This window comes from Idiotropiscis lumnitzeri, chromosome 1 (genome assembly GCF_059441095.1).
Source record: "Idiotropiscis lumnitzeri isolate Australia: NSW breed Sydney's pygmy pipehorse chromosome 1, RoL_Ilum_1.0, whole genome shotgun sequence".
Taxonomy (NCBI): domain Eukaryota; kingdom Metazoa; phylum Chordata; class Actinopteri; order Syngnathiformes; family Syngnathidae; genus Idiotropiscis; species Idiotropiscis lumnitzeri.
In genome coordinates this window covers 17,948,792-18,010,175 of record NC_142391.1, presented here as the reverse complement: position 1 = coordinate 18,010,175, position 61,384 = coordinate 17,948,792, and the positions used below count along the sequence as shown (strand labels likewise).

At 40.8% G+C, this 61,384-nt stretch overlaps 4 protein-coding genes across 7 annotated transcripts in view; 1 reads left to right on the top strand and 3 right to left on the bottom strand.

The window, feature by feature from the left end:
- Positions 1-708: 708 nt before the first annotated feature.
- On the bottom strand, positions 709-8,219 carry fam177a1a (family with sequence similarity 177 member A1a). 3 transcript variants are annotated; one of them, XM_088297566.1, is made up of 5 exons: positions 8,057-8,219; positions 3,691-3,870; positions 3,469-3,535; positions 1,420-1,517; positions 709-1,338 (listed from the first exon to the last, which is right to left on the bottom strand). In XM_088297566.1, exons 1-5 carry the CDS (start codon positions 8,057-8,059, stop codon positions 1,123-1,125), a joined length of 564 nt encoding a protein of 187 aa, XP_088153692.1. In that variant the 5' UTR covers positions 8,060-8,219; the 3' UTR covers positions 709-1,122. The 3 variants fall into 3 exon arrangements, with proteins under 3 accessions (XP_088153692.1, XP_088153603.1, XP_088153534.1); XM_088297477.1 differs by lacking the exon at positions 8,057-8,219 and adding an exon at positions 4,220-4,393 and having other exon boundaries at positions 709-1,335; XM_088297408.1 differs by lacking the exon at positions 8,057-8,219 and adding an exon at positions 4,220-4,389.
- ttc7b (tetratricopeptide repeat domain 7B) lies at positions 7,918-36,579 on the top strand. Of its 2 annotated transcripts, XM_088297385.1 has the most exons (22): positions 7,918-8,181; positions 9,966-10,120; positions 10,286-10,361; positions 10,473-10,565; positions 12,019-12,182; positions 13,238-13,359; positions 15,074-15,152; positions 15,351-15,526; positions 15,718-15,781; positions 15,887-16,024; positions 17,815-18,003; positions 18,108-18,225; positions 18,657-18,714; positions 19,903-19,975; positions 20,134-20,294; positions 20,388-20,504; positions 20,600-20,697; positions 25,541-25,591; positions 27,897-28,037; positions 31,994-32,196; positions 33,522-33,595; positions 34,002-36,579. In XM_088297385.1, exons 1-22 carry the CDS (start codon positions 8,061-8,063, stop codon positions 34,147-34,149), a joined length of 2,619 nt encoding a protein of 872 aa, XP_088153511.1. In that variant the 5' UTR covers positions 7,918-8,060; the 3' UTR covers positions 34,150-36,579. The 2 variants fall into 2 exon arrangements, with proteins under 2 accessions (XP_088153511.1, XP_088153521.1); XM_088297395.1 differs by lacking the exon at positions 25,541-25,591 and having other exon boundaries at positions 7,920-8,181.
- A 1,863-nt stretch (positions 36,580-38,442) lies between these two features.
- LOC148343477 (calmodulin-alpha) lies at positions 38,443-47,941 on the bottom strand. Its single transcript, XM_088297373.1, has 6 exons — positions 47,829-47,941; positions 41,000-41,030; positions 39,755-39,898; positions 39,567-39,673; positions 39,367-39,502; positions 38,443-39,270 (listed from the first exon to the last, which is right to left on the bottom strand). Exons 1-6 carry the CDS (start codon positions 47,829-47,831, stop codon positions 39,242-39,244), a joined length of 450 nt encoding a protein of 149 aa, XP_088153499.1. The 5' UTR covers positions 47,832-47,941; the 3' UTR covers positions 38,443-39,241.
- A 2,133-nt stretch (positions 47,942-50,074) lies between these two features.
- Positions 50,075-61,384, bottom strand: part of nrde2 (NRDE-2, necessary for RNA interference, domain containing) — a 20,456-nt gene continuing 9,146 nt past the window's right edge. Inside the window, exons 2-19 of the mRNA XM_088297361.1 lie at positions 61,071-61,173; positions 60,593-60,769; positions 60,311-60,451; positions 59,000-59,259; positions 58,002-58,228; positions 57,531-57,755; positions 57,239-57,428; positions 56,288-56,421; positions 55,565-55,685; positions 55,280-55,455; positions 55,005-55,176; positions 53,619-53,839; positions 53,049-53,544; positions 51,621-51,991; positions 51,379-51,518; positions 51,112-51,253; positions 50,542-50,613; positions 50,075-50,450 (exon numbers count right to left, since the gene is read on the bottom strand). Coding sequence (XP_088153487.1) covers positions 50,325-50,450; positions 50,542-50,613; positions 51,112-51,253; positions 51,379-51,518; positions 51,621-51,991; positions 53,049-53,544; positions 53,619-53,839; positions 55,005-55,176; positions 55,280-55,455; positions 55,565-55,685; positions 56,288-56,421; positions 57,239-57,428; positions 57,531-57,755; positions 58,002-58,228; positions 59,000-59,259; positions 60,311-60,451; positions 60,593-60,769; positions 61,071-61,173 — 3,494 coding nt within the window. The 3' untranslated portion in view covers positions 50,075-50,324. The remainder of the gene's footprint in view (positions 50,451-50,541; positions 50,614-51,111; positions 51,254-51,378; positions 51,519-51,620; positions 51,992-53,048; positions 53,545-53,618; positions 53,840-55,004; positions 55,177-55,279; positions 55,456-55,564; positions 55,686-56,287; positions 56,422-57,238; positions 57,429-57,530; positions 57,756-58,001; positions 58,229-58,999; positions 59,260-60,310; positions 60,452-60,592; positions 60,770-61,070; positions 61,174-61,384) is intronic.

The following is a 61,384-nucleotide window of genomic DNA, read 5'->3' as shown; positions in this document are numbered from 1 at the left end:
CTAAAGTGAAGCCCTTTCTTTCTCAGCAGCACTTAGAAACTTTAATCCATGCCTTTGTTACATCTCCGCTAGATATATTGTACTGCACTTTATTTTGGAGTCAACCAGTCCTCCCTCAAGCATCTCCAATTGGTGAAAAATGCTGCTGCTCGCCTTCTAACCAGATCTTGGAAGAGGGAGCACCTAACCCCAATTCTGGTCTCTGTCCACTGGCTTTCAGTGCATTTTAGAGTTCATTTTAAAAGGACAGTTGCCTGATCTGAACATTGGCACTTATGTAATAGGTCTGCATGAAATATTACATCAGTACTAAAATTCACCCCCCTTTGAAGAGTCTAGTAATTTAAGAGATTTTTTTGTGATGAGATTTATGAGAAATTGGCACGCACCCTTTTGGACCTTGCCTTATTTTTTCTGGTGAATAGTGGGATGGTTGCCACAGATACTAAATAAAGTGTCATGCTGAAGGGGCATCTGTCAGGGATTGATGGGCATAGAGCTGGGAAAAGTTCCATCCACAACCATCCATACCACTGACAAGTTTTTTTGAGGGCATCCACGATGCTTTGCATGCTACTCTGAGGATGGCAGCAGAAAAACTGAGAATGGTTTCATCTCTACTAGTTTACTACTGTACTGCATATCTTCATAATAGTCATAATGTGATTGTTTTTTCAGCCACCTTCGTGAAAACAACTGACAACAGAATAATGACAGAAGTAGCTTTATTATTTTGAAATGCAATTTTGATGGAAAAACTGAAATCCTGTGGATGGATGGATGACATCATATAGTCAAGATGCATAGACATCATATAGGCACTGAGATATCTGAAACGGAGGACAATTCTGCATTTACCTTACTGCTTTATATAGTGTTAAATCCACATGTTGCTGCTATCCTTGACAAAAAATGGTCCATTGGTAAATGTATTCTTAAAAATCATGCTCTAGACAAATCACTGATGCCAATGCAGTAACATCCACGTGCCTTTTTTCCTGCAGTGTTTTTACAGAGTCCTGTTTTAACAAAATGCGATCATAAAAAAATAACATTATTATTAATTGTTACAAGTAAGTAGAATAGCATTCATCCTAGTTGCAAGTACGAGGTTTTGCGTTGTCAGGAGGGGAGAGGACAAGGCACACTGTCGTTGTCCAGAGTGTTGAGAGCTCCTTCAGGCTCGTGGGCAAAGGAAACATTCACAAAGGAAGTGCCTAATGCTTCGGGCTGCTCAATGGTTGCCAGAACAGGATCCTTCCTCTCGCTCTTTTGCTGCTCTGCAAATTGATGCTCGGCCTCATCAGCCAGACGGTTCTCCTCCTCTTCTTCCTCCTGCTGCAGGACCACATCATTGTGTATATAATATCAATGTGAAGCTATTCACACAACAATAAGTCTGACGTAGATTTCACCTACCTCTTTCTGAATGCGGTAATACTCGTCAATGGCGTACTGATATTTAGGAGCGGTGATGCCAAAAAGAGAGGCAAGCTTCTCCCCCATGTAGTCACACACTGAAGGACACACACAAACACTGCATTTGACAAAATTGTCTCATTTTTCATCTGTGTTTTGCCCATTCTTATATATGTATATGATGTAACAATTCACTCAAGTCCTGATTCAATTTTCAGTTCCCGATTTCGATTTGATATTTTATCAATTTTTTTTATTGCCGCCACGCTTGTCTCTGTGCGCTCGTGTGATGCTACAGCATCTAAATATTTCACGCATTTTGAATGGAACCAAAAACTATACACTATGCCGAGTTGCATTATTATTATGAAACTACCTATAAATACTAAAAGAAATAATTGTAATCATATTCCATGTTTCTTTAGCACCAATCCATTTTTTAATATGGAAGGGACTGAAAAGAATAAAATTGAGGAAAGGCACCGTGCTGAAGAAAACTAAAATCATCACTTGAATTGATTTTTTTTATTTTGTTTTCATTTAACCTGAATACAAAACATTTTGTTTTGCTTATCTAGTATGCATAATATATCATCTGCATGTTCAAAATGTGGTATGTGCCTAAAATATAAGAGAGCGAGAGAGAAATCTCATGCGTGATGCACATCATAAAACTCGGAAATAACATTGCTCAGCAGAACATAATTGTTAACCCATTTTTTACCACTCTAAATTTGTATATTCTAACGACATAGGTATGTTATGTTTTATTGTTGGGTGCTGCCATGAATGGCTTGTGGCAAATGCGTCATGTTGTACTTTGAGTGGGTAAATTTTCGACTCCAGCAACGTAACACGCGGTGCGTGTTCGCAACTTAGCACTTGTGCTCTTGCAGTTTCGATGTCAATCACATGTAAATAAAAACTATGTTTCGTTTTTTAACACACGTGAGTTTGATGACTAACGCCGCCACAAACCACAGACGCTACATTATGTTAGCGTACCACAAGAGGACATTGCGTGTGACGTTCCATCGGACCAGTGCTTCTCAATTATTTTCTGTCACGGCCCCCCTACCAAGAGGAAAACAATTTGCGCCCCCCGCCACCAATTGTTTTACATTTCGTACTAATGTACATTTTATTTGTATATTGATGTTAGATGATGTCAATAAAATGTCCCTTAGCAAAGCTAAATTGGTAAGAAATATAATTTCGAGAACTATTATTGTGAGGATCTCGAAACTCAGTACTCTTGACTAACTTACTAACTAACTACAGCTCGCTATGTCAGACATTATGTTATTGTGAATTAAATCGGGCGTCAGCCACAACGTTTTTCCTTTATAAATGCTCGTTTATCACTGCTTTGTTGCTATCAATGGGAAGCTTACATCGTATTAAGTAGCGTAGGTGTGCAGTTTGTTTACAGCACAGACATGAGACAACGGCGTTGCGAATCGATTATTTTATTTTTTTATATCGATGCATATTATGAGCAGATTATATTGATATTAAATCGATTTACCATGAATCCTTACATCCCTAATTAGAACATTATGTAATTATAGTAATTACAATTAATTAGCTAAGAATACATTGAGCTTGCTTATTTTGCCACATGAAAAAAAATCTCCCGTTATAGAATAAAAATGTCATTCCTTTAGTTATATGTTAAATATCACAATAATACAGATATTGCCATATTCAACAACCATATTGCATACCGCATGACTGTCCAATATTGTGCAGCCCTACAAACCTGCCGAGTTCGCTCATCCCTCAGGCCAGAACTGTTGTTCTCAAACATTAATGTCATTCAAATTTATATTCCTACAAATTAGGCATTGTAGGACCTGACTGAATGAACACTTTGAAATTGGGACAATTGGGAAAATTATGTTTCAACATCCAGAGAGGGTCTCTCTTAATACCACAAAAACCTGGTAAACAGGGGTCTGTAGACTTTTTATATCCACTGTACACCAATTCCTGGTATGATAATCAAATGTTAAGGTCCATGTAGGCAATATTTTAGTGGTGTGTTACCTGAGATAGTTGAGGTGGCCATTCTCCACATGTGGAACCAGAAGTATGGTCCCCACGTCAATTTCGACTAGAACACAAATGTGCAAGACAATTTTAGGACAAAGTGGCATAAGTCTTGCCTTGTTTTCCTACCTTCACAAGCTCACTACTAGAGACAAACATAAACGTATACATACATGCATGAAACTGGTTGAAACATGTAACTTTTTGGTCTCTACATACCGCATCCACAGTAACCACCGTTTTCTCCACAGGCTCCTCTTCCTCTTCGTCAGTACTGAACTCCTCCATTGTCTCGCCACTTGCAAAGTAGATGGTTCTTCGGGGAAGCTTAACTCTCCCCTGCCTATCGCCCGAGTTGCCCATCTCCACTCTCTCAAAGTCTTCCACCTCTCCTGGACCCTTAACAAGCACGTCCACAAGCACTATTAATGTACTGTTTATCTTATATTGTCGTAGCTTTTCATGCTAATTTTAATATAAAATTAAATTATATCTTACGTTTCAAAAATATAATACTAGACTAAAAGCACACGTAGACTTGACCGAAAATAAAGCAGAATCAAAAACACAAAAAGTTGAGGGGGGAAAAAACGGAACTGAAAGTTTGAACTGACCGTACTTACAACGAATCGTCCCAAACTGGCAATAAAACGAACAATAAACATTACACACGGTCAACACAAGCTAAGGAAGAGAATCACAACATGACAGTAACCACAACATAACATGAAGGCTTGCGTCGACTCACCTTATTACCTTCCATAGTTCGTCCCAACGAAACGTTAATATTTGTTAAATACAATGACAAGTCTGCCATATCACCAAGCACGCTCAGCTTCTTAGAGCAACCTCGATGTTGTTACTGTTTATTGGAAGCACAGACATTAGATCTACGTAGATCCAAGTTGGATGAAAGCGCGTCCGCCATATTTGTTGTGGCAGAACTGTCCGCTAAAGTGCACTAGCACAAGTGCAGTGGTCCCTAGCCTTTTTTCCCCGCAACGGACTGATTCATGAGAATGGGGATCGTGAGAAGCCTTGTACATTTTGGTCACATATGCACTGAAAGAAAAATATAAATAAAAAAAAATAAAATTATATATATATATATATATATATATATATACATATATATATATACATATATATGTATATATATATATATATATATATGTATATATATATATATATTAGTGATGTCAATTTTCTAACTAATTAATCACAAAAAAAATCCATGATTAATTGTGATTAATCACATTTTTCAACTCCTATTTTTTACCAAGTTTCTGACAGATATTTACTTGAATAATATCTTGGAATTGATGCAAAATCACCAAGTATATTGTATGAAGTGTATTTAATTCAAAGAATGTTCTTATAGCTTTCTTGGATTCTTGAATACGATCTAAATGGAGACATCTTTGCAGACATTTATTTTTGAAACATTTCTCAAAACTGCTCACAACCGCCACATTCCAGCAGTGTTGGTTTGCAAGGCCCAGTGGTAACTTAAACACAGTGTTTTGTTCTGAGACGTGCACAATATTTGAAAAGTATGCAAATTATTTTTTAAGCAAATCAAACTGAGTTAACTGAGTTAAAATATTTGACTGAGTTAACTTTTTGGGGATTAATCACCTGAGTTAATGCTTTAATTTTGACAGCCCTCCATCCATTGTCCGAACCAATTAATCTTCACAAGAGTTGCGGGCGTGCTGCCTATCCCAGCAGTAGGCATGGTACGCCCTTAACTGGCTGCAAGCCAATCGCAGCTTCACATAGACAAACAACTTTTCACACCTAGGGACAATTTGCAGAGTTGGGGACTTTACCCTATTTTGTCTGTCTGTCATACATCCTCATCCTTATTAATTCTGTCCTTGCTAGGGACAGACCGTTGCGTCACTGGGAAGGAATTCCCATCTCTGAACAATTGTATTTGCAAAGTAATGTTGGAATGACCGAATACAATACAAATACAAAATTAAGTCTTCAACTCATAATATTTGACCTTGAGTGTAAAACGAGTGGTCATCCCTTCACAATAAATAAAAGGCATGAGTCATTTTCAACAATCGTTCTACTTTGCCACATTCAAAATGGCGGCGCCATTAACTTACGATTCAGCCACAAATCACCATTTACTGAAATCAATTGTCTATGGGTACGCTAACGCCTTCTTCTTCGTTTTCATTCGACTGTTTTAAAAAAAAATCAGGTTTTCAATGCCGCCACCTGTGGAACATGAATAATGCGGAAATGCTTGTCCTCCGAGCTCACCCAACTCAGTTCACTGACTACAGTTGCATTTCATTGTAAATATTGCTCTCCTGTACTGTACTAAATTGTGACCATCAGCAGCACTAATATAGAAGCTCGAGAGCTCTGTGGTATGGGGTTTCATTTGTGCCAAAATTGTGTTGTTGCGCCGCGTGTCTCTGTATATGTCGTCATGTCTCATTTGACAACGCATTGTGAAGACGTGTTGTTTGCCAGTGTCATGTTTGTAATGGAGTGTCGTCTGGATATGTAGTTTGGCAATGTAACTAGAATGTGTCATTTCACAGCATCGTGTCGTATTGTATGAGCGCACAATCCGACTCTCTGGTTCGGCAGGTCGCGGCGCGGAGAGCCGACTCCACTCCTCCGTCCTCAGTTGTCAGCGGGCTGTCGGTAGTGGGCGGGGTACAAAGAACACTAAAAAATGAGGAGTGATATTTACTTGATAAAAATCTAGTTAAGTATTTTTTTTACTCAGACATTCTAATTAAATTGTACAAGAAGAGTTTCTGAGTAAATTTCACTAGTTTATTAAAATAATTTAAAAAAAAAACAGTCGACGGAAGTTAGCTTTTACTTCTTCACATAACTAATTTTAGACACAAGGTTGCTCAATGTGATCAAGGATTGAACCAACAACATTGAGATTTGGAGACGACTGTGTTACACCTGAGGTATGCCTCTGCAACTGGTTTGATTAGTATATTGCTGGTATCTACAAAAGGAAGCCAAAAACTGGTTTGGTGGTAGGATTCCGATGTTTGCACCTGACACCTATAATATACCAATGGACTGTAGCAGTGGCCTGGCTCAGAGTGGCCGTCTCTCAACCTTGAGATTGTAAATTCGACCCTCGGCCCCATTGAGCTCATAAATGTGTGAAACGTGTCTATAAAAACATTAAGCCAGTTCAACCTTGTAATAACTTTTAAAATGTAATGAACATGTAAAATGTACTTCAAACATTTCTAGTAAAATTTAATTAGAATTTCTGAGTGAAAAAAACATTACTAGGATTTTTTTGAGTAAATATCACCCCCCCTTTTTTTTTTTTTTTTTTTTTAACAGTGAAGCACATCATCTCTGCAGCCAAAGGTCAAAGCCATCCAAGGACGTTCCTGCCCCAACAAATGTCACAGAGCTCAAATTGTTCTTGGGATTGTTCAATTACTACAACAAGTAATTTCCCAATCCAATCCTTCCCAACCTGGCCACCTGGTTGGCACCATTATGAACTGTTGAGACATGATGTTTGGTTGAAATGGAATAAGGAACAAGAAGAGACATTCCAAATTGCCAAGGACTTGCTAAACACTTCTAATGTTCTTGTGCACTACTCAGTGGACCGACAGTTAATTTTGATATGTGATGCTTTACCTTAAGAAGTTTTATCACACATCATGGAAGATGGAATTGAGAGACGGATTGGATTTGTGTCACATACTTTACAAGCTGCTGAGACAAAGTGTACTCACAGTTGCACAACGAGGGACTTTGAGTCAGTTTTGTTTTTGGCAGGCATTTTAGATTTAGTCTGAGTCCTAGTCATTTGGACGAAATGCTTTTTAGTTTTCGTCACGTTTAGTCATTCCCATTCGTGATAGTTTTAGTCTAGTTAGAGTCGACGAAAACTCAAAAAGGTTTTATAGTGTAAGTTGTTTTATGCACACCCTGTTTCATTTTGAAAGGGTTATCAGGGAGTGCCTGTACGCGTTATTGGTATGTTATGAGATTGGTAAAAGCAAATTCGTTCGAGTTGCTCCATTCGTGTCGCGTGATTCCCTACGCCCCATATCAAGACCACGCCAAACTTCCATTTCAGTTAATTCTTTAATTTTGTTGCCATCTAACAACGCTACTTACTTCCGCGCTTACATTGACATCTAACATTGACGCATACATTGATCTAACTTCCACACAACACTTTCTCAAATGACACATCGACATATTTTTTGGGGCACAAATGGAACTCCATACAAATTTAGGACATGTGCCGGGAGAAAGAGTAAAATGCCCAAATTACGGGAAATGCATATCTCTAATTTCACAATATAATAATTGTTTCCAGGCTTAAGGACTCTGCTGTGATGATAGTATCCGCTCCACACTACAAGTTTAATAAGCCGCTAAACGGAATTAGTTCCATGAATTTACGAGTGGGTTGGTTTGCGGTTGTGGAAAAACGTTGCGCCTATATGTTTCATTTGAAGTACACACCCGGAAGCGCTATTACATGCACGCTAACTTGACAGCTACATGTCAAAAGCGATTCGTTGGTGTTTTGTTGCAACCCGAAGCCGCTCACCATAATGACTGCCAAGAAGTCTGGTTCACGACTGGAGACCGAGATAGAGCGATGCCGTTCAGAGGGTCAATGGGATAAGATACCAGAGTTAGTTCGACAACTCTCAGCTAAATTGATCTCAAACGGTAAGACGTACAGTTATTCAGTCAAACGTACACGCGGCCTTCCTCTCTATAGAAATCCTCTGGACTTCCTGACATATGCAAACACCTACATGGGGTACTTCTACATCACGACAATATGCCTGACACTAAAATTATAACCAAAAATTATGTGCTCGTCCTATCGATATAGCGCATAGGTAATCTAAATGATGGCAAACTGGTAGACATTGGTTGAACCGCCCCCCCCCTACGTGTCCAAGTAGACTCCCACCACTTCAATTTTGTTTTGAGTGCAGGATTCTACAAAAGCCAGTTTACCATAAATGTTGATTGTTTTTGTCTGTTGTATTTTATTTTCACTAATATAGGCCACTATCTACTTCGGAAGTAGAAACTATCAAAACTTGTTTGGCACTCATGCTAGCCGTCATATTGGCGTTCATCGCAATCTCTTGTACACGAGCGAGTGACAATGGCAAAACGTCTTAATAGGTTATGCTGAAATAATATTCATTCATTAATTCAACGACTGAACTACATTGGGGCTAGAGGGTGCTAGCCCTTTAAGGTAGCGGCTTTAGCATTTTAGTTTAAATTTTAAAATGTGTTCATGAATTATATTCTCTGCGCATCCTACGCAAGGGTGAAGCTCCGTTTTCGCACCAGGAGAAAGCATCCCGCAACTGTCTTGACCTCACAATGTCTGTCTTAAAAAATGCTGCCTTTGTGAAATGCAATTAACGACGAGCTCTGTACCGATTGCGACCAGAAGTAGGATTACTTGTCGTAATTCTGGTTGGAATGTGTATAGGAACAGTATGGCGCTGTCATGCATATCTCGGTTAATCGTAGTCCACAGCGATTTCACGATTCAAATCGTTTTTTGTTATACCGTTACGTTTTACCTTTTCATTCAAGCTGACAAAATGGTCAAGAGAAATGCTGCCATGAATTAATCACACTTGAGGTGGAACAATTATTCACAAAAAATTTCTAAATTCTGGCAATGTTCAGACTGATTCTTTGTGTAGCATCAAAATTTTAAAAAATTCTGACGTTACCGACCAAATTATGAACTAAATCATGCTTAATTTGTGCAATTTCTACAGTGTCAATTCGAAATAATGTCCTGTTTTTTTAAATTAGGAGATAAACATAACTTTCTTTATCCGATTAATTTTTTAATCAAATAATCGACAGAGGGCGGCACGGTGGCCCAACGAGTTAGCACGATGGCCTCACATTACGGAGGTTGTGAGTTCGATTCCGGCTCCGGCCTTCCTGTGCGGAGTTTGCATGTTCTCCCCGTGCCTGCGTGGGTTTCCTCCGGGTACTCAAGTTTCCTCCCACATTCCAAATACATGCATGGCAGTTTGATTGGACACTGTAAATTGCCCCTAGGTATGAGTGTGAGCGCGGATGGTTGTTCGTCTTTGTGTGCCCTGCAATTGTCTGACAACCAATTCAGGGTGTCCCCCGCCTACTGCCCGAAGATAGCTGGCTGGGATAGGCTCCTGCACCCCCGCGACCGTGTGAGGAGGAGAAGCGGTACCGATAATGGATGGATGGATGGATGGATGGATAATTGACAGATTAATCAATTCAGAAAATAATGGTTTGTTGCCAGCCTGAATCATGTTTCTCTAATCATTGATTCATTTTAAATAGATTGAATGTTTGTCAGATTAATTAACCTTTCTTGACTTTTGCTATATTACAACCCTTTCAATTGGGGGGGGGGTCTCATGCCAGTGATGGCAATGATCTTGTCATTTTTTTCTAAACAAATATTTTCATGTGTACAGATGACCTCGGAGAGCTGTTGTTGGGGGAATGCAAGCTTCTGACATACCTGAAGGAGAATCCAATCAAACAGGGTGCCAGTCCAAGATGCCCACGACCAAAATTGGTGGAGGTTAGGAAGCACCTCACTGCTGCTCTGGACAGAGGAAATCTCAAGGTGACCATCCGTGGCCAGATGGCACAAAAATGGGCACACTAGAGACCTATATACAATGTACATCTTTGTTGCTGTTTCTTTTTGTTAATGTGTGTGTTAAGATATTAGAAGCATCTAGTTTAATGTTTTTTTTCACCTTTTTAATGGTTTTGGTCTGCTTTCCAGGCTGATTACCTCCAGGAAGCAAGTCTGCTCATGGCCAAACTTAGTTATGTTGAGGCAGAATACAGAGATGCTTTAGGTAACACACTGCTGTCTTTCGGATTAATGGATCACATCTGACTTCATTTTTTGTCGTATTAAAATGCCCGGCCTGAATTATATTTGTAAAATAATAGATGGTTCGTTGCAGGTCACTATAACAGGGTGAATCTGGATGACATGCAGTTGGTGGGAGCTCCCGTGTATCGGCTGTCTATGATAGCGGAAGCCTATGCCACAAAAGGTATGCGCACATATACAACACACGCACATTGTTTGACTTGCTGTGGCCTAAAATGCCTGTTGAAAGCAAGAGAATTTGTACCGACCTCAGAAGAAGAATCAGAATATTTTTTTTAGTGTTCAAATATGTAAAATGCACACTTTGTTCCCAGTAGTTGGTGTCACACACAAAAAGATACTATAACAAAATATACAGTACCTTTAGGACATGTAAACAAATTCTAAGAGAGTTATTGAGGAACTAATAACTTGTACTGTGAATCTTATTAAATTGTGCAGGTTGTCACATTTTTGTGGCTGGTCGGTGTATGCTAAACTTCAATGAACAGCAACTTTGAATCACATGAATGTAGTAAAATGACACCTCTGCTTAAATAACCAAAATTGCAAATATCTCCTGTCTGAGATGGACAAATAAATACAAATTCTAAAAAAAGACAGTTATATTTGGGATGTTTATAAGCTTCTTTGCGCATTGCTGCTACAGTGGGATAGAAGATAAAGAAGTTGTGTTCTGACTTCAAGGCAAGGCAATCTCGTGGGAAACAAATAATGGTCCTGTTTTAAATAAACACATAATAGAAGATCAGGTAATGTTTTTTTGTTTTTCAATTTCCAATTTTTAAACGCGAAACGGAAGATGGCTTGCTCACGTTCAACGACGACCAGAACGCTGACGCATCCCGAACGGAGGAGGGATGGCCTTTCCACACATGAATATCTGAGACCTGTGTATCTCAAAATGGTGTTTGTCTCAAACATAAATGCGGGTGCCCTCTGTTCCAGAAATTCACATTCAACAATTCACAACCAAAATTTAACATTTACCAAGGATAAGTCATGATAAAAACTCACACAACACTAACAAACACACATGAAAATCCCAAATATCCATCCATGATCTGTACCGCTTCTCCTCACTAGGGTCGCGAGGGGGTGCTGAAGCCTGTCCCAGCTATCTTCGGGCAGTAGGTGGGGGACACCCTGAACTGGTTGCCAGCCAATCGCAGGGCACACGGAGACGAACAACCATCCGCGCTCACACTCACACCTAGGGGCAATTTAGAGTGTTCAATCGGCCTGCCATGCATGTTTTTGGAATGTGGGAGGAAACCGGAGTACCCGGAGGAAACCCACGCAGGCATGGGGAGAACATGCAAACTCCACACAGGATGGCCGGTGCCGGGATCGAACCCACGACCTCAGCTCTGTGAGGCCATCATGCTAACCAGTCGGCCCGCCATGCCAATCCCAAATATATTTGTATGAATGAGCTTCAGACAAATCTCTGCTCCTCGGGACCATGTGAAACTTGGTGGGTTTTATTAGCTGATTTTGAGATCAGACATGGAGGGAGTAGGAATTCTGTTGGGTTCGTGTTGCTCAATGGGGAAGTTTTGAAGAAACTCGTCTTTTGTATGTTATCCTGTGACACTGTCGTCTCTCTCCCCCAGGCTTGTGTCTAGAGAAAGTGCCAGCTGCCTCTCCACTGGTGTCCAATATGAATGCCGGTTCTCCCTCCTCCAATCGGAACAGAACTGAGCGAGAGCAAGAAATCATTACCTGCTATGAAAAATCTGGAGACATTGCTCTGCTCTACTTGCAGGAGGCTGAGAAGGTGTGTGTTTTGTGTACTGAGTTGACTTGTGGGGCTGAAATATTTATGGTTTTAACCGAGGAGGCGAACGAGGAGTCGCTAAGCATGCTAATTGCAAAAGTGAAATACAAAGACCCAAAATATGTGCTTAGGTGTACAGTCAACTTTTAACAGAAGAACCGCGTTAGAGCGGAGAGCCAGCAGCTATGAACAGAAATGTTGTATTTCAATTCATACGTAGCTCGACATAAAATGAGACGACGGCTACAAAAGTAATTCTGCAGATACTCTCAGACCGGAACAAGTAAATGGCTGAGGTCATCATGACGAAGAGATTCAATGCCAAATATTTATTAAATATTTATAATCTCATCAATAATATTTGCACTATTTTGCACCAGAAAGCACTGAGTTTTGAGATTTACACAATAAAAGGTCTCAAAATTATATTTTTAATAACGGATAATGATTTTGACATTTAATCAGATATTTATGTACAAAGAACATATACATCAGTATGAAATGTAAAACATTTTGGGGTTTAAAAAATGCATTTTCATATGCACAATGACTCATATATACAAAGTTATACTTGACGCAAGTAGTTTTTAAAAACTTGAGAAAAAAAAGTGAACTGCCCCTCAAACAAAACCTCTTTAGTGTCCGGGCATTATTACAGTAATAGCTTTAATTGTTTTTAATGGTTTAATGGCATTTTCTGTCTTGTTTGTAAATGTCACTGTACATTGTGAAGAATATCACAAATCAAATCAAAATTGCGATATCTGTCAGAAAATTCACAATCCATTTTTTTTTTCCCTTAAATCGTTCAGCCCTAGTGTTCAGTCTATCAACGTTTTATTAACCTAATTAGGCTAGCAATTTTGCTGATGTGTTCATATGTTTTAATGGCAATTTTACAATAACATTTCTATTGGAAAACAATACGATGGGATTCAAAATCATAGCTCTGGAAGGTAGAGAGACCTGCATAATGATGTAGAATTACATAATTGCAACTTGCCTTCGTGGTTCTCCTGGAGTGGTGATTGCACACAATTCTTTTTTTTTCTCAGGCATTGTCAGCTGGAATTCAGAATCGCAGCCCAAAGCCTGGTCCAACTTCCCAGGACCAGGAACTGGGTTACTTCCTTGAAACTGGACTACAGAGAGCCCATGTCATCCACTTTAAGAACGGGTTAGACAACACTTACTGTTCGATTACCATATTTTACTCACAAGTAACGGCAGATAGTGATGAGCAACGAGGAGATTTTTAAGATGAAGCAATGCGTTGGTGTGCGTGTACACAATTTTGATTTTGCAAGAAAGGAGATCTCTTGACAATACCGTTGACGAGCATCAACTTTGAAAATGCTGAGCAAAATATAACGACAACACGACTATTTGTTGATGTCATAGCATCGCAAACAGCAACAAAACTTTCATGAATCAACCCTGGTGGTAATGGGACAGACCGAAAAGGTGCTGCTGCCTTATTTATTTAAAATGTGATCGTTAATCTCCTCATGCTCAAAATATTACTTATTATTGCGGAACACCCAGAGAAGTGCCACTTTAGGGCACACATAGACGAACAACCATCCGCGTTCACACTCATACCTAGGGGCAATTTAGAGTGTTCAATAAACCTGCCATGCATGTTTTTGGAATGTGGGAGGAAACCGGAGTACCCCCGGAGGAAACCCACGCAGGCACGGGGAGAACATGAAAACTCCACACAGGAAGGTCGGAGCCGGGATCGAACCAACGACCGCGGCTGTCTCTCACTGTGAGGCCATTGTGCTAACCAGTCGGGCCACCGTGCCGCCCATTGTTTTAATAATAAATAAAAAAAATATATATATATATATTTATTATTATTAATTAGGGCTGTCAAAATTAAAGCATTAACTCAGGTGATTAATAATAAAAAAAAATAACTCAGTTAAATATTTGAACTCAATAAACTCATTTTGATTTACTTAAATAATTTGCAACCTTTGCAAATATTGCGCCATCTTAGCTGTACATCGTTAGCAAGTCTCAGAACAAAACACCGTGTTCAAGTTACCACTGGGCTTTGCAAACCAACATTGCCGGATTGTGGTGCTTGTGGGCGGTTTTGAGAAATGTCTCGAAGAAAAATGCCTGTAAAGATGTCTCCATTTAGATCGTATACAAGAATCAAAGAAAGCTATTAGAACAGTCTCTAAATCAAATATACTTAATATTAAGTGATTTTGCATCAATTCCAAGATATTATTCAAGTAAATATCTGTTACAAGCTTCGCAAAAAATTGGAGTTGAAAAAGGTGATTAATCGCGATTAATCATGGAAATTTTTGTGATTAATTAGTTAAAAAAAGTGTATCACTTGACAGCACTAATAGTATATATCGTATTATATTATTATTATTATTATAATATTGTTTTTATTTGATCTATGTCTGTCGCAATCTGTTCAATTGTGCATGGTGAATGTGTCTTAAGTCTGGTACTTGGCACTTAGATCCCACTAGATGACGCCAAAGGATGGCTTTAAGCTACGGTCTTGTCCTGAGCACAATAACCATGACTCTTTGAATGTAGCAAATTATAACATAGGGTAGGTTGCCCCCCCCCCCCAAAAAAAATAAATAAATCACAGAATAGCCAACTTTGTTGATGTGTAACTGCTATTGTTCTTGTATGCAGTTTTTAACAATTAGTTCAATTCATCAGAAAATGAATGATGACTGAAGGTGTGATCAAGAAAACCAGTGCTAGAAAAGATTATACATGTGGTCGATTAATTCACCTGTTTGCTCACGCACAAACAAACAAATATATTAGTTTTTATTATTATTTTTTTTTTTTAATGGCTTTTTTTCTGAGATTTTCCCAGACGCATGTTTCTCTTCAATGTATAGAAACCTGACGCAAGGTGTTGGGCGATTTCGAGAAATTCTTCGAGCTGTTGAGACGAGGACGACACAGAACCTGCGCATGGTATGGAACAGGCTGGAAACTTGCCTTTGGTCAACTTGGGTGCCAGAATTTGTACAGGTTTCCTGTTGAACTCGACATTGTTGTGTTACAGCTGCAATTGTTCAGTTGAGAAGTTCATTAGAAAAAGTGAGTGAGACTTAAACAGGCTGCTCTTTGGTACCATAATATGAGTGTATTTGTGTGTGTCTGTGTGTTTAGACCATTGCAAGACAGCTTGCCGAGATCCTGCTCCGAGGAATGTGTGAGCAGAGTTACTGGTCTCCTGTGGAAGACCCACCCTCTGTGTCACCACTGGATGATCCCACGCGACAAGGACACATCCAAAGCAAGAAGTACAACTTAAGCCGACGCCCACGGGTGTACTCAGGAGAGACGTAAGCAATTATGTTATTATTGTGAATGATGGGAAGAAGTAGGAACCGTATACAAAAAAAAAATAGCAGCGGCTGTTCAAAGGGATCTGTTCCCAATGTTCAATGTTCTCTGGATGCTTATCTTCTTTCTGTCCTCCATTTCCTCTCATCCTTTTTAATTCCACGTTTTGGAATGCCTTTTTCTCCCTCAGTCTTTTCTGCCCTCAAGAGAACACAGAAGAGGCATTATTGCTGCTTCTCATCAGTGAATCCATGGTAAGACATGCACCAACGACATAGCGCGCTTCAAAGTAATACATTCTCACCATAACTCTGAAATAGTTTCTACATTCAATACTTTCTTCTATGTGTGTATTCTAGGCTAACCGTGATGCTGTCCTAAGCAGGATTCCGGAACACAATAATGATCGAATCATAAGTCTTCAGTCTGCCTCTGTGGTGTATGACCTGCTCACTATTGCTTTGGGCAGACGAGGGCAGTATGAGATGCTATCAGAGGCAAGAAATATGGCAGTGCTCAGTCTAATGTGATTACCGGTAGTCCTGGTTGCTAAATGACAAAGCCACAATCACAGACTGTCCATCCACTATATGTCCCTAAGACACAACTGTGAATGTTAATGATATCATGTACAAAACTGAACTCAAGACTTACCACCACAATCAATGCAATAACATCATTTTTATTACTGTCGTTTGCCATGATGTCAAAATGCTTCTCATCACTATGATTTATTTATTTATTTATTTTTAAATAATGTGATGCGTCCATTCATCAATTTTCTACCGCTTACCCAGGGTCGGGTCATGAGGTCAGCCGCTTTAGTGGATCAGCCCAGACTTCCCTCTTCCCTGCCACTTTTTCCAACTTTCCCGGGTTATTCCCCAGGCGTTCCCAGGCCAGCCGGTGGGACATAACCGGAACACCACACCAGCGAGGCGTCCAGGAGGCATCCAAATCCGATGCCTCAGGAACCTCATCTGGATCCTCTTACTAACATCCATAGACATGGATGAGCAGCGGCTGGATTCCGAGTCCTTCAACGGGTGACAGATCTTCTCTCCCTATCTATAAGAGAGAGATCGGGAAAAACTCTTCACAACCACGCAACATCCAGAGCATTTCAGAATTCTGGGTGGAGCATTTTAACCAGCTAGTTGATTTTAACCGCAGAGGAGAACCCACCTCCCCAGACTCTGCTTCCTCGAAGGAAGGCATGTTAGTGGAATTGAGTCTTGTAATTATTTCTCTCCACCAATTAACAACGTCCCGAGTCAAGGTCAGCAGCGCCCCATCTCCACTATTCGCAGTGTTAATGGTGCACTGCTTTCCATTCCCTAGGCTGCAGATGGTGGACCAGGATTTCCTCAAAGCCATCCAGAAGTCATTTCCCATGGCAATGAACTTGTCTCATGCATGAGTATTTGCTTCGGTGACCACTGTAGCTGCATTCCACTTGGCCCGCCCGTACCCACCAGCTGCTGCAAGCCTTCTTCAGCTTGACGGCATCCCTTACTGTTTGTGTCCTCCAGTTGCTTGGGGATTGCCACCACAATAGGCACCGACCACTCTGGTTGAGAAAAATATATTTTTTTTACCCCAAGGGGTTGGCGACAATTGTACGCCATCAACGCAGAGATTTGGAGGCCACATAAGTCCAGTGTACATCTAAACCTCTCATGGCCTTTTGCAGTTTATTCGCAGCTTTTTTTTTTGGGTGTAAGGTAGACACTGCAGTCAGTGAAATTTTCCATGTTAGTGGCTTGTCATGTTGGGTGTCAGCACAGTGATTTTATGTTTGCATAGTTTCGACACCCGATGCCCTTCCTGATACATCCTACTGGGTGTCAGATTATTTGATGGAAAACAATAATCGATTCGAAAATGATTGGATATTGACAGCCCTACCGTCCTCCCACTTTCCCCGGAACGTGGCTGAAGTTCTGCCGGAGGTTGGTTTTGAAACTCTTACTGGCGCATTCTCAGCAGACCCCAAAATGCGTTTGTGTCTGCCAGGTCGGACTGACATCTTCCGCCCCCACTGGAGACAGCACACCATCTGATGGAGAGGCAGCAAGACACTAAATACCTGCTAACAATAATAACTATTTGCCATGGCATTTCTGGCAGTCTGGCATTTTATCATATTTTATTGATAAACCGATTTCCTTTAATTCGCAATGTGACTGTATTCGAGCGTGTGCCAGTTGCATGAAACTTAGATGCACTATGTGAACCACCCCGTGGCCAATTGCTCCATTTGAATCTGTCCTTGTATTTTTTCTAGTGTTTGGAGCGTGCCATGAAGTTTGCCTTTGAGGAGTTCCACTTATGGTACCAGCTTGCACTGTCTTTAATGGCTGCAGGGAAATCTGCTCGGGCAGTTAAAGTTCTGAAGGAGTGTATCCGACTAAAGCCAGATGACCCCACCATCCCGCTGCTGGCGGTCAAACTGTGCATCGGAGCCCTGCACTGGGTAACAGCTGTATTCAAGTTACAAATTCTGAAGAATCGTTCATGTAGTTATTTCTAAATCACAGATGTTGTTTTTCTGATTAAATTCATGTCTTCTGCTCCTAGTTGGATGAGGGTGAGTGCTTTGCTAAAATGGTGATCGACATGGGGGAGAAAGCAGCTGAGTTTAGAGCAAAGGGCTACTTGGCTGTTGGACTGGTTTTCAGCCTCAAAGCCACGGATGGTAAGTCTCTAATTGAACTGTGGATTTAATGAGCAACTCGGCATCATTATTAATGTGTTGTCACCTTCTGTGTTTAGCAAATTTTCCGATGATACAAAAGTAGGATAAATGATTAAGAAAGTTAGGAATATCTTGTGTCTTTGGCTATGAACCTTTGACATTGGCTGAAATGCATTAACTGAATTCCTTTTTATGGGGAAATAGCAGCGCGGTTTATGAAAATTGTATTTAAAGTGATCACATAGAATTAATTCGGATTCAAGAAAATTGGCTAGTGTGCCCGTGTCTGATGGTAATTTTACATACCACGTACTCCTCTCAGCGTGCGCACAAATAACTTTTCTACGCATTTATTAGTGAATAATGCCTGTTGTTTTATTGTGTAGTACAACTGACTGCTTTTTTTCCCTCCGCTTTCCATTTCTTTATAGCGTCATTGCGAAGCACACAAGAAGAGTATCAGAGAAAAGCTTTGGGAGCCTTCCAGAGGTTTGGTTTCTTTAGTTTTTTGTTTTTGCTTCCTCTTTCCCACCCACGAATACTTCAGTTTTCAGTTGGGCTGTGCCCATCAGGGTTTCATGTTGCCGATACCAATATCCACGAGTTTGATTGGCCAATCCAGATTGCATGGACTTGGTGTAAAATTTTAAATAAAAGAATAATAATAAGAAAAAAAGAAGAATACTAGTCAGCACTCAAAGTAAAATGAGCTCTTACAATGGCAACGCCTAACAATAAACGACATAATCCACTTACGTCGTGAGAATATACAAATTTTCAGTGCTAAAAAATTATGCTCCTCTGAATCTTTAAAGGCTTTTTTTTTTTTTCATTTCACGTCCATACCACATTTTGAAGGTTTAGATCAAATCGTGCATGCTAGAGGAGCAAAAATGAAATGTTTGGGATATAGGTTGAATAAATACCAAATGAAAAATCAATATATAAGTGCTTATTTTAATCACAGTGAAATTCCCTAATTTTACTCTTATGATTTCACTCCCTTTTGGTGCTGGTCTGAATACTGCAGGTCTGCATTCCTTTGGGCTTCGGCGTGATGGGTGGAGACACTCGGCTTGGGGGCTTATTTATATTAATAAAAAAAAATTCTAATGCATAGTTTCCATTATAATTTTGGGATGAAGAGATCTAAAAACATTTACTTGGTCATGAAATTTTACACTTGATGTGTGAGGACTGGCACCCATCAAGTACTATTTGTATCTATAGTCAATTTTCTATAATACAGTATGTCCCCTCAAGGATTCATACTGAAAAGGGTAACAAGCGCCAAAGATTCAAATTAGAACAAGAAACACCCCGTTCGGTAATTGACTATTAAAAATGATGATTGAGTAAATTGATTCTCAAATAAATTCATGAGCGAAAAAAAAAGTGCCGCATTTCTTGATGTTCTTGTTTTCTTACTTTTCTGACTGATGCATCCACTACCTTAGGCAACAAAACAAATTGAATGAGACCACGGTGGACACCTGCTTTTTTTCTTGTAAGAACTTAACACTGCAGTTTAAAGAGTGACCATGAAATGGCAAGAACTAACCTTTTCCCACCACAACTCTAGAGTTTTAACAACAGTATTGGATTCTCTGCAATTCACTATCATATAAAAATCATTTGAATGTCATTTTTCAACACAAACTTCTTGTCTGTTGGCAGAGCTCAGAGTTTGTCTCCAACAGACCATCTTGCAGCTTTCTATCTTGCACTGCAGCTTGCTGTGTCCAGACAGGTAACCGTGCCTATTAAAAGTCACAACATACCGTTGACCTGTGTCATAAAGTCAGGCATGAACAAGAAAAGCAATTATGCGACATAGTTTTCTTCCCCAAATGTAGAGAAAAAATGTAGTCTGATTATATGTGCATGTTTGTCTGCGTGTGTCTGTAGATTCCTGAGGCGCTAGGCTATGTTCGGCAGGCCTTGCAGCTTCAAGGGGATGATGTTCACTCCCTTCACCTGCTGGCCCTGCTTCTCTCAGCCCAGAAACACTACCAGGATGGTCTCAATATTATAGAAATGGCCCTATCTGAGTATCCAGAGAACTTCAAGTGAGAGACACACACACACAAACAAAAACATGGTGCAACTCATTTCAACCACAATCTGGCCTTGTGTTAATGCTTGCACTGCTTGCCCTGTAGTTTGCTCTATACCAAGGTGAAGTTGGAGAGTATGTGCAGAGGATCAGAGGAAGCTTTGCTCACGTGCAAACACATGCTGCAGATCTGGAAGAGTTTTTACAACCTGACAAATCCCAGGTATGCACGCAGAATCTGACTTGTTTAATGTTGTGGTCATATGGGGATTCTCAGTGTGTATTGTGTGGTCTATAAACGCATGTTTGTTATGGCAGTGATTCGGGGCGTGGTAGCAGTTTGTTGGATAGAGCTGTAGCGGACCGACGACAGCTAAACGCAATGACTCTGCCAGACTTCAGTGACCCGGATACAGGTAGGCACACGCACGAACGATGATCACACATAATGAATCTAGTCGTACCAGCTGGGATGGATTTGACAGACGGCGTATTCACACCCGCACTTTTTGGTCCACTCTGAATGGACCAGAGTTTCAATACACCTCGAGATTCTGAATACTCGGTCAGATGCTGTCATCCACATTACAACAGCAAAAAAATCTTTTGATATTTATTAATCATTGCTTTATGCTGTTGCATAAACCTTCTTTCGGTCAACGGGGCTATTTATTAAGCGTTGTACATGTTCAGTGATCTTGATTTTTGTTGTTGTTTTTCATTTCTGTATCTGCTCATTAATACTAAACTGAAGTGTTCACTTGTAGGCTAAATTTTTGGTACGAATTTAAAAGATGCCTTCTCGAGAATGTGTGTTTTAAATCCTTCCACAGATGTTCATTAGGCTTTAGATCAGGTTTTTCCCCTCAAAATTTTACAGAGAACACCACATCATATTGCTTAAAAAAATTGTTAATTTAGACAATTTGTAACTTTAATTTATAATAAAAAGATGACTACAATTAAGAAACCACATGTACATAAATATTCACAGGCTTTGCTACAGAGCTTAAAGCTTTGGCAGAGCCTCTACAAGTACTATCTGTAAAAATGGTTTTGTGTTTTGGAATGGACTTTAATGCAAAATAAAATGTTATCTGTGGAATCATCGATAGAAAAATAGAGTCTAAAAATTTTCAGTAGGGACAGCCCTACTTTCAAGGTCTTTTGGACACGAATCCGATTCCCAGTATCAGCAGGCTTTGTCTCTGCCGCAGTCAATTTATCCTTCAATAAAACAGTGATTCAAAACACGGAGCAAACCCGCCCAAAACAAAAAACAAACAAACAAAAAAATGTTATTGTTCCTAAGTGGTTTTCTTTGAGCCCTGATCTAAACCCAATAAACTTCTGTAGAAGGAGCTAAAACTTGCAGTCTGGAAAGGGCATCCTTCAAACCTGAGACAGCTGGAGCAGTTCGGTCCAGAAGAATGAGACGGGATACTTGTCGACAGGTGCAGAATTCTAATTGAGAGTTGCGGCAATAATTACGGTGAAAAAAATTCTAATGTTTATCCAGGCAAGTTTCAGTAGATATTTCAAAAAATATCTCTTAGACTACAAAAACACGATGCCTGGATTGAATTAATTTTCACAAAATATCAAGTACAAACTCAATTCCAATGAATTTGGGAAAAAATATAATTCGCAAAAACTTCAACTTCAATTCAGTACACTTAGAAGACTGTCATATTTAATATTCAAACTGATGAACGTTATAGTGTTTTTTGCAAATATTATCTTATTTTGAATTTCATGTCTACACCACTTTCCCCAAAAAATCCGGTATGAAGCAAAAAAAAGAAATAAAATTGAGGAATACTCACAGAAAAACCCCACCGGTTTGCAACCTTTCACAGGTTAATTGGAAACAGTTGAGTGTCATGATTGGGTGTTGTTCGCAAACAGGGATAAGATAAGATAAGATGTCCTTTATTAGTCCCACAATGGGGAAATTTGAGGTGTTACAGCAGCAAAGATATAGATCACACAGAGTCGGCGGCGTAATGTAGCCGTTAATGTATAACATTAGCAGGGCCAGGTTCATCACTTTGTGAGCAACCGTGTGAGCAGACAGTTGAACACATTCAGAGCAGTGTTTCCCATTGTGCTATTGCAACAGATTTAGTGGTTTCATTATCTACAGTCCATAATATCACAGAATTCTGAAAATCATGAGAAATAGAAATGTCTGCGTCAAAGCAGCAAGGCCGAAAACCAAAATTGATGCCCCTGATTTTGAATTTCCTCATGCGGCATCATTTTGTAATTGATAGTGCCACATATGCACAGGAACATTCCAGACAACATTTTTTAATTCACACTCTTTGACAAATGTAAGTAAAAACTCGACCATGCAAAGCGAATGCAAAATCTCAACAGCACCCAGAAAGGAGGTTGAAAGTAGAGCTGCTTGATTATGAAAAAAATATCAATCACGATTATTTTAGAATTAAGTGAAGTCACGATTATTCAGATTATCATTTATTTTTTGTTAAAAAACAAAAAAATATATACAAATGGAAACAGACTAACACAATAATAATTGGGGGATAAAATGTGTAAATGTATAAATTCGAGTATGGTTTCCTTGTATAAAGAAACCGTGCCTTGGGGTTTTCTTGCTATTGCCATGCCTGTTGCAATATTCAAATAAACAATTTTAATAGAACGCTCAAATTTTGAACTCAAGTATACACGCTAGATTTAGACACTGTAAAATGAGTACTATTTTATTTTGTCATCTGTGCAAAGTTCAAAAGTTGACATCTGTGATGCTATGAGAATGTTTGTGCGCCCATGTCATGGGTCGCTTGAACATCTTTGACAGTACAAGGAATGCTGAAGGGGACATAATTAGTGTCCTTACTTCCCAAATGTGTATTGGGTGTTGTCGAAAGGGAATGTGATGCAACACATTGGTAATGACTTTTTAGCAGTGTGTTGCAGGCATCCAATTCAAAATGATTGCATATTTGGGGAAAAGAAAGTTTCTGTTTGAACATTAAATATCTTGTCTTTGTCGTGTATTCAAGTTGATTAAAATTGAAAATGATTTTTGCAAATCATTGCATTGTTTTTATTTCCATTTCCCACCTCATCCCGATGTCAATGGAAAAAAAAGTTTTTAATGGAGGGCTAGCAACAATTAAGCATGTCTAATTTTTTTTCTGTTTTCAATTTCATTCTTTTGATTGACAATCATTTTTGTGTTCCTTTCTTTTAGGTATTGCTTCCATTGGTTTATTTGTTTTACTGTTTCTGTTTTAGCCTCAGGTTCTTCTTCGTCTCACACTGGTTCGGAACCAGTATCCCCCACTTCCCCCTCCGCCATATCCACGGTGTCCTCCCCCTCTTCTCCAGTGTTCATCCTTCAGCCTCCCCCTCCACCCAAAAAAATCTTGCCTCTTGCCTCGTCCTCCCCTGATGACCACCCAAAAGCCAGGCCTCACTCCTTTTGCCACCACGTCACGCTTCGTCAGCTTTCCTCCAGCTGTAACGTGCCACTCGCTCGCTTCACTCTGCTCGGAGCATGCTGTTGACTTTGGTGGCCCCAAAAGAGCACATTACATTTCAGCGTTTTGTCGATCATCTTTTACTGTTAACCGTCTCTGGTGCTCTATGCAGTTTTGTTCAAATAAAAATATCAAAATTTAGGAGGTCACCCGCAATTGGAAACAACAGGATTGCAAAATGAACGCACCCATAGCTGCGCAACAAGATAAATTATTAGAACAAGGAAAGATGTAGGGAGGAGGTACCTTCAATTCCCTGTCGCATATATGTTGTGTTTCATCGCTCAGTTTACTTAAATAGTAGCCTTCACTCTTATGGAAGGACAGAAAATTTTGGGAGGGGGCGTTGGATTAGGGACCCTGTGCCCTGAATTGCCAGCTATGTTATCTACATGCCGAAATAACTTTCCACCTCAAATAGTTGCCTCTCAGCGGCTGTATTTACCTTCACCATGACAGGTACGACTTGGTGGTAGACGTTGTTGAAACAACACAGCAGTCATGGCATCAGTAAAGCTGCTATTAAGTATGAAATTGACAGAAAGAACAGTAGGCTGACTCATTTCACTCGCCGTACTCATCCGTGGATGCAAGCTGCTCTGCCTCCTCCTTAAGCCTCAAACACGCAATGAGCGACTCGTCGACATCGCGCTGTAAATGGCATTGTGGAGTAGTAAAGTCGTTAAGTTGAGTTGTCCGTACAACCTTGAAAGTATGCCGGCGATCATTCCAGTGCAAAAGCTGCTTAACATTCCAACACTGATTCAAAAAGAATTAGGTATTCGAAAATACAAAGACAGCTAAAAACAACAGAAGGTGACTCTGTGGGGAGGGAAGAAAGCAAGTTAGCAGGTGGACAGAAAGAGATAAATGTAGAAATACATTTCTCCCCATTAATTGACACTTTGCTCCTCAAAGGAACCTTATACTCTGCAGCTAATACAGTAAATAAATAAAAATGTCTAAATTACTGCGGATAAAAAAGAACCAAAACAAAAACATATGGTATCATGATAGCTTACATACCTCAACCACAGCCATGTGACCGTTCCCAATTATGAGAATTATTCTTTAGTCGTCTCCAGGTGGTAAAAAGTGCCATTGCAAGGACTGCCACTCGGAACTAATCAGGTAGTATGTTGTGTTGAATTGACACTTGCCCCGTTAGCACAACATCATGAGCCGACCTGGCGCACCGCATTCGACCGTTTGCCATACGTCCTTTAGCTTTTATTTAAGTGTCCGTTATAAACGCTGTGAAAACCTAGCGTGCTCCAATGAGGGATGTTGACTGACTGATTGCTTATTTCAACCTCATAAGCATGCTCAGCGTGTTTAAAACCACTAACTTTTATCACATAATGCCACTCGTTCGTAGTCTTGTGCTGTTCATACGCTGATGAGTCTTGGAGGTGAAGGTCTGCTTTGGCAGGTCCCGAGCATTTCTCTTTAATTTTCTGATCATGTCCGTGTTAGTCATTCTTTTTCTTTCTTTCTTTCTTTTTTTAATGTATTTATTTATTAAAAGTAGCTGTATTACATGAACATTAGGCTCAAAGTACAAGGCCCCGGTAAAGAATTAACACTTTAATGCACTTTTAGATTTTCTTTTGTTTCACAATGATTTGTCTGTGCTTGACCTTGTTTCTCTCTTTTAATCATTAACAACCACATTTCTGTTTTATTTCCCCCATCCCTTGTTTTTTTTTGTTTTTTGTTTTTTTGTCCCTCCCCCCCCCCCAAGGCGGCCCTCAGGACGCTAACATGCTTGGTTTTTCTTCCATGTTTTCTGTTTGTAAGTAGCCAAGTAACCTCCATCTTACCTTAAGTTTTCCATTTCTTGCTTTCTTCCCATCCTTTGTTGTAGAAGCCTAGTTTTTTTTCCTGATGAGATTGTAATTCATGTCCACATGGTGACTTTATTAGGTACACTTTGTAAATGTGAGGTTGTCAGCAGCATTATTTCCATGAGATAATTACCCGGAGATGTTCATCCTTGTCGAGGAGTTCATATAAACAACAACCAAATTCTGAGCCAGGCATACAAATCTTGACATGAAAATTGAGTAACACTTGAGTTTTTCTCCAACAGTAGTGTCCACTCCTTAAAGGATCTACTACATCATAAGTAACATTTTATTAGTTCTTAAAGATTATTTTCTTCAAACTTCTACCTTTTCTGCCTAGTTTCCTGGCCACTCCTCTTTGGTATTAGTACCGTGTTTTCCGGAATATAAGCAGCTACTTTTTTCTGTGGATTTTTCTTTCACCAGGAGGGGCGCTCTATATAGTTCAGAAAATACACTCAATAAATCTAGATTTTTTTTCTTTTCTCTTGGGTCTGTTCTGTTTTAATGAGCAATGTTGTTGTCGTGTTAAAAGGGACAGTTTTGTTTATGTACCTTTATGTGCATTCACAGTACAAAATCGTTCTGCACATGCAGTAAACAACACATGTTTTTTTTCAACATAGAAAACTGTGGCTTATAGCCTGGTGCGGCTTGTATCTGTTTTTTTTTTTTTTGTTTTTTCTCAAAAAGAGTTTCTACGGTTTATATAGAGGTGCACCTCATAGTCCGGAAAATACGGTAAATTGCCGTTAATTGTGGCCAAAGACACTTTAATCCCATTTCTTTACCTTCTTTTTGTTATCTTGAGTCATGACATTGGCTGGTTACACTTTTGATGCAGTGAGCAGTTAAACGTGTGTACCAAATAAAGTGGCTGTTGTGTACTCATCATCAGCTCTTATTTGCTATCAGCTGGTTGCTGCACAACTCGATGCATTGTGAAGATTGAGTTAGTTGCATTTGTTTTAAAGGAATACAATGACATTTAAAAAAACATAAAAAACAGCTCTGTCTAATTACCAAATTACTGATAATTTTAAGATATCATTACATAAAACAAAGTGTAGAATATGATGTTTTTCTTTTAACGCCTGTTTGGCACTTTACATTGAGTTTGATGTTAAAAGTGATTTTGTTGGATAGATTAAGATTCCATTGGAGGATCTGTTTCAAAAAGGCATCGCTCCCTATTCATTATACTAGTTGACCCCCCCCTTCCCCCCACATAAAAGACATGCTTTTAATTGATTAGCGATTAGATCTTGATTTTCAACAATCCAGCGTGAAACATTGGTAGAAGTAATAAATTTGAGGAAAAACAATCAACTCCCCCAGAACAAAAAAACAAAACAAAAAAAACTTAGGTGACATCCAACTAGTATATTTAAGTTGTTTTTCAGTTGATTTATGAGCTTTTGAGTGAAGTAAAAACTTTTCTCTGCAAAAACAATCCAACATGAAACCAAAACTAACAACTTTCCTGAGTCATTGTATTCCTTTAATTAATTTAGCAGCTTGTGCATGTGTTGTTGTGTCAGCTGCAAACAGTAGTTAAGCACACTAAATTCATATCAAGCTAACGCGAATGGGAACAGAACAGGAAGTTGCCACTGACCAACATCAAAACCAACACTTGCACTAAATGCTTAGCCGACACTCGTGATCAGTCATTCTTGTTTGTGGCCACGGGCCACCACCCTCGACTGGGATGATTCAAGAATTTGTTAAAGCTGGACAAAAGCCTTTTCTGCTAGGAGTGTGATTCTGTTTGATTCGCCTTCTCATAATATTGTTGTCCTGACAAGATGAAGTTTATTTGTGTGTTAAACTGAATACAGGCTACTTTGTGTGCCTGAAAGAACCTCACCTGCTGTAAAAAAAAAAAAGAGCACTTGCTTCACCTAATAATCGGTGTACGGTGTGATTTCTGTATATGCATGTTGGTGCACGAATTACTTCACTTGAACCTGGTTAATCCAGGCTCTGAACACTGAGGTGTGTTGCAGTGCGTGGAATGGTGTGTACTGATTAAAATCTTGAGTTCACAAATAGGGAAACTGTGTGCCATGGTGAGCTTATTGAAACCAAAAATTCAGTTTCCCCCTCAAATGTTTTTTGGAATGAAAACATTAGCAGTACACTTTGGTTGGTGTTTTGAGTACACCGTGGCACATAGCAACTTCACCTGATTCTGCATACTTTTAAGAAAAAAATGTCTCGTGCTAATTGTATGTACTCATCTCCTTGCAGGTTCTGTGCATGCTACATCAATCGCAGCGAGTCGTGTGGAGCAGGCGTTGTCTGAGGTGGCCTCTTCCCTGCAGAGTAGCGCCCCTAAGCATGGACCCCTGCACCCCTGGTTGACGCTGGCTCAGATCTGGCTGCATGCAGGTACTTGCATCTACCTTTTTGTTACATCATGGCACCGTGGACGCCCACATTTTTCATAGAAAACGCTTACTGGATTTAAAAAGTACATCCATTATATTATTTATTTCTCTTCAATGCATTTATGATGGCCGTTTTTTTGACACAGATTTTCACTACAATTAATAAAGAGTTGTTCATGATGGATTTCCAGGGACTGTGCTGGGTCCTGAAACCTCTTAGCCAATAGTGCAAAACGGAAACAGAAACAGAAATCTCCTAGACACACTTGAGTGTAGTTAGTCATGACATCACGTTTATGTTTTGCCACTGTTGTGTAGCGTTTTAGCCCCGCCCCCGCCCAAAACAATCCGGATTGATGGGAGGGTGAAAAAGAGTTTTGCGATGAATCTCAGCAATTGACGAAACTAAATCGTTAGCCAGGCTTTCACGTTTTTCACCTGGTCTAAAATAATGTGTTCAGAAGATTTATTGGCGTATGCTTTTTCTTCAACACCTTTAAATGTAATCATTCCAACATTTTTACTTTCTTGAATTCAAGCACAGCGTGAATGTTTCAACTATTCCTAATGCTGCCGTCCCTTGCAATCATAAATGGAGGAGCCCATCCGTCCATGATCTGTTCCGCTTCTCCTCTCAAGGGCCGCGGGGGTGCTGCAGCCTATCCCGGCTGTCTTTGTGCAGTAGGCGGGGTGCACTCTGAACTGGTTGCCAGCCAATTGCATTAAATAAAGGAGGATTTTAGCAATAAAACCTCTGCTTAATTTTTATGAAAACTCCCGCCCACTATGGTACTGTATTTTGAGGTTTGTCCGCACAATCACTTCCTTTGTTAATTGAGTTCTATGTACTTTTTTTAATTTATGATACTATTACTACAGATATACTTTGTGATAGTACAATGTATCTTGTATTTTATTATTAGTTTCTCAGACCAACATGGTAACTTTTGCTTCTCTAGTATGCGTAATTTGAGCTACGCATTCCAAATGTGGTATGCACCTGGAATGAAAAAAAAACCTTTAAATATTAGGAGGAGCATATTTTCTTAGCACTGTAACTTGGTGTATTCTAACAACCTAGTTTGGTTTTGTCTTTTATTGTTAGATGTCGCCATTAATGACCTGGGACAAATCACTCATGTGTGTTCCTTTGAGTGCATGAGATGTCCGAGTTCATAAACGCAACAACACGCTGTGCGTGGTCGCGAGTGACCAAGAGGTATAACATGTGCTCTTACTGTTCCATGTCAACCGCATGCATTTTGGTTGAGATGAGGCATTTTCGAGAGAGCGCCCAATAATTTGATACATGAAGAAATGGCGCAGAGACTATTAAAATTAATTGTCGAGCATTTTGATCACTATTAGTCAACGAATCTTTTCAGCCCTATCAAACAATAAGGTTTCACAAAATAAACATCATATTGCATTTTTAATCAATAATTCGACACTCTCAGAAAGATCTTTAACAATATGTTTATCATTGTGGCAGTGGTGTAGAACTAAACCGCATCATACTGATAAACCATAAACTGGTCTGGCAAAATAAGAGAATTGCTTTGAGGGGAACTTCAGGTGTTACAGCAGCATGCAGGAGATTGTTTTAAAAGTAGAAATAACAATTAACAAATCAAATAAAAAGATATATGTATTAAAGGGTCTTTATCATGCAATGTTAGGCAGTACCCAGTGTAAATGAGTACACCCCAACAAGTTTGTAACATTTAAGTCAAGTCCATTTTATTTGTATAAATACCCACATTTCATTTACTTTCAGAATCAAAATGACAAAATACTTCCACAAATGTGGCCCATTGATTGCAACATGAGATTGCTTCATTTGTACACACAAAAAACTTGTTGATGTTCTTGTTCAACAACTTGTTCATTCCACGCCTAGCAGACACGTTGCTGTCCATGAAAGTCATGGAGGTCATACAAAATACGATATACATATAGTCATTTTTGTCTTGGGATGTGTCCATTTTCTTGCATTAGTTAATTTGATTAGACTGAAGATTGTGTCATCGATACATTCTCTTATCAACATTACTTTATGTTGAGTTAAACACATGCTACACAAAAACATTTTGTCAACATTTTGGACATTTTTTAGTTTGAGATATTGGATACAATCTTTACATTTTTCAAGGGGTGTACTCATATGCTTAGCACTCTATATATGCCCCTTTCATGATGTCGTCCTAATGCCGGCTCCTGCCCGCACCAAACACTAAACACAAAATAGTATTCAAGATGGAAGAACATGTTGTTTGTGCCTTACGTTCTCGATTCACACTCGAGTGGCAATCATTATCCAGCAATGATGTACTATTATCCATGCACATGGTAATTTGTTGAACAGGTGACTTGACCTTTTTTGGACAACAATGTACGTCTGACACTTCATGCTTGACAACGAAGCCAGCGTTGGTTTATTAATGCTAAATCATTTACCCAATTGTTTGATTAAATTACAGTTCTGGCCTCTCCAATAAGTTGGATTGTGAGAATTGCTCCAGTTTTAAGCGTTAATCTCCCTGCCAATCAATCCACTTTTGTGCTGACCAAGGTTCACCAGGCAGTCCTCTGACAAATGACCATCACAGATAAACAGTTGCTGAACAGTCAGGAAGCTGCTCATAGCGCCTCTTTTGCTTGTCAGGCGTTCGCTGGATGCTTGAGAAAGTGGTCATGTGTTTAGTCTGCAGAGGCGGAATGGGGATGGATCCTCAATCTTGTACAGAAATGATTGAGGACCCAATCATTTTCTTGAAATGGGCGGAGCTGGTGGTGAACGGTGGTAAACACTACATTGGGGTGTTTTTGGTGGGCGGCTGTCAAAATGAAAGCGTTAACTCGGGATTCGTTTAAAAAAATCAAAAAAAATCACGTGAATAAATGTTTAGTTGACTCAGTTTTATTTTGCTAAAAATAATTTGCATATCTTGCAAAGCCAAATCCAAACACTGTACCATATTAGCCATCCATCTCTGCACATCATCTCAGAACAAAACCCCCTGCTTAAGTTACCACCGGGCCTTGCAAACCAACACAGCTGGAGTGTGACGCTTACAACTAGATGTACTGCATATGTTTTGAAAAAAATCCTGTAAAGTTAACTCACTCTATTTAGATCGCAGTCAAGAATAAAAAGGCTATTAGAACTCTTTGATTTAAAATACACTTCATATTTGGTGAGTTTACATTAATTACAAGATATTATTCAAGTAAAAAGCTTCACAAAAAATAGTAGTAGAAAAATGTGATTAATCGCAAATAATTACGGAATTCTTTGCAATTCATTAGTTAAAAAAAAATCATATATATATATATATATATATACATACATACATACATATTAATTAGTGGCTGTCAAGTGATTAATTTTTTTAAACTCACAAAAAATGCCATGATTAATCACATTTTTCAACTACTATTTCGTGCGCCGCTTATAACAGATATTTACTTAAATAATATCTTGGAATTGATGCAAAATCACCAAGTATGAAGTATATTTAATTCAAAGACTGTTCTAATAGCTTTCTTTGATTCTTGTATACGATCTAAATGGAGACATCTTTACAGGCATTTTTCTTCGAGACATTTCTCAAAACCGCCCACAAGTGCCACACTCCAGCAGTGTTGGTTTCCAAGGCCCAGTGGTAACTTGAACACGGTGTTTTGTTCTGAGACTTGCTAATGATGTACAGCTAATATGGAGCAAAGTATGCAAAGTATTTTTAAGGTAAATCAAACTGAGTTAATTGAGTTAAAATAGTTAACTGAGTTAAAAGAAAATTGATTAATCACCTGAGTTAATGCTTTAATTTTGTCAGCCCTAAAGTATATATTAATATTACTGTTCTGGAATGAACAACCGGTAAATCAACTGCATTTTGAACGTTTGTCTTACTACTTTGTTTATCCATCTAATCTTTATCCTGTCTCCAACAGCTGAGGTTTACATTGGCATGTCGAAGCCTGCTGAGGCATCAGCCTGCACTCAAGAAGCCGCCAATCTCTTTCCCACTTCCCATAATGTCCTGTTCATGAGGGGGCAGATTGCCGAGCTCAGGGGCAACATAGATGAGGCGAAGCGCTGGTATGAAGAAGCCCTGTCTATCAACCCCACGCACGTCAAAACCATGCAGAGACTGGTAATGCATGTTTATACACACTAGATTGTGCTGTTATCTTTAATTTGTGTTCAAATGTGTCTCTCTTTGTGCCAGATGTGTCTGCAGGCCCTAATATAATTAGCTTGTGTCCTGTGGGACCATCAGATTAGATCTGTAACATAATTGGACTTCTACATTTTAAGATAATCAAAGTGTCTTTAAACGGATGTCTCGTTCACAGAGTGATGAAACATGTATGTATTCCTAGAAGTCCCCATGAGCAGTGAGAGCAACTGAGGTTTCTGTTGCTCAGAGATACTTTGAGAGTGCTGAACCACCAAACTACAAATGCTGCCGTAGTAGTAGTAGGCCAATTCCCTGAAGACATAGCAGAAGAAGGAATCATCTAAGAAACACTGCAATTATGCACACAGTTAGTGGTTAAAACCTCCCCTTTCTTAGCTTGGATTATCTTGGAAAGGACAAGAAACTGCAAAGTCCCCAGGAAGTCAGCCAAGCAGTTTGTAAACCTGTTCGACTGGTCTCCGGGGCGTAGACAGTAGTTTTTCAGTGGAGTTGCCGGGGTGACACACCACCTCAGTTCAAGGTGGCCGTGCGTGCATCCGTCGTTCTTTAGAACTCCGTCCATCGTCAGTGTTTCATGAAATGAAATGCCCACACATTATGAACAATGGTCATCATGCACTAATCTAATTAAAAAGCAACATTTTGCTCCTCTCAGTTGACAACATAATGCCATTTTCTTAAGGTTCACACATCATAGAAATTAAGATTTTCCCTCTTGGTATTGAGGTGGCAGTGGCTAGTGACAAGGGATGCATGGTCTGGGTCACAATTTAGCTCCGCCCCCTCCTGTTTTCTTAAAAACTAAGTAAATGAGTCATTTATTCATTTTTGTCAGCTTTTCCTGTTCAATCGCATGGGGTAAAATATATCTTAGTTTGACAAAATCAGGAGCATGTGGATAGCTCATTTGGCTCAGCGTCAAGTTGTAATCTCGACTCGGATATTTCTTTCATTTTGCGCGTCCTTTCCCATGCTTGCGTGGGTTCTTTCTCTATTTATGCCTGCTCATTTCAGGTCGGGCCATTTAATAGCTCGAATTACTTTTTTTTTTTTTTAATTCCACCCTGGGTTACACTTGGGTCAATGTTGGTTGGTTACACACGGATTCTCCAACATGCTGATGAATATAAAAAGTTTGGAGGTTCAAATAAAAGCCTGTAAAGTTTATTAAGTAAACATGTTCAGGAACTATTGGAAGAAGTATGGTACTTAACATGTATGTATATTGGAGATGTAGCAAACCAAGTTAATGTACAAATGTTTTCTGCTCTCCTCAGGGTCTTATTCTCCATCAGCTTCAACGCTACAGTCTGTCGGAAAAAGTTCTGAGGGATGCAGTACAGGTTAACAGGTGGGTGATTGCGGGTTGGTGTCCAGTCAAGCACTGCTCATCCGCCAAGATGATGGACAAAACCATTGCCAACAAAATAAGACAGAACAAAAAGGTTCTGCTAGGAGTGGTCAAGTCTGGTCCTCTGGGGCCCCGATCCAGCCTGTTTTGCATGTTTGCCTCCTCCAACTCACCTGATTCAAGTGATCAAGATTATCAAGCTTCTGCAAAGCTTGCCAATGACTTTAGACTTTGCTCAAATTGCGCAAAGATACCACGGGATAGCACGAAAGGATTTACGTCTGAATGAATACTCGACCTTCATTTCAATTTGGTTCCAAATTCATCCATTCATTAGTTTCAAATACTACTGTACATCCGGGATGTCGTCTTATCCAAGTCTTGATGTTTCTCCTTTTGTGCTCAGTACGGCTCATGACGTGTGGAACGGCCTTGGCGAGGTTTTGCAAGCTCAAGGGAACGCCGCCGCCGCCACGGAGTGTTTCCTCACCGCTTTGGAGCTGGAGGCCAGCAGCCCCATCCTCCCCTTCACCATCATTCCGAGAGCACTTTGAGACACACACAGTAGCGTACAGGAGCTCTCAAATGGACCTGCGAAAAACACGCCGAATGCGCGGCATGCCTGCATCACACTCACATTGTAGTCAAATGACCAGGTCTCCCTTCCCATCATGCCTTGTGGTAACCCCTTCCACCACCTCTGTCGTGTGTGTTTGTGGTCTGCTTCCTACATGAAGAAAAAGAGTTGAAATAGTGTTTACGTGATTCACATGCACTTGAGGTAGTTGAAGCGGTGACAGCAAATACATTTGCACGCAAGTGTGTGCGTCTTGTTGACACTGGTTTGTAAGCCAAGCGATTTGATTGATCCGACTACCCACGCGCACATGCTGCCGACCACCGTGAGCCTGCTTGAATGCCAAAATGCAGATCTGCATTCACACGTTTTGGAATGTCGTTCCAATGCAAGTGCAGTGGCGCCTCCACGCACGAGTCTGACCTGAATTAGCAGTATTTCAAGAAATGCACCATTGCTTCAGCCAATTTTTTTTTTTTTTGGGGTATTTGAGCTGTCTTGTGCTCTGGGCAAAATTGGTGGCAAATTTTACAACAAGCAGCATTTTGGTCGAGAGGTTAAGCGGTTTAGAAAATGAATGTATGACTAATTCTAACCCCCCCAAAAAAGAAAAAGGTCAAGTTGTTTATTGGCAATCCTATTTGTAATTTTCTGTAAAACTAAATCTAAAACAAATAATTTCACATTATATACATGAGCAAACCGCATAGCTTTGCCTCACAAAAGTCCGCTAGTAAGCTAAACGCAATGCAAAGCACTGTAGATGGGTGAATTTAGCAAGCATCGATGTCACATTAGTTGTAACCCTTCAAGCATAACACAATTATAGCGCGAATATAATACTCGTAGGTGTCTATTGTTTACCATCTGTGGAAAAACAACTACTAATTTTGTTATTCGTGCTGCAGTTGAGGAAGGTGGGACGTCTGATTTATCCCACATGGATTGTCCCAGTTCTGACTTCAACACATTCCAGGCGAATGTAAACAAAATGGTCGATGGCTGATTCAGATCAATTGTTTTCGTCGCACCATATTTTGACTTCCTTGGCATTTCTTTTCATTTCAGTGGGGAAAGATGATTAGCGATACTAGTCATTTGAGTTACAAGCGTAGTCGCACGACAAATTAAAAATTCAAGACCATCACTGTAGATTGAATTTTCAAAGTGGAACCGCATTTCCATTTCCCACATGTTTGAAAATGTTACTTCGATGTTGTTATGCTCATTCCCGTTGCCATTCATCTTATTGTACACCGATAAAGTAGTTGCACCAGTTTGACAAGATTGAAATGAGATTATGTTGAAACACTACCTGAAGCTTTAGCCCGTGGAAACTATTTTACCCTGCTAAGATACAGGCTCCAGTTTCATATAACTGCTTGGACACACAAGGAGCATTTATGTTCTTGTGTCACAAAGTGGTGCAAATAAACAAGAGTGCGCAGGTGCACCCCAAATTTGATTGTGTTACTGTTTATTTGCGTACCAAGCATATAGCAGCAACATTCACCAAAAAAAAAGAAGTCTACTGTGTTTATATTGTTAGGGTGTGCTGCCATTATGAGCACAAACCACAATTAGATGTTTTTAGGATCCCAAATCATTACCAGGACAAATTCCTCTCTTCCTTCTACCATGCAGGAAATTACGGTTTTATTAACACGAGGACCGCAGTGGCTGCCATTCTTTTTCTTTGGTTTTCCTTCTTTTGTTAAATAGTTGCTAGAATGGTCAGAAAAGTCACTAAATACAGTGACAACTAGCAACACTGAAGACAAGTCGCTGCTCTTGTCCACTCGCTCTGCCAATGTCACGCTAGCGCATCACAATGAAAGAGGGGCATACTTGACATTTTATTTGGAGTTAACTGCTGCGATGGAGGGCCGCTCAGAATGTGGATGGGCCGCATGTGGCCCGCAGGCCCTACTTTGCCCAGTCATGCGCTAAGTCTTTAAACTTACCCATGAGGTGAATTGGATCAGGGCCAAAAAAAATGGAGCACCAAATAACTTCTCACGCTCATTTAAGAACCACACCAAAATTGTTATGTGCCCCCTGTTAATAATTTGCCAAAATAGTTAAGCTGGCAAAAAAAACTAAAACTTTTTGGGAGGAAAATGTTGTCGAAGTCATAATGCCACCACCGTTGTACCTGCGTTAAATGTACGTATTTCCGATTTTTGTTTTACAACAAATTCAATGTGTAACCTGTATATTGTACAGTGCCATGTGTATTGTTGTTGTTTTCGAAAGTAAATGATAATTCTATTTTCTTCACAGAGCATGACGTTACTGAGATGACTGATGCAAGTGGAATGTGTACGAATTGGTCATGTGGCTCAGTGTTCTCTTTATGCTGTCAATGAATGAGGATGATAAATGTATAAAGGCTGATTATTTCTCGAGTCTTTTTGACACGTTAGTTCTGAAGTGCGGCATCTGTCTTCTAACTCAGGTTCACACAAGCGTGTATCTCAAGTGTGTTTCTGGCAGGGAGTTGGTGCGCGTGCCTGCGTCCACCATTGTGTGTCTTTAATCGGAGGATTTGACAGTACTGACAGCCTTTCTTCCCGGGTGCCAATCACGCACACCCACCCCCCACCCCGCAAAAGTCTCGGGTAACAGTTTGGGTTATTTCCTCCTTAGGGTCATGACCTCTACGTAGACTACGTTTCAAAATATCAGAATGAAGGGTTTTTACTGAGGGGGGGGACAAAGTACAAGAATTTTATATTTGATTATACTTTCTAATACTGTGAATAAGTAACAATAAATAGAAAACTTAATTGATTTCAAATTGATGAAAGTATACAACATATCTTTTGTATTGATTCTTATATTAGGCTAATGTGCTTTTCAAGTACGTTTGTGCGTTCTTTTAAAATTTGACATGGAAAATTAAGAAATCATTGGATTTGCTCAAATGCCTTGTCTAATGCATGTGAAGTTAAAATAGGTCAATTGTATTTATATATATATATAGCACAAGCATTAAATAAAGTGAAAAAAAAACTAAATTGGTGGGTATTCTGTCCTCAATGTGTGTCTGAACACAAATTGACAGATAGTGGGGAATACTTTTTTCTCAACTAAGCGTCTATGAACTGTCCTAATACTGGTCCAAGTTCACTGTTTCTCTTAAGTGGTGAAAACATTAAATATTGGCACCTTCCCAAAATAATTGGCGCAAGTGATTTTTCCCCCGACCCAGATCCTGATTAATATTATGTATAACAATTTCATTACATGAGTAGAAGTGAATAATAGTGAATACTGAGGATTAGGTAGACGATTTTAGCAGAGGTGTCCAGCGTCATGAAATGTTTCTGCATTTTTTGTAGCGTTCAAAATATGACGACGGGCTATTATTTGAAGGTGAAGATGTTCCGTGTGAGAGCGAGTTCAATCACACAAGAAAATTGTGGAAGCAAAGCATTGGTGGCATTGTAATGGCTCTTTTGCTGGCGTTGGGCCAAAACCTTGTACCTCCAAAATAATCACGTTTCAGGAGACTCTAAAAAGCAGCAAGTTTATAACATTAGCATTCTGTCGTAAATCCGAGCATGCCATTTTCAGCACTTACATTGGTCGATGTGTAAACAAATAAATAAATAACACCTGCATGTGTGAACTGAGCAAAGATATAGATTTTTGAAAAATTATGAAATGCACCAAAATGTGATTTATGAGGTTTTGGGCCAATGTCAACGATGTGAATCATTGCAACACCGCTGTATATGAATCTCAGACACTTACATAATCACTTTTGTTTGCTGTGCGTGTGCGGACGTGCTATGGTTCATTCAAACACTTCCCGGGTTGTTCCTTCTTGCAATAGCCTCAATTACTTCCGCTTTATTTCTTTTTCGCTGTTAATAGGCAGCAGTCCAACAGAACGTTAAAACAGTGAGCTTCTTTTCACTTCCACTATCAGGGTTGCTTTTTGAGCATCATTAGTAGGAATGCCACTTTGTCACCGCCAGTGTCTGCTTCTTCAAGTCTTGACTTGCTGCCCGGCGCCACAAAAACACACACACACATTTTTGTGTTCTCTCTCCCTATCTGGTGTGAGACGTCTCGACATCAACACTTCTTCTGCACCTTCATTTCCGCTGGCTAGATTGCGTAGCGACACACGGTGATGTGCTGGTCACATGGACTACACTTGTTCTCGAGGCGGTAACCATCTGCAATGTTTTCCACGTGATTGGAATACTGTTCCATGCATTTGCTGGGTTTTGATCTAAAAGACGTCACAACACATAAACACAGAGGCACAAAGGGTCTTTTATTGGAAAAACAATGTAAAGATGAAAATATGCAACTTGGACTGCAGATCAGCTGAACTAAACAGTCGGACTGGGCCGGGCCCCACCGCAACACACGCGTAGACACACAAACCCACGCATTCCTACTCACACACTTTAAGAATTGTCGCATAGCACCAACTCGCTCTCCAAAGCGAAACGAAGGTCCCCACACAATGATACGTTACAGCCGATAGAAAAGAACCCAGCATGCTTCAGTAATTATTGCCGATTGATTACCCGTAACACAACAAGTGACGCCTCACCCACAAATCACACAGCTGGAAAAGCCCTTAAGGCGTGAGGACCTCAAAAAGGTAAACAGCTACCCCGCCCCGCCACCACAACCACAACCTAAGTCTAATGAGAATTCTTTCTCATGTATGATTCTTGCATTTGGTCCAACTCCTCCAACCACGAGCGTGTGGAATGCTGCATGCATGAAAAACAAAAAGAAAGTCAACAGGAAGTCCGAAGAAAGGCAAAGTGATGCCACCAGGCTGACAGAACCAGGAAATTGACGGGTCCCAAAGGCAAATGAGCAAATGTCTGATTGGGCAGCTCGCCACTGGGTGGCGGGAGTACAAGCCGGTTTGTGCACCGCTTTCATTTTTAGAGCCGGTTAAACGTGGACAGAATGGACATGGGCCAACATTCCTTTTCAAGTTGCCTAATACAGAATTGTACGAGTAAATGTAGTTTTTTGCAAGAAGAGGTAAGCGAAACATTTGACTGATTCTTGGTCTCTGTGGGTCCGCTTCATTTGGAAGTCATCATGCCTACAAACTCTGGAAAGACACACACACACACAAGAACAAAAAGACAATGTCAAACACAAGACGTGCCGAATAATAAATGAGCGTCTCGGACAAATCGGGGAGTACCTAAGTAGTCGACCTGTCCGTCTCCGTTAGCGTCCGCTTCTCTGATCATCTCGTCTACTTCCTCATCCGTCAGCTTCTCGCCCAGATTAGTCATCACATGACGCAATTCAGCCGCACTGATGTAGCCGTTGCCGTCCTGTCGAAGCGCACGTGCACATATTAGCTACGAATGACTGTGGAGCGGCTCAATTCACACTTGCCTTGTCAAAGACCATGAACGCCTCCTTGATCTCCTGCTCGCTGTCGGTGTCCTTCATCTTCCTGGCCATCATTGTCAAGAACTCAGGGAAGTCGATCGTCCCGTTGTCTAGGTGATAAGTAGAAAATCACATACATTGACGAGGGGTAGGGGACCTGAACATGACTGCAGAAATGGGAGGCGGCATACCGTCGGCATCCACCTCGTTGATCATATCCTGGAGTTCGGCCTCTGTGGGGTTCTGACCCAGTGACCTCATGACGGTGCCCAGCTCCTTTGTGGTGATGTTGCCATCTCCGTCCTTGTCGAACAGGGAGAAGGCCTCCTTGAACTCTGCGCACAAGGCAAGGAAGGCATCAAAGCTCGCATCATCTCGGCACACACTAGCTGGCCATTTGAAATTTGGTGACTTTGATTTACTTCCAGTGTTGTCTTCGTCACCGATGACGATGGCGAGCTAAATTATGTTATTTGATGACGAAAATATGACGTGACGTACATGAAATTTTCGTTGACGAGACGAGATGGGACGAAATTGTTCAAATTGATGACATCCTTCCCTATTGTACATCTTTCAAAACATGCTGAACTCTCTCACACACAACCACCCTTACTTTGCGGAACAGCGACATAATGTGTTTTTATTTATCCAATTTTGTATTTATTTTCTATTTCATTGTTTAATCTTTAATTCATCTAATTTCTATATTTCCTTAAATTATTGTTGTATTGAACTGGAGGGGGGGAGCCCTCTAATCTCGTTGCACACTGTACAATGACAATAAAGGGATTTCTGATTCTTTTGACGACTGACACTTGCAAGGCTACTTTGCTCTGATAACCGCAAGCTTGTACAAGTAAACAAGACATATTTTGATCGAGTTTGTACTTGTGCTACTGTACTATACCGCAAGTCTACTACAAGTCTATGTTGCTAAAACGTTTTGATTTTATGTTGCTTCAAGTGAAATAAAGCCACAACAGTTGGCAAATAAAACGTTTTGGTTATTTTGGAGCAATGAGCATTGATTCCACTGTTACGTTATCGGCTTGTAATGCATAATCCTTAATAGTCCATTAGAAAGGCTTTGCTATTGGGTGGAAACCTTGTTTGCCTATTTTTAACTAAAACCGACTAAAACCTTTTTGAGTTATGGTCTAAGAAATTTACAAAAACTAGACTAATTATTAATTTTTTTTTTTGCGTTTACGTCAATGAAAACTATCACGAATAGGAATGACGAAATCGGACGAAAACTAAGAAGTATTTTCATCTAGACTAAGACTAAATCTAAAATGCCTTGTTTACTTCTTCTGGTGGGTTTGTTAGTTCTTACTTTTAAATGTTTTGCCAAATTCAGTTTTAGTTCATTTATTCGTTTTCATTAACTCTGACGACCTTGGTACGAGTGAACAAAAGGAACACTTTCTTACCAGCGATCTGCTCCTCTGTTAGTTGGTCAGCCTACAACAAAAGAACAAGGAATAGGAATCAATTTTATCCTTCAATAAAAATATTGGCTGGAGGATCAACGACTTTGGGCCTACACATCTTGGGTTCAGCAGGCCAATACGCAAGACGTCACCTTTTGAAGTCAAATGGACGATCAGTTTGGGTGTTTGGTTACAAAACAACAGCCAGCCATGAAGTTCAAGTTTGAAAATGCAAACATTTGATGGCTGTATTTGGTTTTCACTTGGACCGCAGATGAAGCGCGTCTTACCGCAGCTGGCTTGAGGCGAGCAAATGCTCAAAATGGTCTTCAGTCAATATTCAAAGCAAGCGTACAACAAGTACAAGGTGAAGACGCAAACTCCAAAGACGAAGGAGGAGACAGTGAGCAAGAAGTGCCGGCAAGCTTTTGGTGGAACGGGCGGAATCGTCAGAGCGTAACGTCGGGACGCAGGCCCGCAACAGCGTTTGGTAGCGAACGCTTGCGTCCACCGTGCCGACCAACAGGTCTTCAAAAGACAGCCGGTTAGTGCGCTGAGCACCGTTTCTTTCCTTTGTTGTTAACGAGAGGCTTGACGTGTGTACCGTAACATTTTTGCAGAGTTTGGCTGTTGCTCTGTAAACAAATGCACAGAACTGGGCACGTGACTCTTTTTTGCTAGTCAGTCCCCCGCACCCCAGCCACGATCTTTGTAGCCTTCCGGCGTCGGCCCTCCGCCCTCATTCGTGAAAATTGGCGGCCTCCGACCCCGTTCTGCCCCAAACATAAAAATTGTCCGTGCATGACATCGCCGCGGGAGCGATGCTAACGGCAGAAGTTTATTTCAAGATCATTGTTTGAGTAAGAAAAGACGTGAGACAGCAGCGTGCCTGCATTTCCTTATTCTGACTTTGCGTAACCCGCGCCTTCCACCTGCTACTGGGGCACACCATGACAAGGGAGGGGGTTGATACCAAAATCCCTTTAACAATCGTTAGCTGGCTAATTTACTATTCAAATCTGCTTACCTTATTATGGGTTTATTATGATGGCACGAGGGCCGGACTAAAATCCACCTCCCGCCTTGCTTAATTGAGCCCTATTTTAAAATTTGTCACCCTCCCCCCACCCAACAGACCGTTCCGCCCCTGGGACGGACTGCCCAGCTCTGCAAATGCAGAGTTCTGGAAATGGCTACTAAATGAGCTGGTGGTGAGTAAGCAAGCACAACCTTTAGACCCTCAAAGTGGATATCAGTGAGGTCCGTCACCAGCTTCAGTGCTTTGGGTTCACTTTTTTTTTTGCCAAGGCCACTTTGTCCTAAGCCGCCTCCTCCTTTGCGCTGTTTGTGTTCCACGCCTCCACTTTTGACGCTCAGGCCATCCAGCGCTGGCCGCACTGCCGCCAAGCCCTTGGCCAGACACTCTCCCTGCTCGCTCGAGCGGGCCAGCTGCTTTTTCACCTCGGTCAGCTCGTCTTTGGCAGCGCGCAGGTCGTTCCTGGTATCTTGCATCTCTCGCACCAGAGCATCCGCGCGGGCAGATGAGCATTCCATGAGCATCTGGAGGAAGTCCCTGTAGTTCCTCTCCTGCTGTTGGAAGAGTTGCATGTAGAAGTGCCGTTGCTCATCCAAGAGGTCATAGACACACCTCCGGCTGACTAACTCACCCCCTATCGGGTACAGAATGACCTTTTTGGGTAACATTATTTGGTGGGAACCCGGACAGGAAGGATCCAAGAACGGTGAGTTTGCGGCCTTCGGAGTGGCAGATAGACAACTTTAGACGACATTGGATACTTGCAAGGCCCGACTTGACTTGGAATCCTTTAGAGCAGCTGCCCCTACTGTTGTGTAGCCATCCGTCCACACCGCAGACGCCGGTTTCTGTCCTTGCACACAGACTGTGTCCTGCCCGGACTGCATCTGACCTGCGTTCGGCTGTCAAACCTTTGACAGTTTGATTAGATGACGGCGCAGGCAAAGCCTCCACCTCCATTTCAACCGGGTGTGTGTGTGCTGACGAGAGATGAGCACCAGTTGCATCTCCTGGAGAGGATCGGTTGGCGGGTAATCTGAGCTCCTCGTCGCAACTAATGGGCCCTCCGCAAGGAAACGCAACACAGGCGAGCACACGACACTATCGTCCATCTGGGGTCGTCAAACCATATCACAGCTGCACCTGTGGCGTGTTCAAGCCAAAGGGAGCAAAGAACAGCTGTTGATGGATCATGCCAGATTTTGCGAGTGGGTGAAGTCACCGTTTCTGTGCTCCCAAAAAAGAGGTGCACATGAACAGTTTTGGTGCGGTTCTTAAATGAGCACCAGAAGTTGTTGTCTGATGCTCAATTCTTTCTCAGACCTCATGGATGAACGTAAAGACTTCCAGGACATCTGGGCAAAGTTGGACCCGCAGGCCACAACAGGCCTGCCCAGAGTCTCTGCAGCCTTTAGGAAGTCAAACAAAAATGTCAGGTATGCGTTGCTTTTATTTGGATTATTTTGATGCGCATGTGTGCCAACTTAAATATATTGTCGAAGGCCCAGCAATGAATCAAATTTTTAGATCAGCATCACAAAGTAGTAAAATGCAATTTTCAAATCCCAAAGGGTGCAATTTAAAAAAAAAAAAAGAAATTTTATTATGATTGTAATCTGGTTTAAGATTTAGCGACTTCTATTTACTGTTTATATATATATATATATATATATATATATATATATATATATATACATACAGGGTTCGCGGTTAACCGCTTCCCGATTGCCCGGGGCAAGTAAAATTTGGCCACGGGCAAGGTAAAATTATGGGCAACTTGCCCGACCAGGCAAGCATTTTTTAAAGCAGCCAAATATCTTTAATTCCGACGAAAACTGTGGCGTGATCTGTTTGCGTGCACTGTATGGTGATGGTTTAACCCAGACACCCCTTATGTTGTGGTATGGTCCATTGGCCTTATCGGGGGCAATGGGCGGGCGCTACGGGGATCAGTTAGTTCAGTGAATGTCGAGTTAAAGTGGACGTCAATAAATCCCGCAGTATTGGAACTCGCTGTAGTTGCATCCCCTTTGAAGTTTGAAAAACACAACAAAAACCTGCGATATTTCGGCCGAAAATTGACAGCCGGAAGTTTTCTTACCTTCTGCGCATGTTTACAAGTGGCGACGAGTTCGTTCAAATCCGAACATTTCGGATTCCTCTGACATGACTAAAATAGCTTGAATATTTTTAAGTAGACAATTCAGTTGCGAGTAAGGAAGGGAGTAATATTTGATTATTGGCTGTTAATTCATTAGCTCCATGATGTGACCTGACATAGTGTCAGTGACTGTGTTCTGTTTATGCTATGAAACTTATGGAGGCAGCGCCACAGGCACTGGTCTTAAAGGAATACACAAATTTCCCACACTCATAATTTACTCATGTGATTCCTCAATTAATACGCTCTCCTGGATTTAAAATTGATAATCTGGATTGCTGTAATATCATTTTCCCAATTTAACATGCAGATTTGTTCATTATTAAAACTACAATTAACATTTTCAATAACCTCACAGGATGATACATGCTGTTGTGAGTAGGGTTTCATGGTTGATCATGAAAACAAGATTAATTTATGCTTATCAGAATATATGTTTATTTACATTTGTGGCGCACATTTTACAACCATAAACATTTTATTCTTAGAGAAAAAAAATTGTCACTTGCCCAAGTCGGGTAAGTAATTTGGCCACTCGGGCAAGGCAAATTTTAGTGGCACTTGCCCTATGGGCAAGCAGTTTTTAAAGTTAACCGCGAACCCTGATATATATATATATATATATATATATATATATATATATATATATATATATAAAAACACGATATTGGAAAAACAGGGGATAAAATCCTGATCCCAGAGGGAAATTCTTGCATCAATACAGAGTAAAGCAGTGCAAAGCAGATTAAAAAAGGAATAAATATATTAAAGTCAAAAAGCTCTTACGTTCAACTTTGTTTTTGTTTCAATTATTATAAAGTTCAGGGTTCGTACACCTTTTCCATAACCAAATGTAATCACTTTTAAGGACTTGCAGTTTTATTAAATTTCTTGTTCTCTTTCTTACAGCACTCAATGACACAGAACATCACAAATTGATTCACACCGTATTTCTGCTCGTAGACTGCATAAAGTGATATAAATCAGGGCTGGGCGATATGGCTGAAAACTACATCATGACGCGTGTATGTCATATCGGTCGATATCGATATATTATTATTATTATTTATTTAATTTTTTTTTACGATTAAAAATAGAAAAGGGAAAAGGGCTTAATTCTGATTTGTTTTATTTTAAAATGTACAAAGCACGGCGGCTCTCGTGTGCAGGAACTACGGGCCGTTTCGTCCAGTGCGTGTCTGCGGAGGGTGCTTGTTGTCGGCTTAACTATTAATTTTGAGTCACGCTAGCTCAGCGGCACACGAGTGAGCCTCAGGTTGTAAATGGGAGGGAGTTTGTGATGAGTTGGACAGTGATAGGTCAAATCTGCTCCGTTGATTTTGGGTTAGATAATTTATCGATACCATTTTCTATTAATATCAATCACCCAACTATCGCGATACATATCGATATTGAAATATCGTCACAACCCAAATATAAATACACGCACCCGCAAAATGTCCATTTCACTCATTAATTGATAAAACTGTTCCACATTAATGCAAGGATAATAAATTACATGAAAATAGTTTGTTTGTTTCACAATACCTGTCACCTTCCATGAAGCAGATCTTGCTTATAGCTGTGACATGACTATGACATTACCATTTTAATGCCATTAACAAAAAGACAGGTAGCCAGACAAGTTAAGTAGACAGGGGGCAAATTTAAAATTGTTTACCTATAATGAAAATATCAATCAATCAAATGGACCTAAGCTTACTATTTAGGCTACAAACTTCTGCTTTTGATGCATGTCTCTCCCTCTTCGGTATTTTTATTGTTTTAATTCCACCTACATGTTATCAATGAAACTAAACATACATGAAAATATAAATGTCAACTTTTTTGTCGTCATTCATTACCTTGCAACTGTAGGCGAACCATGACACTCAGTTTATCTGAGGCCAGTGATTCTCAACCAGTGTGCCTTGGCAGAAGTGTGAGGAGAGAGATCATCCGGTGTGCCGCAGAAAATTAGCCAATGTCAAACAAAAAATATATTATTTTCTAATTTGGGATTTCTTTTTTGCATATTTTGCAGCAAGCCAAATGAGGATTTTGTCCAGGTTTGTATTTTTCATTGAACAACCAACGTTTATTACACCGACAACCTCTCCGCATGATGGAACGATGCACTACTGTCCTCGAAAGGGCGACGTTGAGCTGCATGACAGAGCTGTATATGCTGAACAAAGGCTCGTGCCAACAGATCAACATTTCATTTGCAAGGAAACCTTTTTTTTGGCATTTTGTAATTATCTTATTAAGTCGGACTGCCGAGAAATATGAACACTTTCAAGCATTAACAAGCACATCACCCACAATTCGAGCACTTTTTAAACCTTGACAACACAACATTAAAATCCAAGCACTTTCAAGGTTTTCAAGCACCCGTACGCACCCTGAAAGTTACAAGTGATCATTATAGGAGGCACTGAGTCGATGAGCCTGGAATTAAGATTACTCACTTTACATAACATCTCGAGAACAACTTGCAAGTCAAGCAGCATTGCAAAATGGGTTTCGTCTTCCCTCCACTGTACTACCCTTGAATAATAAAGTACAATTCCACTGGTAAATTGCAAAAAAACAACATTTTAAGCTCTGTGAGAGTATGTTTTCCTGACATATAGAAATGAAAACATTTAGATTTAATTCCAATCTGGCTTGTTAATAGATTTGTTGGAAATACAATTCCAACAGAAAAAATGTAAATATACGCCCCGACATCATCAATTGATAGGATAGACGGACGGGCGGGCGGGCGGGAGGACGGACATGGATGGATGGATGGATGGATGGATAAGTCCAGTTGAAGTAGTTTTGCCATACTTGTCCAACTGGTTTTGGAGAGGCTTTGCCAGAGCCGGTATGCCGCTGCAGTTTTAACCAAACCGGTTTTTGGGAGTCATTTTTATAAGTTAGGCGTGTTAAAACACTTGGAACATCAGTCAGTAAAAAGGAATTTTCACCGGCAGCGCCAAACGTAAACACCCCAAAACATGCTGTGCGTTCAAGATACAATTTCAACTGAAAGTCACCACTTCTGCACAGGAGTGTTATCACGCCTGCATTAGTTTGGTTTGCATGTTCCTATTTACACTTCACTCACATTGTTCCGAGTAAACTTTAGGAGGTGTTCTGTGTTCGCGCGCCGCGCAACCAATGAAGTCACCGAAAGATATCCAACACAATCAAGCAAATTATGAAAATGTTTCTACTGAATCACTTAAAAAAATTGCAATAAGTAATATAAATTGTCAGTAAAATGAAAATAATCTTTATGTTGGGCGATGCGATTATCACCGAGTGAAATTAAAATAGCGTCTATGTCGACATGGTTATCCTTGACCAGGGTGCTTCATTGATCGCGGTAACACGCAGAGGATGAAATGAGAGAGAGAGAGAGAGAGAGAGAGTTAGAAAGAGAGAGGGAGGGAGAGAGAGAGAGAGACGCCAGGAAGAACGAAAGTAAGAGCGGCAAATGCTATCCGACAGCCTCAAATGCTTTATTTTTTCCTGTTGAAGCTTGATATCGACGTGTGACTTCGACTCGTTTTACCTAGCAGCTCGGCTTCCTGGCATTGACGCAGTTTTCATAATTGTAAAAGTTAATGTAAGATACTCACCATAGGTGGTGTTGCACTTGCGCGCGGCGCGGCAGTCTGCTTGCGCTACAGGTGGAGGAGCCGAAGGACTACTCCGAGTGAAGGCGAGTCGAATCACACCTCAACACTTCGACGTATTCCTCCGCACTGTACTCATTCTCCTTGGTCTTCAGCGGCACCTGTAGCGAGCGATACTGCACATTTTCGTATGACCCGATACCAATTTAAAATGGGCAAATATCGCCCATATTAATACTGATACTTGACAATAATTTAAGTAGCTGCATTAGAAAATGACAAATTATCAAAATAGCACGACCATTAATTGTTTTTGTGATATTTGCCGTTAAAATCCAGGCATTATTAGTTTGTTCTAATTACTGGTCAATAAAAAAACTCTACTTTTTCCCCATGTACTGTCAATATATGTTTTTTTAATTTCTTATTTATAAAGAAAAGTCCACAAAGTCATATTTGTAAAGCTTTTTTTCCAGGCGTTGTTCAGAAACTACTAAAAATTCAAAGGTGTCAGTGTGTAGACTTTTGCGCAATCTAGTGGTGAACTAATAGAAGGCAATGGTTTAAGATGGAAGCGCATGGATTTTGAAGCATGCACACCACGGTGCCTCTGGGGGGACGCACTTCGCAAGTCAACCACCAATTTCTTCATCAGAGGTGCAAGCAAAGTGTCATCACAAACTATTTCTTTCAACTTTCGCCCAAAGTCAGCTGGGATAGGCGCCAGCACCCTCCTCACGACTCTGTACGTCATAAACGCTGTTCACGATGACATGCAACGTGAATAGCGTGGGGGTGCGTGCGTGCGAGTGTGTGTGCGTTTATATATTGTGCATTTAAATGTGAACTCCATCCATCCATGATCTGTTCCGCTTCTCCTCACTAGGGTCGCGGGAATGCTGGAACCCATCCCAACCGTCTTTGGACAGTAGACGGTGTACACCCTGAACTGGTTACCAGCCAATCGCAGGGCACACAAAGATGAACACTCACGCTCACAATCACATCTCGGGACAATTTAGAGTGTTCCATTAACCTACCATACATCTATTTGGAATGTGGGAGAAAACCGGAGAACCCGGAGAAGACCACGCAGGCACGGGGAGAACATGCAACACTCCACACAGGAAGGCCTGACCCTGTGAGATCTATTTATCTGGAATCCATTGTTCATCCTCGAGGCACCCATGTGGCCTGATATTTCTGCCACTAGAAAATGAATATTTGAATTGAAAACTGAATATTTGAATTAAAAACTGGATATTTGAATTGAAAACTGAATATTTGAATTGAAAACTGAATTATTGAATTACAAGAATTGTAAATGGAAAATTCTGATTAAAATGAAACAATAAATATACAATTGTTTTTATTCAATAATTCAGTTTGTAATTCAATAATTCAGTTTTCAATTCAAATATCCAGTTTTTAATTCAAATATTCAGTTTTCAATTCAAATATTCAGTTTCTAGTGGCACAAATATCTGCTCATATTAGAAGCCGCGAAACCGGTCGTACCACGTGACCATTTAAAAAAAACGCATCAAGAAGCTCCGTTTCTGATTTAAGCTGCAACGAAACGCAATGGAGGTTTGCCGTATTGTGAGTATTCGGGTAAGTTTTGTGAGAAGTTTGTAATTTGCTTGTCGATTAGTGTTATCAACTTATCACTATAGAGCCATTCAGGATGATAAAGAGTTTCCCTTGTTTGGGAACACTTTGATCTTATTACTACGAAAAAGGTAATGGAAAAAAAAATCAAATTATATTTTGATAGGATGAATTGTTACTATAAAAAGATCGGATACAACAACAAAAACAACATACAACCATTAGTGGAATCAGTTAAAGCAGTACTTCTCAAATAGTGGGGCAGGGGGCGCGTGTTAACTCGTGCAACGTGTTTTTTTTTCGCCAAAGTACGGCTGAACGACGTATGGTTTTGGGACCGAAATTGCAATCTCAGACAACGTGATTTTGAGATTGTAAGAGCTGCGCTTTCTGCTCCCTAGTTCACGCAGCAGGTCATGTAGTACTGATTTAAAAAAAAAAATCAGTCTTTTGAATCGATGCCTACTAATATAATTAGGTCAGGTGGAAGAGCTGAAATTAAGATTGGCGCCACCTCGTGTTCAGGGGAGGAATTATGAATAGGGAGCGTCTTTGGTCAACTATGGTGAACTTTGTGACTAGTCCTAAAACACAACAGAACCGAAAATGACAATAATACAAAATACAGTATTCTCAAAGAAAATTCCAAAACATAATCAGACTTTATTAATAACTTAAAACTTCAAAACCTCAAATCCAAATTATAAGCCAAATAATATTTATTGAAAATATTTAAAAAAGCTCAAATGTATTATTATTTTTAATACAAAAATGCAATTTTCTGATGTCCAGGTTGACGTGAGCATTCACGTCCATCTCAGGAAATCAATGTAACGTCTTTCTAATGCTGATCTACCTAATAATTACAGTTATGCATGTGAGTTTGTTTCAGTCTTCCAGCAGTATGTCAAGTTCTTCTAATGGTAGCCGGATTCGAAGCTCTTTCTCTGTCATCAGATCTACAAACTCTTGTAGATGCTCAGGAAACAGCTGCACTGCATCCATGTATAATCCCTGGTGGAACGGGCATTTCTTAACATTTACACACTGAAACAACTGCCTTGATTTTCATGCATTTAGAAGATAGGTGGTGCTCGGGACATACCTTCACCCAGGGAATATTCTGTAAGGCTTTGTAGAAAAGCCCCTTGGCTTGATCCATCTTACCCTCTGACACCTACAAATACAAACAACTTTACACACTGCACCTTTTAGTCTACTCACCATTGTATTATGTACACAGTATATGAGCTAAAAGCCCCCAGCCTACAGCGGTGTGAACGTCTGCAAGTGTTGGAGAAGGTAGCAAAAAGCGTCATTACGTCCGGGTTTGTTCAATGTTACGAATGTTCTGCAGATGTTTGCCAACAATTCTCATGTTTAAATTTATCTATTTATTTTGTTGCATGCCTTGCGACAAGAAAAGTGGAGGCAAATCGCTGGCGAACGTTTGATGAGCATTTGCGACCTTGAACGAACCCTGATGCCAACGGATGAGCCGGATTTCCTGAAAAAAAAACTCACGCAAGGACTGGGAGATTGTGCAAACTTAATGAGATTCAAATCCAAAACTGTGGGGACAGACGTGAACCACTAATCCAATCTGTACAATGAACCTTGCATGTTTATTAGGCCAATTCATGTAGGTGGCCTTTGGAATGATTTGTCATCTCACCAGGTAGTGAATGTACATCCTCCAAAGTAAGGGACAATGGGCGCCCATCTCGGATCCTATGGCGCTTTCAAACAATCTACGGATACGGTTGCTGAGACCATTCTCTGGCAGGACACTCAAGGCGGCACTTTTGTCACAGGATCTATGGTTGCCATGAATATTTGATATGCAATGGGTAAAGAATGCATGGTGGGAAATTGGGCATTTTACAGAATCTATTTTTGGAATCTGAAACTCAAATGGAGTAATAACCAGCGCACTTCCTACCTCTGTGCAGCATCTACCAGTTGCTTTCTTTGTTGTTCAGCAATGATTGCAAAGAGCCGTGGCACAACACTACTGTTGTCCCTTGTTACAGCATGAAAAAAGCGACGTGCCCGGCCCGCACAGTGGTAATGGCTCTCCACCTGAAATAGGTGCCAGGTGGGAGAAAGACAAATACCATGTCGGTGTAATTATGTTGTTTTTGTTAGAATTTAAAAAGTGACATTACAATAGTATGCTTTTACCTGTACATATATGCTCAAGAGAGGGGAACTGCTCGGCCATTTTGAAAGGCCAGAGGTGAGTGTGTCTCTGAGTGTCGCCAGTGAAGAAACACCAACGTTCATGTGGTACTTGAGCAACGACGCCTGCTGCACCGCCACCATCTCACACTCCCAAGCTAACCTGCTAAGCAACAGGTTGTTGCCAGAGTGGTAAGCATAAGCGCCAGAGTGCTTGTCAGACGTTAGTGTGCGGTGCAGTCCGTCCATCTGCTCGCTGGCTTGGCTGTAGACTGCGCTTGCCGCTTTGATGCCCATCGTGAGGTACTGGAAAAGAGCATAACAGCCTAGCAGGCCTCTCAACCTCAGATTCTCTTCCTGCACATCCACGTGAGCTAGTCATGGAATAAAGACAAATTGAACATTTTAATTTATTTTGAATGACTCCATTTTCACTGATCTGACATCGTATGACAAGAGTACCCACAACATCTAAAGCTGGCATAAGGAGCCCTACTGTTGTTTGCCTGTTCTCCCCATTCCTGCATGGGCTTCCTTCCAGATTTCAAAAACATGCGTGTTAAGGTAGCTGCAAAGTTTACATTATTTTTAAGTGTGAATGTTTTTTGGTCTACATGTTATCTGCAACTGACCAGTCCAGGATATCCCACATCTTTCGCCCAAAGTCAGCTAGGAAAAGCTTCAGCTCACCCTCAAGTTTGCAACCCTAATGATTCCATAGACAGGGGCGGAGCTACAGGGTGGCAAGGGGTGGTCATACCTCGGGTAAAATTTTGATATCTGTGGATACAGTATCTTATATATATAAATTAAGTGCAGATATGTCAAACGGATCTGAATGCAAACTCGAAAATAATCTGTTTTAAGTAAAGAACATTAAATTCTGACAATTACTGTCAGTCAAAATCATTACTTTCACAACATCGCAAGCAAACGACACGGCTGAGAAGTTATGGTCTATCGTATCATCCAGTCATGTTCCATGAAATGAAATGCACAAGCATAAAGACGCATGTGGCCACCCCCTGGCCAACTTTCACTGAGGTGTTGTTCCACTCTGGCCACAGCACTGAAAATTTTCAGGCGATAGAAAATGGTAGGATAGAATTACTAGTAATTACTACTTCTGCACACTTAAAAAGTTGGTGGCTTTGCACAAAAGGCGTACTGTTCTGAGTTGTTGAACACATCCAGATGAAAATACCATGAACTAAAGCTGGAATTCTGAACTTTTGTCTCTCATTTGTCTTTTGAGCTGAAACCCAAATGTCTTCAGTATAAAACCAAATCAAAGGAAATGACCTTGCCGTTCCAATACTTTTGGAGTGGACTCGAAATGTATACAGCAAGCAACCATCAACATCCATTATCAATATGGTCCTGTTGAAAAACAGGCATTTATATTTTTGGGAATTCTCTGCGTGTGCTTACTTTTCTTGTCGGCCGGAGGATTGCACACATCTCGATGGAATGCAGACAAAGTGGCAGTCAGAGCTTGTTCGTAAGACCTCCTGGCCTTCAGGATGGCAACCGGAGAGATGGGCTGTGATGACGAAGACGGCGATAAGATGGCGTTCCCCTCTGTAAGTCTGGTGAGCACACATACAGCCGGAGGCGCGCCTCCGTCGTTGGGCACCCCTCCTGGCCCACTTGGTACATCCTCCACCTCAAGTTGAGCCCACAGTAGACACAGCTCACAGAGGGAGGGGTTACACAGCCCTTTGCCCCCGCCCAATGCTGTGGCTGCAGAAAATACTTTACGAGCCTCTTCGAGGTTACCGAGCATCCACTCCAAGTGGGCAAACTCCCGCCACATTGCCAAAGATGAGCGGTTGTCCGGTTCTTTGAGCAGTGATTTGGCGATCCGCTTGCTGATTTTGCTCTGACTACGGAGGCGTTTTTTGCTGCCGTGCATGCAACGCAATACCTGAAACAAAAAATCGAGCTATCAAATTGTTTTTGATTGAAATTTCAAAATGATCACAAAATCAAAGTCCCGACCTTGAGTTTCTCGTACTGCATCCGGCAGAGCGACAGGACAGCGCTTTGTTGAGATAGAAGAACAGGTTGGAGCATATTGAACATTGTGTTGAGAAACTTCTCGCCCTGCTTTCCAAGTCCTGCCCATTTCCTGGTTCCCTGGAGTGTGGTCATATGGCCCACAGAGTTCATCCCAAGGCGAGGTAGGTCGTGGGAAGTCAGAGCTCGTCGGGGGTCGCTACCTAAAATGAGTTGCACAGGGTTGAATTGATTTGTCCTTCATGCCCTTATGTTGCAATGAACATTTGAACCAATTTACTCAAATCTCCTTTGTGATGCAGTGGAAAGTATTCACGACGCTTCATTTTTTCCATATTTTGTTACAATAAAGAATTGTTCCAAAATGGAATAAATTCTTACTTTAGAAAAGGAAGTAGGTCTAGGAACAAGTTACTTACTCCAATAAGTTACTGATTTAGTAACTCAGTTACTGCCTTGGTAGAGAATTTAGTTACTCAGAAAAGTAGTTACGATATTTGTCTATCATATTCTGGCAATAGTGCAAAAGAGTAAGCACTATATATTTTAGAATCTTTGGTATTTATTCAAATTCAGCAGATGTCAACTTACCACATGCAGAGAAATGGAGAGGTATAAACAATTAGGGTAAACAACATTCACAAACTTTGCATTTAAGTGCAAAACTAAGATTTTGCAAGCACACGAGCAAGCGTAAAATCAGCTGGTGTGCAGGTGAACACGCCTATGCTTATGCGCTCGTAACTGGGAAGTCAAGCGATTATTCCCCACGCCATGCACGGTTAAGGTTCCATAAAAGAAAATTCACACATATACAAATCACACACTCACACGCACACACACACAAAGTCAAAGTAAAAAGCTAGGTCTTGCTGAGCTTAATTGACTAGAAGATGCCTTTTCTTTGCCATTAACTTGACTTGTACCTCATGGAGTGATTTGCATTTGCTGGGTGACAGCCATTCGGAGCAATTGTCACAGACATCACCAGTAACGCTGTTATACTTAATAATAATATTCCCTTTATTAGTCCCACAATGGGGAAATTCGAGATTCGAACCCAGGCCTCCTGGGGAGACTGGGTCCTGAACGCGGCGCCTTAGACCACTCGGCCATCCTGGCACACCATTAAACACCATTATTCCCAATGCTGCTCATCACTTGACCAGTACCATTGCTACAGCGAAGCATGGTGGTGGCTGCATCATGCAGTGCGGACGTTTTTCAGCGGTAGGAACAATGCTGGAGACTCGATGGACAACGATAAAACATTTTGTGAAACCTCTCGAATAAAGAGAAAAAAATGTTTTGCAATTCCGAATCTATACTTATAGTCGTTGTTACTTCTGGACCGAAGCGGATATTCACCCTGAGTGAGCAGGGAAAGGTCCTCCAGCAGCAGGCCAGCCTGACACAAGCCAGCGGACAGCACAACATCCACTGGCAGCCCCAGAAATGACAGGAAATTGAGGAGGAGGCGCAGCTGAAGTTCTGGCGAGGACAAGCAAATTAGAGAAGGGCCGATGTCATCGAACAGCACCTTAAAACAGAGAGACAGAGAAGTACTTCAACGTTGTCACAGTTGTAACTTTAGTGATGCAATCATATGTCAGCGACAGATATAATACAGTAATTAGCTTTACCTGTCTCTCTGGGTCCTCACAGTCATCTTCCGACTGGCCCTTGGCTTTTTCAGGTCTCCAAGGCAACCAGTGTGCAGCTTCACGAGAGGACTCCACATCCAGCCACACCGTCCATCGTGGCTGGCTGCGGTCCTTCACTTCCTCTTCTTCATCCTCCTCCTCCTCCTCTTCATCCACTGTGGACAAAGACACAACCAGATGTCATGCTCGTGGCATACTCATCACAACCACTTTGAGAGGAGCTTTTGTTTACTCACAATGTGAGTTGAAATGTGTTGTATTTACCTGGACAGGGCTGCACCCATCCTCCTCGCTCCTGTTGGACCATCCACGCTTTCCAACCTCTGGCATCCAACTCCCCTACTCTTGCCTCCCCGCTGTCCCAGAATGGCTCAAAGAAGTCAGCCTGCACACATCAACACATTCGTTGAAAGCAGTGGCTGTTTCTGGAATGTGCAATATGTGCAACATGAATGAGGATTGGTGGAGACAGAGCCCCCCCAAATAAAACAAAATAAATCAATCCTGTGTGAAATGGATTTATTTTGCGTCATGGCATGACATATCTGTGAAGTATGTATCCGTGAAAGCAAAAAACAAGAGCAGAAAGAGTACACGCTAATGTTATTTATTATGCCGACTGTGCGCCAACCCAGTAAGGACGGTGGTTTGTGGGGTCGAACCCAGTAAAACCAATAAACAATGGTGTGCTACAACCTCTTCATTAAACAGCAATATCAATCGTTTTGACTCTTGTGGGATAGTTTTATACATGCCATTAAAATTTGAAATACTAGGTTAAAAGGATTTTCCCCCCTGTTCGTTTAATATCATTATTTATTATATCTGTAAAATATCCAACACCACGTACTCAGCATGTCATCAAATGCATTTATGTACAGTATATGGTTGCCAACTTGTTTCACTAGCTCAAAGGTAAATGACACTGTGAAAAAAAAAATATATTCCTCAATGTTGATGTAGAATGTGCGTCATTTGCGTGCTTACCTGTTGCTTGGTGGGCAGTTGTCGCACACTGTCAGGCTTGAAGAACGTAAAGTCGATCATGGCTTGAAAGAGAGAGAGTGCCTTCTCCGAGTGACCGGACTGACGGAGGAAATGACACTGCTTGGTGAAGATATCTGAATAATGACAAAGGATCCTGCATGAATGACATCCACTGAACAGTGAAACACAAATGACTACATAATTAGCAAATGACATGACTGCCACAAAGATATAAATCCATTCAAATTCACACACTGCCAGTCAGTTCCCCGGCCTCCAGCCGCGATCTGTGTCGCCATCCGGCCTTGACTCTCAGGCCTTATTCATAAAAATTGTCAGCCCCCGACCCAGTTAACAACCCCCGCCCCCTCTCAAAAAAAGAAAAAAAAAAGCGTCCGTGCATGATGCCACTGCAAGAGATGCTCACGGCAGAGGTTTATTTCCAGATCATTGTTTGTGTTAAGAACAGATGCTGGTTCAAGCGTGCCTGTATTTCAAAATTCTGCGATCACGAAACCCGCACCTCCAACCTGCTACTGAGGGCATACCATAGGTGTTGCAAAACAGCAATCCTTATAAAACTCATTAGCTGGCTATTTTACTCATCATGTCCGCTAACCTTATGGGCATAGTTGCGAACCTGCCAGGCGCTCTCTCAGCTCTTATGCTGTACAGTGTGGCGGCTTTATAACAAGCAAGGCACACTTAGGCTATTTTAGAAGCATCATTCGGCTTATCCTGAGTGGTTTCACATTATTTGTTGAGGCTCCGTGTCAGCAACTTGATCGAGCAATCACCGTTTCGCTTATGTGAGCTCATCAGCGCGCCCCCAAAAACACACTGCCTGCTTCCATTGCGCAACGCCACCACTTCCTAATGGAACCATTACTTGGTTATTTAATTTACCTCTACCACAGGGTCGTTAGTAGCTGGGTGCTCCTAGCACCTTACCTAGCATATCCTCTTCGATCCCTGGCAAGGCTGGGTGGGACACCATGCTGCCATCGCGGACAGCACTGAGCATGCTGAGACACTTCCCGTAAGCAGAGTTCACTTTTGACACACTGAAATTGCTGAAGTAGCTCTGGGTGAAAAGAAGATACTCCCTCCACAGAGGGCCACTATTTGGGTGGAGAAAAACCTAAAATAAAAAATAAAACAGTAGTTGGCCTGACTGATGAATGTTGAATGTTCTCAGTTAAAAACAATGGATAATATTGCAACACAGGAATAGTGGACTAACCAGTTTTTTCCATTCTTTAGCCAGAGCTGATGGTTCCCAAAGCTCTTGGCAGATTCTGAGCCTCTCTCGCTGCAGAGCGACACAGCTGGGGTTAGTAGCCACAGCACGCTCTGCGATGCACAGCTTCTTCTCCAGCACAGCTTTGTACGAAGACTTGCGACGTTCAGGTAACTCTTTGCCTTGATGCTCTTCCTCGCTTCCAAATACTGTGGCGCTCAACTCATCCTAAAGCAGAAGAGACACGATAAGGTTTGGAATGAATGCATCATGGCGGCGACCGGTTAAAAGGCTTAAGAAATGACCAGATCAAGTACGTTTACACACCAAAAATCAATCAATCTCTTTGAAATAAATCATTATGAGACCCAAATCACATTCATGTTCATTATCTGTACATGCAAACTGTCTGACCACAGCTGCAGCATCATAGCAGAAAAAAAAAATGTTTGTTCACAAAGTGAGTCCTTCTACCTGGTATCTAATGAACTTCATCCAGAGCTCAGTGTCCTCTGGTTGTTCTCTCAGTCTCCTGTTGAACTCTTCAGTCTGGCCGGTCAAAAGCACAGCTTCTTGACCTGTCTCCAAGTTGTGCTTGTCGTGATCTGTCTGGTCCTGCTTCCCTTTCCCCTGCAGCCAAAGGGCAGTGGTAGAGTCGTACACACCAAGCGGATTCACTGATGAGGTCTGTGCCCCGCCACCTGGAGCAATGCAGTAAAGCCCAACATAGGACAGAAGATGATGACAATATCGTCCCAATGGTGCAGTCAGTCAAAACAAATAAACCGTTGAACGACACCAAGAAAATAACCAGTACAGTAGGTTTACCCCGTCTTGAGACTGGAATACAATTACTTCAAATTAATAGAAAAGTTGTTTGTTCCATTCATTGTTGCATATGATATGCCATGTCACATTATGCAATTCATGTCAAGGAATAAATGAGGGCATCCTTGGAACTTGTTACTGGGAAGCCACATGAAATCATGCACAATAACAGTGATGGCAAAAATGTAAACTGGAACTTCTGAGGTTGAACAAAATCCACTCTCAGATGTTTGCCAATCTGCAGATGTCGACCTCCAATTTTTTTGGCTTTAGAATCCAGTTTTCACCATCAGAAATGATGCCAATAGAAAGAAGTGGATCCACGGTACAAATGTCACCACCATAATAACCACGGATCATTTTTACTTCGCTGCCAACACTTTCTACCATCTTTCCAGAAGGAATGGCTTGAACAAGATAAAATGATCATGTTAAATACTGCTTTTTTCTTTTTTTTTTACTGAAAACAGACAAGCATACAAACACACGCACACACACACACGAAATCGCAAGTAACCGCAGAAGTACTAGAAGCAGTATTTTCGCAAAGGCTTAAATAAAACACTATTTTAATCGTTGATATTTTGGGGGGGTAAATGTAAACACCATGTGATGTTTCTCCACATTGTGGGTGAATTTCTTACCCGTCTCTCCCTCTTTCTTATGTTCAACATCTTCCAGTGGGAGAAAAGCGTTGGAGTTGGTGGCATCACTGCTTTCACAAATTCTTGGTAATGTCAGGAGAGGTGGCTGAGCCCGGAGCAACTGGCGACAATCTGTTGAAAAGTATCTGTCTGCACCTTTCTTCTTCTTCCCCCCTTTAGGTTTCATATTAGCATCCTCCCAGTGTACTTCCTGTCTGCAGGGATCCAGACCCAGTGATGAGATACCTTTCCTTTTATACCTGCAATAAGACAGTTTCAAACAACCACGCACACATTTAAGGACGATCTCAAAGTGAAAGTTTGAACTTTGAAGTAAGCTTGACCCACCGTATTTTGAGCGATAAATCTATTTTAAGAAAACGTCCGAGATTCATATTTAGAACCATAGCAACGCCCTAACAACGAAAATGCGTTTGTTCGGCAATCGGCGGTATTCTTCGGGAAGGAAGAACCACGAGTTGCCAGTCGCCATTTGAATGCATTGCTTATTGCCCGGTGAGCTGCTAAATTGAGATTGTTTTTTGCGGTTTTTCCGCTGTGTGGCGATGCAACGTTAATATTCTGGGAAGCTTCTGAGTCACCCAAAAAGAGTAAAAAATAGGGAACTAAATGGTCTAATTTAGTTCTGCCAATTAGAGGGAGTTTCAAGCCAGTGTTGACGTGTCCCACGAGAACTTTGAAGATCTTCTCAACTGTTTTGCTTATGATAAAGTGTTCGCAAAAAGGTAGGTGTGATTACAATGCATTTTGACAAACGTGTGGTGTGTGTCTTATCACATTCATCTTGTATGTGTCTTGATTTTATGAAGTCTAAACAGCAAAGGTAAAACATGAAATCAGATTTGGCTCCAAGAACCGATATGAGATTTCTGCGTATGCATCTTTGGTGCGGATAACAAAGCGACGATTGAGGCACCTGCAAACCCATGTCGTAGATTTGGAGGAGCAGAGGCACGACTGTAGACGCTTTGATGACATTGACTTGGAAGAAAACAAACCACCACCAATATTGCCTCCATTTATGTCTACATAGTGGAAGTTGCCAAACCTCTAACTGCAAAAGAATCAATTACCATTAAAAGTATGTATATGGTAGTGGCCATATAATGCATAGTAAAAAGTTCTCATCTGGTTCCACATTCACATGAGGACAGGCGACACACAGCAACATGACAGGCTGACAAGCGAGCTGTGTGATGATGATCCTGAACAGTGGAACTTCATATTCAATCAGAACAAGGGCTTACTGCTCAAATGGCAAAAATGTTTCACTTGAATGTTTTGTGTTACCTTGCGACATCCCCCCTGTACAGAGACTTATATGTCCAGTTGGATGCATCAGATTTAGAGTCCACACAGAATGGCTGAGCTATGGGCGACGGAATGTCATCCAACCATGAGAAAGAACTTGCGATTGCAGCAGCCTGTGGCCTGTATTCACAAGAAGACACATGCCAACCATGAACAAATCAGTAGACAGTTACTGTTGCTGATTTTTTTTTTTAATTCAAACTGATGGGACCGAATAAAAACTGTAGAATTGAATGCAACCACAATCGGCGGTGTGTGTACCTGTCCGTTTCTTGTTTCCGCTTGAGATCACTTGGAAAGATTGGTTCACAGTCTGATCCACTGCTTTCTATTGACCTTTTGATCTTCTCTTTATGTTTTTTCCTTTTCCCAGTATGCTTATCGTGCTTCTTTTTCTTTTTCTTCAACGGCACACTGTCTTCATCTTTTACGTTTAAACTGAATATCAAGCATTAACATGAGAGTCAGAGACAAAAAGGACACATTTCAATATTCATCCTGCCTGAAACTACAACAGACTACTTCCACAATTTGTTCTTGGGGGTAAAAAAAAAAAAGACGTGCTATTTATTTGGCTGTATTTCATTTACAAGCTAGAAAAACTGGCATACACACAATAATATAATGCAATGTGTGGGATAAACGTCCGTATGTAGGTTAACAACGACCCATTCCATCCTTTTTCAGCACCCCTCAGTACATTTTTATTTCACTTGAAACTTGTTCAAAATGTTTTTACCTTGAGTCTTTGTGTATCCCCTCACTTTTCTTCTCTAAGAAGCGACTATGAAGGGACAGGGCATCACTGGTCTGAAAACTCTTATTGTTCAACCATTTAAGCTCTAAATAAGGAAATGAAACAAAAAAGTGTTACGTCAATGACCAGCTTATAAGATAAATCACTCTTAACATCTACTGTGGTATCGCTAACAATACAAAATAACGTCTTCTGAAACTCAAGAATATGGTGAGTAAAACAAATACTACTTCACAGAGAAGATGCACATGCAAATCAAAATGTGCAAATTTCAGGACTTGGAATGGCTTGGTTAA

Coding starts and splice junctions, on each gene's coding strand:
- fam177a1a (XM_088297408.1), bottom strand. CDS start 4,288: ATGGCAGACTTGTCATTGTATTTAACAAATATTAACGTTTCGTTGGGA. Junction 1,518..3,468: donor GGCCACCTCAACTATCTCAG/GTAACACACCAC, acceptor TGTGTCCTTCAG/TGTGTGACTACATGGGGGAG. Junction 1,339..1,419: donor ATTACCGCATTCAGAAAGAG/GTAGGTGAAATC, acceptor GTGGTCCTGCAG/CAGGAGGAAGAAGAGGAGGA.
- ttc7b (XM_088297385.1), top strand. CDS start 8,061: ATGACTGCCAAGAAGTCTGGTTCACGACTGGAGACCGAGATAGAGCGA. Junction 20,295..20,387: donor GAGTATCCAGAGAACTTCAA/GTGAGAGACACA, acceptor CTTGCCCTGTAG/TTTGCTCTATACCAAGGTGA. Junction 25,592..27,896: donor TTCTTCCATGTTTTCTGTTT/GTAAGTAGCCAA, acceptor ATCTCCTTGCAG/GTTCTGTGCATGCTACATCA.
- LOC148343477 (XM_088297373.1), bottom strand. Junction 39,674..39,754: donor CAACGAGGTGGATGCCGACG/GTATGCCGCCTC, acceptor CTTATCACCTAG/ACAACGGGACGATCGACTTC. Junction 39,271..39,366: donor CGGACAGGTCGACTACTTAG/GTACTCCCCGAT, acceptor GTGTCTTTCCAG/AGTTTGTAGGCATGATGACT.